The sequence below is a fragment of the Astatotilapia calliptera genome, chromosome 19 (genome assembly GCF_900246225.1).
Source record: "Astatotilapia calliptera chromosome 19, fAstCal1.2, whole genome shotgun sequence".
Lineage (NCBI taxonomy): Eukaryota > Metazoa > Chordata > Actinopteri > Cichliformes > Cichlidae > Astatotilapia > Astatotilapia calliptera.
Genome location: NC_039320.1, coordinates 8,312,105 through 8,384,193, shown reverse-complemented (window position 1 = coordinate 8,384,193; position 72,089 = coordinate 8,312,105). Strand labels below are relative to the sequence as shown.

Below are 72,089 nucleotides of genomic sequence, written 5' to 3'. Positions count from 1 at the left end.
AGCTTGACTAAGTCCTCCGGTCTCTACTTTGAGAAAACACAAGTGAAGTCATTATTCCCGAGTTCTTTCTTCCCCGTGCAGTATGTCTTTTCTTAAAGCTGAACATTAAAAACAGTAATTATTCCCTCACCGTTTCATATTCTACACTATTTATTAGTGAAACAATCGCCACTGACTTAAAGTTGGAAAGCCAGTGTAATGAAGTATCAGCAGTGCATTGACATGAACTGGAGCATACCTGCCTGTCTGCTACTGACACTGGCTTTTAGTTCGAGCTGGGCCTCCACCTGTCAGAGAAGCGCCCTCTCTCCGCTTCACTCTGACTCTCATGTTAGAGTGACGCTGGGAATAAATTGGACTGGAGCATGCCTGCTTGGCTCTTTATTGATTCAGGCACTTTGATTGAGCGGGGATCTAATCAATTCTTCAGTGGTAGTGAGACGCCAGAGTAAAATTATTCTTAGGCAAACCCTTCAAACGACTTGTCATTAATTTGCCTCTTTACTGGCACTTGTTTGCTGGGAACGAGATGCGTTTTGGGCTTTCTCCGTCTATTAGCGGGGTTGCGCTCCTGGGATTTTCATGGGCTGCTAAGCTTGGGGCGGGAGGGAAAGAGAGAATGTGTGTGTGTTTGTGTTTTGTGCACAAATCTGTTTACGCATATGTGAACTAGAGGTGATTGGGCACACTATGCTTGCTCATCCTTACAGAGTGACTTATTAGTGCTAATTGGGAAGGACAGTTCAAACAAGCACAGAGGAGTGGTTGTCACACAAGCGTGACAAGAGTGTAGAGAGGCAGGCAGTGCTGGGTGCTCTTCTCAGCTTCAGCCCTCCCTTTTCCCAAAGCCAGCCCCCCCTGCCACCGCCCCCAATGCCCCCAGTCATCCCTGGCCCCCGGCCTGGCCACGAAGAGTGGACACAGAGTGGGCTCTTTGTCCGCACACAGCCATTAGCAGTCAGCGGACTTCAGAAATGTGAGCAGGACAAGGCAGTGGACAGAGGCGCAGACAGAAACACGGCTGTCTGAGACACTTAGGAAGTCAACAGCTGACGGAAGGGCCACACAAAGGAGGAGCTGCTGAAGCATGGGGAGCGTGATCAGCATAGAATATAGACCTCCCTCCCTTCACCCGTGGACTTTGTGCCAAGCAAGTGCACACACACTACATGCAACCACATTACGCGCATAAACATGTCTGATCTGCTTGTGAGGAAGGCACACACACACACACACACACGCAGACAGAACTGCGCACAGACGTGACTGTGATACATCAGCGCCTCCATTAGCTGGTGCAGAAGATGCGCTGACATCACATGATAAGAAAGGCATTCTCTTTGCCCTGAACCCTCTAGCTAATGATGAATCAACTGGTGGTGCATCGACATTAAGACCTCTTCCTGGAAAATGCTCCATACTGTTATTTAGCGCTTTTTTTTTTTTTTTTGCTGAAAGATGCTAATTCCAATGATTATTTAGTACCATAATAGCTGCAATTATATTCTGCACAAACTGATATAAGGTATAAGCACCAATTAGTAACTGGTCATTATCTTAAGCATTTGGTTCAGGGAGAGTGAAGTAATAGGCAACCATTCAGTAACCCTTGCTCAGAAAAATGGCTGCATAGTGCCTCAGTAATTAGTGGAGCTTGTTTTGCCTTTAGTCTTGAAAGTGGGTTGTATTTCCAGTAACCTGCATTACTGCTTATTGCTCGCAGTCATATTTTGCGATTATAGAGACAGGCATGCTATTAATGGGTAGCATGAGGACAGTGCCACATTTAATTATTCTCTCTTTGGTCATGGCAAGAGGGCACTTTCAATAAAAAAAACAACATTTTTCTAGCTTTTTTAAATTTTACTTTTTCAAAAATGAACACATGTGCAATGAAACCAACCAAACATTTTTTTTAAACCATCAACACACAAAAGTGTCAAATAAGCCAAATTGTTATGCAAACGTGGTGGTGCCCAGAGGAAAAAAGGGGGATTTCATGACAAATAATAATGGAAAATTCAGCACTATGTGAAAAAAAGCACTGTATGTAATGGTGATGGCCTGAGCTCTGTGCAGTGTGTGTGTATGCTCTCTCAAAGCTATGGCAGCGAGGATCACAAGAGCAGTATCAAAGCACTTGGTCACCATGCGAAATGTCTTCTCGCAGCAGGAGGTTGTGGGATTGTTGTCGGCATTCCAACTCTCTTTGAATGTCAGCCTCACTAACAGGGCAGTTGGCCTACATGGCACTGCTGACAACATAGCTACACTTTCAACTTTTATTCTTTAATTTTTTTCCCCATTTTTCTTTTTTGTTGTTGCTGTGCCTGGCACAGCGCCTCTCAGTGGCAAAGAAGATGACAGATGCGAGAAATGCTCTGACGCACTTTTACTTCATCCCCACGTGTATGCGAACATGTGTTAAGGTGAGTGTCGGGTCAGCGTGCATTATTTAAAGCGGCGTATGCCATGAAACTTTTTGTTCACGGTGACACGCACAGGACTTGTGGAACATGGAGCCCAACATGCTGCTGAGCATCGGGGACAGCTGAGCACAGCAGCTTTGGACATAAATCTAGGCCACCCCAACAAACTGCTCCGCTTAATAGATGTTTAACTAAACCCCCTCATTTGAAACAGTTTGACCCCAGTTCGCTAAAACACAATGCGAGAACTCCCCGAGGATTAGGCCCTGACCTCACCGGGAATGGAGGGAATGGCCCACACTGGTTATAAAGGAGGCTGCCATTGTCCTGTCCAGGCATGGGGGAGGACAGTGTGAGGGAGATACATGCCAGTGGGTGGAGATAGCCTTGTTGTAACGACATCTTGATGGAGCATCTTTCCCACCCACCAGAGCAGCACCAGCTCTGTATGTATTTTAATGAGGCTTTGTGTCTGCCCACATATAGCCCCTCTACTGACAGGGAACGTGTTAGCAACATGCTCACCCTTTGTCACGACACCCAATCATATAATCGACTGGCTGGCTAGATTTATTCTCTTGACACTGTGTGTGTGTCCATATGTGCAGGGAGGTAAATAGTACGTGACCTTTTGCAGACAGTGCACGGCATAGTTGGCATGGGCTGTAAAGCTGCTGGGGCGAACTACAAAACCCATGGAGCTTTTGTGAGCTCCCTGTATGTGTGCGCGCAGGCATGGCGGAGCTTAAATAAAAAACTTCAAACTTTAACAAATCCACAGTTTACAAGGGTCACCGCGATGACAAAAGTACTTTGCAAAATGCTTGTCGTGAAGATGAATTTGCCTTTCATATTGTAGGATCAAAATAATAATTTTTACTTTTGAAGCACTGTCTTTTCATACCAAAGTGCCTCTATTGAGGAAACGGTGAATGTGGGGTAATTTTATTTTCTTAAGCGGGGATATGGCAGGGCTGGGGAATCCAATTGTGTGCCAGGATGCAATTCACATTTTATTTTCTTAGTTACTGACCTTGATCGAGGGAACTGCAGGGTCAGAGCCTCTCCAGTCTCTATTGTGGGCTCAAATAGAATGTTAATGAATTGGCGCACTGAATATTAAAACGCAGACCCGCTTTCAGCACCCAGTCAGACTGCTGCGGCATGTTGAGTGCTTTGGCGGCTAGACATGCAGTCTGCCTTGCTTTGCTCAGAGTCTGCTGCTGACTGGAGAAAAGGTGGGTGGGAATACCGAGGCTGATTCTTTTCTTTCCCCCCCAGCCCGGTCTCACCGATCGGCAGAGGGAGGGAGAAGGTATGCGTGTGTGATTTGTTGGTATGGATAGCCCACAACTGGGTGCTCTGTGGCCCTTAAGATTTTTCTTGCAGAGGACAATGGCTGATTTAGGGTGCACCCTGGTCCTTCTCACCGGCCCCGGAAGTGCTTCATTTTGTTCACGGGACAGCTGCACAGCTCTGTTCATCTTCCCTCGCCTTCTGATTGGCCTGGCATGCTTGACAAGGGCACGAGTCCTGATTGTTTCACAGAGAACCTGGCATGCTCTCATTTGGGAGGATTGTTTATTGGGGGGGAAAGGCAGCACAAAATCAACAAAGAGAGCCAGGAGCCAACAGTGGCTCTGAGAACATCCAGGGACAGTCTTCAAAGGAAACGAGCATCTATACAGCAGCTCCAAGCCACCGTGAAATATTACAAATGGCGACAGAATACTCATCTCTCTAGTGCCACCTTTCCAGTCAAGTATTAACCCCCGCTAAGCAGGAAGGAGCCACATGACATCAGCGGCCAACGAAGCACAGATCACAAGCAGAAGAGTATAAATATTAATTATTACATAAGCAGCCACCATGTTGGAGCTTTGCAGTTTGCTGTCCATGTTGATTTTTATGGTTCATCAGTTGAGGACATTTATCAATATATCCATCCCAAAATGTTCCGCGCGATGACGACGGGGTAATTTAAAATCAAAGGCACACCAAACGGACTCACTGACACGTGCTGAGATTTGAATAAATCTAATTATTCGTTTGCGGCTGCAGTTACAACTGCGTTTATTTACTCAGCCTATTAAAACGAAGCAGCATATTTAATGTCACCTAACTGAAAAGTTGAGCTGAGTTTTGGTATCTAAATGGAAAAAAAGAGGTTATCCTTTTTGAGTTCAGCTGAATAGAACAGATCCCAGAATTCATTTAGCCATGCCTATTTCTCTTTCACGGCCCTGCGCTGAGTCCCTCTATACAAGGATGAGTGAGTTGTGGCCTCGCGCTAGCCTCCATCTCCCTGAAAGAGGAAAGGGAGAAAAGGCAGCAAGTAAACAAAAACGCATCTTGGAGTTGCTTTTCCTTGCCTCTCCATCCTACTCATTTTGAAGCAGCTGTGCAAAGAATGTCAAAAATTCAGAGTGTCCTCTTTTTATATACCTTTCTGTCAAGTATTTCTTTTTTCCCTCAGGTTCAGATGGAAACCAATGTCTGATGACACATCTGAGGTACTCTAAAACGACCCGGAGAGAAAGGGAGAGCAAGAGAAGTTGAAGAAAACCCCTCGGGTGTGTATTCGAGCTCGTCTGCGGGTTTCAGTCGGTGCACGTGCCCAGCCGGGCGTGAGTGTGTGCGTGCGTGCGTGCGCGCCACGCGCCATCTGAAGATGGTGCAGATGTCCACGCTGTGGCTCTGCTCTCGCACACTGTTCAACATGCCTCAAAAAGAAGGGATTTTCCCTCTTTGTTTCAAATTTCACAGGCTGTCCAAATGGGCACAGGCGTGTTTCCAAAATAAATAAATAAGTGGATGTATCAGTGGCCAACATCTGCAGATTATGATTAGCATTTGGAAATTGCGTCCTTGAATGAGATTTGGATGTCGACTGTCAGTCTTCCTTTATGAGTGCGACTCCTATTCTGGGGAACTAGAGGGTACCGCTTTGTCCTTAAATTGGCTACAATTTGGAGGGAGAAAGAAATCCTCTTCTCTCTCTTCCCCTCTGCCCGTTATGATGTGCCGTCTGAACAAGAAAGAGACACTATTAATTGTGTTGAATATGAATAGCTGTATTTGGTTAAACAGTTTCAAAGGAAATTGGCCCAAAGGAACTTCTTTTCCTCTTCTTCCCCCTACTGTCTGTCCCTGCTTTTTCTTCTCTCTTTATCAAGATTTTTTCTTCCCTCTCTAATTTTACACTGAGCGAGCTGGCTGCTTTAGTGCGGCTGCATTATCTTATGTATTCAGCTTTCAGCTCCTCTCCCTCTCCCGATGAGGCGAGGCTTAATTGGGCTCTGGCTTTAAAGTCTGTAGAGCTCTCCACTTGCTCATAGAAACACATTCAGGGGCTGCTCATTCACTTCGAGTATGTGTTAGATGTACAAATATTATTTACTTTTATACTCCAAATCAAAAGGCGCACACTTCCTGCCTCTCTACACACAGTCCGTGCAGGAGAATTCACAGTTCAATTCACTTCAGGGTATTTTCCCCCTTCTTGGTGAGCCGCGCTACTAGAATGTGCTGCTGCTTCACAACAAAAGTATTATTTAAAAGGACTGTTTCATTACAGTGTAATGGCATTGTTGATAAGAACAGCGCTTTTAAAAGACAATAATTATTACACTGCCTTGCGGTGCTTGGCAAAGAAAATGGAGAAGCTTCCGCATTTTCAATAACCCGAAAAAAAGCATTAACCAGAAAAAAAATGTAACAAAAAAGAAACTGTACCTGCCGACATCTGTTTACTGCAACAGATGCAAAAATGTGCTTTTTACTGCCACCCAAAATTTCCTTTCAAATCTGAATAAATTCCTAAAACAATCCAAAAATATTAATTGAGAAATCCAGTGAGCAACAGACTAAATTATTCCTAAATGACTATACAGTAAAAAAAACAAACAAAAAAACCCCCCACACAAGTAAATAAAAACAGACACAGGTGGCAAAAGTGGAAAATCAAGGCTTCGCCTCTTGGAAATCAGGCAAAGAGAATAGCTTTGTACAGCCACTCCTGCATTCCTCACACCTAAACAACCTCAGCAATTAGCTGCACCATTAGAGCCTGGAGAAGGGGAAAGGAGCTGTTAAGAGAGACATGCTGGAAAGAGGAGGAGAGAGAGAGAAACTTGGCGGTTCTTGTTCTACAGTGAGCCGCGGCGCTGTTACGTGAAGTGTGGCGGTGCCGCGCAGCGTCGATGCCGAGGCCTTTTCGGGCGGGAGCTGATGAACTGCAGATGAACAATTTCACACTTCCCTTAGACCTGAGCTTACATACAAACTCCTCCTCATTAGTTTTTGTCACTTGCTCGTGTGCCAGGCACAGGAATAAATGAGACCACTATCAGCTGCTGCCTTGATAAGCTGCCTTATCTCATTAGGTTCCACATCAAAGTTAATCAGAGATGGGAATAGTAATTGGCCGACTAGACAATGCCACAGATCATGGGGCTTTTGTAGTGTATGTCATCTCCAAAACATCAGCAGGCTGGGGCTGGAAGATAGGGTGCATCTGCTGGAGAGAGAAGGAAAGAGGAGTGCGTGCAGGGGGTGCGGGGTGGGAGCGAGAGCTGGGAGTGAGTGTGCATGATGAGGAGCAGGGGGTGGGAGAGACTGCGAGAGAGAGAGGGGATGAGAGGGGAAAGGAGTAATGGCAGAGGCATAACAAGCAAGCTGCTCAGAATTAATGAGCTTACTCAATAAGAAAAGAATAACCAATCAGTGTGTGTTGGGCAAATATAATTTGGGAATAATTGCTTGATTGCTTTTCTATAGTAGGCTGATTTGACCACACACAAGAACTGAGAATTAAGATGTCAAGACAAGAATTAATTTGGCAAGCGAGGGCACACAAATGTTCCTCTCGCTCCCCACTCAGGCGGCTTGGAAGGCAGCAGAGCCGCGAGTTGGAGCGCACTAATGATGAAAACACAGTGGTAGATTGCGTATTCATTTCCCTGTCTCTATTTTACATAAAGAGAGCCATGGCTAATGCCACAGATGTTGGGATATCATACAAAAAAAAAAAAAACTGTGCGTATGCTAACACATTTAATTGGCATTTTTGCATATTCCACTCCATTGTTGATAGCTAGTTGCAGCTGATTGTTCAGTTTGTGTCCTCACTGATTTCAGTGGTTTTTTTTGGAGGGGTAACTGTCTGTGGATAGTAATTGGTGTATTTTGATGCTTCCCATCCCCAAACAGTGCTTATTTCTGAAGTCTTCTCTCCTCTCTCGATCGCCAATTCATGAAGGCTTAGAGTGAGTCTTTCATTACTCGCTACCTGCTTTGAGAAATCAGTGTCAACCTCACTCACACACACTTGTGTAAGAGGCAATGAGGAAATGTTTTTGTCCTCTAACAAAGTGCCGGTGGTCAGAGTAACACATTAGAGAATAACCGACAGGACTGCGGTTAGGAGAAGAGCAAAATAACACCCACCCTAGGACCCTAATGGCCAGCTGCACCCTGCTAATGATACGCACGCGTGCACGTGTGCACAAGCACACACACACACAAGCACCGAAGCTCTGTTTCCATTACAGGCTGCTGTATACCGTCTCCCAATGTACACATGGCAGGAGTATATTAATAGTAATCACGAGGCATGATGCAGGATAGAATACAATATTAGTGCCACATTTGGAATGGATTCAGCCCAGCCCCATTCAATTTAGATTTGAATAAGAAATGTATCCCAACCTGACCACATGCATATGAATCGCCACATATATTTGCTCCCACATGTGTCTGGTACTTAGTTCCAATTAGGCTGAAAACACTGCTGCTGTGACGGAGGCTGCTCACACCGTCTCAGTTATCACTTCTCTGCAGGTTCAGCAGCTAAGGCTATTCATTTTCAAATGTGTGTGTGTGTGTGTGTGTGTGTGAGGGTGTCAGGGAGTGTATGTCCGTGTGCTTGTGTGCATTGACATTATTTGAGCAGTGAGGTAAGTAAAGGGAATAAATAAGCAGGCAGAGGTCCTGTCATGATGATGTTATTGCCGCCCTGGGTTTGCCTGCGGCATTATGAGGACAGGCACGCTGCCATATCCCTCACTGTCACATGCACACACACTTCCACACACACAGATGCCTGCGTGCTGGGGATCTAGGGCACATGCTCTAGGTAAATTTGCTTTGATCCGCATTGCACCTAATTGAGTCGCAGGCAACGTCTCTATTCCCACATCAAGGAATTTGAAAATGTTAGATTATTTCGCATGGGGATTAAACCTAATTTTCGTGTGTTACGCATTAACCTATTAGGCTGGTTCATCTGCATTGCTAATGCCCTGGTGCAGACAGCTGTCACTACCCTGGAAAAAAAAAACATGATCGTGCAATCCTTGAATGAGTGATCCCTGCGATGATTAGTGGCAGTGAACTTCGCTGAGCCCAAGCGATAAGGCTGCAAAATTCCCAAGTTGCCAATAGCTCCGAAAATTATCAGACTGTAGGCAAAGGAGAAATTGTGCCTTCCGGCTCAGGGGCTTCAATCCAGGGTTTGCCCAGATTGACATTATTTAAAGCTATGGAAATGGGCTCTGGCTATCTGGAGGATTGCTAAAATAAGAAATTTTCCGGCAACATTTATGAATACGCTGACAGGAGAGGATAGGGACATAAAAAAAAAAAAAAAAAAAAAAAAAATATATATATATATATATATATATATATATATATATATATATATATATATATATATAAATGCTGTGCACATTCTCGAAAAAGCAATTTTAGGGTAATTTCATGATTTTATGATCTAATCTTGGTAAATAAATAAACAGATATATGTGGAGCAAAAACCCATATGGCTGTAATATTCTTAAAGGACCTCCGCAATCTCTACTGAGAAGCTACTTTAGCAGGAATCACTGTGTACTCTACGTGTAGACCAAGTGCATTGTTTTCTAACCTGATGCAGCAGAAATGGAAACAAAATCCCTTCAATCGCCTCCTGTTGTTTAGCCCGAGACATACTGGCAATGCAACATCTGCGCAATACATGGAAAATGCATTATATATTTGTTGGTTAGTAAAACAATTCAGTGTTTTTGTAGATTCAGCTTTAGTGACTGCTGTGATGATACAAAATAGTGGACCTCCATCGTGGACAAGCAGAATGACTGCTGGCACATCAGCTCTCTTCAACATGCACAAGCACTAGTGAATTGCCGTTTTGCATAGCTTAACACAATTGCGCACACCGATCGAGAAAAGCCATTTTTGTGCAGGAGAATATGTTGTATGCGTCTGTATGCACGAGCGCAACACCTCAGTCTTCGAGTGTGCACGTGTCTGCGGATGGATAAATGTTATCATCACCTGTGAAAATGCGCGCTGGGTGTGGGGTGGAACTCTGCCCCTGAGTGCCAATTCAAATGAACACAAACATCAATCGCTGGCCAGCCCCTCATGTTTCCAACCTTGCTGGGTGACACTGCCACGCATATGCTCCACCCACGATGCATCTGTGGCGTTTTAATGACAAGCAGATTATTAATCCTGTCTGCCTGTTTACCGGGTTTTTATTTATTTAATTACCTGTTTTCACTTTTGCTTAAGCGCTATGCAAATTGAGGCATATGCATGTGTGTGTATGTGTGAGTCTCAGGGCTGTGTGAATGCAGTACTGGACACTTCAGCTTGGCTAATGGATACAACTTCATTGGATATGGTCATTATCACGGATGCTCAAGAGTGATGTGACCTCACATTATCACAATAGATCCCGTACTGTTCTCATCCACTGTCTAATTATGTATGGGTGCTGGGCGCAGTCCACTGTACTCACAATATCCATCTTGCCAAGGCTGAATAGATTTTATCTGTTTTTGTACGCTTAGTACATTTTTCTTCCTTTAGATGTAAAATCAGCCCAAATACTGTAGCTCATTGTAACAGGTACAATGTAAAAACAAAGAGAGTCTAGTCAGGAGAAACGGTGGTGCGGAGCTAACTCTGCATACTGCCCATTGGTAACCCGGCGGCTGCAGCCTGAATGTGGGGAGTCGTGGAGCACAAAGGCTAATCAATGTCAGGGTGGAAGCGGAGAATCCCTTGGCCCACCCTATTTGACTTAACTGCTCCGTTTGTGCTCCTACTGATCCTGTGGTCTTTGTGTACATTGTAATGAGTGCTGACATAATCCTGCGGATTTTCCTGGAGGCCAAACCTTTGCCACCCCCATCGGGCCTGGGGTTTCTCCTCCGATCAGGAGGGCTGCCAGAGGGGGGAAAGACAGAACCACAATGCCCCCCGACCCCCATGAGATACTTACATTTAGGGATGGTTTGAAGCTCTCTGTGACTGAGCTAGTAACCCATTTTAATCCTATTAACACTAGCCAACAAAAGCTAAATCTGCTGCAGGACAGGCAAGGCTGGGGCATGGAGGCTGGGCTGTGGATTGAAAATGGGGGCTGAGGGAGATATTGTGGGAGTATAAAAATTGTGCAGTAAAGGGAATAAAAAGATGCTGAACTGAAAAGCTTGCCCTTAAGGGCGCTTCTTTTTTTCATAGGTAAAGAGATGCGAAAATAGGGAACAAAGAACAAGGAGAAGAACATAAGGAAATGACACAGAACCTTGTGAACAAAAAGACCCTTTGTGCCAAATCGGCCTCAAAGAGGTGGGCCACCAATAACTGCTGGCAAATGTACACAAGGTTAACGCATTCAGCAAACATCCATCTTGAAGCTTGAAGGACATGTTTCTGACAGACCGGGATAATAAATGTACAGCAAAGCGCCAAGCAGGAAGTTGAGGCCGGTGTCTTGTGGCTGCTGGTACCTCGAGGTCGAGAAACAAAGACCAGGGAGCTCTCAATGCACTTTTGTTTTGGGTGCATAGTGGGGCAAAGAGGCCAAGCATGCTGGTGGTCCTTGCCCTAGCACCAACAGACAGGGAAGGGTTTTACACAACTAGTGTGGCAGCTTAAAACTCCCCATTGTAAGAAACAAGAGGGGAGTGACAGGACCCATACAGACAGAAAGTGTTCTTTTTAGCCAAACAGGGCAGGATATGACTCTTTAAGGGGCAACAGGGTGAATGAACAATAACTTCCATGGAGAATGAAACCCAGTGCAAGCGACACTGACACTGCCATTACTCTCTAGGTGTCGTCAGCTCTGTGCTTTATGCCTGGACATACTGTATTCCCTCGCCTCTTGCCCTTCTCTCTCCCAATCCACAGCTCCTTCTCCTGCCTCTGCGTCGCTCATAACCATATCAATTTGTATTAATAGTGGCTTCATCCAGCAGTAAAAGCTATATATATGATTATAATTGTCACTGTGGGGCCTAAGTGACGAGGTGCGATATGCCATTACAGCTGCGCGGGGTAGTCTTTGACATGGGTCATTACAGACAGAAGCCTTAACCAGAGATGCGACAGGCCATGAACCAAAACTCTAGGGGAACAGCGGGCACCCGTGTTCATGGCTCCAACATCATTATTTAGACACATCAACACAGAAAACCCTTTCCCAGCGGAGTATCTCCAGTGTGTCCTGGGAAGTGTGCATAATGAGTGAAGTGAGACATGGGATTGGCTGCGTGGTTGAGACAGACAGTGAGCTCCTGTGAACCTCTTGTGAGGTCTGCCCTTCACACTTCCCAGGGCAAAGTCCTTTAAAGTATTCTAAGATCCTTCTCTGAGAAGGACCGTGCTTGTATACATTTATGTATGGGTCTGACCTTTCCTATAACGAGTTCACATCATAACCACTGACCTAAAATCAATTCAACAAAATGTTCTCAGCAAAATGAACCACAACTGAAAAAAGGAAGTGTGGAAAAGAAATGAGGGGCGAGAGAATCGCACAGTGAGAAACCACATCAGAGGGTGACTAATGCTGTTCACGCGTAAAGTACCGTTTTACAACATGTTAGCTGGCAGCTAATTGAATAACAGCTTACCAGCGATCTTTGATATTGAAAATAGTTTTTTATAAAGATCCTCAAAGTAAAAATAGGACAGCAACCTCTCTGCGACTTGGAAAAATCTGTGGTTGTCCGACGAATGCATTGAACTTTTCGACATTTGGCAGGTAGCTATGACGCAGAGATTGAACATGCAACACACTGAACACGCAGCGATCAGCATAGTCAGTTTGACACTGAGTTACATTTAACTTAAATTAACTTGAAGTGATTTTGTTGGCCACCTTACGTAGTGTTAAAACTACACTTAAGCGTAAAAAAGGCTCCTCAGCGATGAACCAGTGAACCAACTTAGCAAAGAACCCATTTTAAATGGTGTCTTTAGGTTCTGTCGCAAAAACATTCTTTAGCTGAGTCTATGACAATGAGATAACACAGGTTGACATACACAACATAGTATTTTTACATCAACACCTCACCCTGATGTGTAACAGCTACTTAAAAAAATCTGAAAAAACTGGACAAATAACCTACATTCAATTTTATTTATATTACAATTATAATTCACACCAACAACAAAGAAAAAAAACTGTTACAGCAGATGAACAGGCCCTTCAGCTGATTCATCTATTGTTCACTGAAGCTTCATCAGAGATGGTCGCAGTGGAAGGACTGCTATCAAGAAGATGTTCTTAAGGAAAGAAAACAGGCAGAAAATTCTGCGGTATGCCAAAGTACACAAGAACAGTGGCCACAGGCATGCTCATGGTCAGGAGGACAGGTGGCAGGTACAACAGTGAGTGTATTCAGCCACCTGTAAAACACAGTGGAGGTTCTGGGTAGTTTTCATAGTTGCATTTCAACATCGCTGGCTGAAATGCAGCCCTATTTCAACACCCCATTGGTGGTCTTGTCGAAATTGATGTGCAAAGTTCTGAGCGGATTCGGTTCACCGTGCAGTTCCATCAGGAAAGCATCTGATTGGCAGCGGCTTCATTTGACAGCACGACAATGATCCCAAACGCACTGCCAATGCAGTAAAAGCATACCTGGATAGAAAAACACAATGAAGCAGTCATGGATTGGTCTCCAGAGTCTGGACCTTAACATTAATGAAGCAGTGTGGGATCATCTAAAGGAACCAAGATTCAAAGAAGAGTTTTGAATATAATTGAAGAAGCCTGGAGAAAACTGCCCAAGATTTCATTCTGTGATGAAGAATAAAGGCGGTGATACCAAATATTGTCTTACAAGGTTGTTAGAATTGTACAAATTGTCTGTTAGCCCACTGTCTTTTCATATATGTCAGCACGTGTTTCAATAAATGGCTGGACCCATACTTTCTGAAGACTTATGCACACCACTGTACAGAAGAACATCTTCAACACTGGTTGAGCTCTGCTCTTGCAAAATCAACCCTGCAAAGCAGTTTGCAGAATTTGACATTTCTCTACACAAACTCTTTTTTTTGACGAGCATCTCTGTCGGAGTTGAATTAGACTAAACAAGAGTTATATTTTTACTCTCAACTCTAACCCTGAAAAGCTAGCATTTTAGATTTGACTGTGCATCAGAAATAAAAACAAACAGTCAAATATTTTACATGCTGAAATAAATAACACATTTTGAAAACTAGGATTCAATAATTGAGATGCTGACTGGGATGAAATATTTGATCTTTACCATGAAACGCTGAAATAGCTTTCTCTTTGGCTCCGAATAAAACTCCACAAATCACTACATACGTTCAAAAATATTTATCAATCAAAGTTGGAGACTTTTAACACATCCGCATTGTTATATGTATAATAATCTCAGTAAGCAAAAATGTGGTTGAAATCGAATGTGTGCGTTCGCGCCTGTTTGTGAGGTGGAGAATAAATACCTGCTGTGGCACAGTGTGAATACCTTGACATCCTTGCGCGCCCTGTTCACAATAGAAGGAACCAACCTGCCAGTTCAGACTGCAAATTCAACCAGGCAAAGCGGGCTTGGAGGAATTGCATGGCTGTATTGGATATGGCCTCCTGGCTACAGGTATATGATAAGCACTTATCTATTTGCACTAACTGAGCACGTGCATTCAGAGGCTTCCTTCGCTTCTGCTCGAGCGTGTCTTCCTTGTACACCAATGCACACGCGCACAAACGCGGTGCAAATGTTTACGTCGCAGAAATAATATCTCCATACAATGGAAAGAAAAGCAGCAAAATAAGTAGACGCCCACCCTGCTCCTCACCCGGGTTCATCCTTCTCATAATTAGCTCTCTTGTGCCGTTGTGTGCCGCACACAGCCGCCACAAAACAAGTGCTTCACGGGAGGAGGTATTTATCAACATTTCCATTTACTGTGTACTAAAAGGACATAAGCAGCACATTCTCCTCAGTTCATGGACAAACTCTTTTAATTCAGCGAGGAAGCGAGCGAGTTTTCAGCACACGCAGCTAGACAAGCATATCGCAAATAGTGCCAGGCAGGCAGATAGGGGCTCATAACAAGTGATCATCAGTAATTTTCCAAAGTACTGAGTTCCGCCGCGAACGTCGCTCAGCGGGTCAGAAAGTGTACTTGACAGGAAATATGCATACTGAGTGGATCCTACTCCCCTGCTTTTCATTTGCATTGTGTATTGATTTTTTTGGTCCCATTTAATACAATATTATGTGTGGGTCTACGGCGGCTTTTAGGTGTCTCTGGAGTGGACCGGTTCCATTGGAGGCTTAATGATAATTGCAGCTGGTAGAGGCAAGCTCAGGCAGATTTCATTGCAGGGCCATCAGAGCCCTCTCGCCCACCTCTGCTTCCATTCCCATACCCTCTCCTTATGTTCCACGCACGCACACAAACCGACACGCGCGCGCAAATTCGCACGGGAAACGTTGCAGGACGAAGGAATTCATCAAGGGAGAGAAAGCACATGTTGATGACTTTTGTTTAAAGCAATCAGTCCCATTGTTATCATTAAAGACTGGCCATTTACAGTTTGAGGGAGGTGCTCAAAACCCTTTAGCTTGCTTCTGTTTTTCTACTGATAATCTTTTCTAGCGACAGCCTACTACGCATACGCTGATATTATTAGAGAGCCGTCAGCTGCTGCAGTGCAAATCACCTCTCTCCTCCTCCCAAGAGACCCTGATTAATGTCATTATTGTTATACAATCGGTCACAACGTGGCTTCCTTTGAGAAAAATAAAGTCAAATATGTAACTCCCTAATAACACGATACTTATCGCCGCGCTGGCTTATAAAACTGTTAAACCATGACACCAAAACACACAAATCATATTAAGATCCCGGTCACGCTCCCCAGCTCTCTCTTTTCACACACCCACACCGAGGTTAGAGATTATTAAACTGTCACAGACAGTGGGAGTGATAAGCGGCTATTTGGTCTACAAATTAGGCATAATTAAGGAGACATGTTGCCAAACAGCGATGCAGATATCTTCATCTGGCCCAAATATGACAGGACCCTATGCCTGGATTTACAGAGACGAACGAAGCTGGGGAAGAAGTCCCGTGGCAGGGAGCAGATAGCGATGTCTGCACGCGTTAAGTCTTTCAGCCGTTCTGTGTCTCTGTGGCTTAAAGGAAGCCGATCCAAAGTTGTATATCCAGGGAGGAGCCCGGCGGAGTCGATGACGGCCTTCTTTTTTTTTAAGGGCTTAATGCTCATCCCTTGTTTATATCTACAGGCACCAACAGACATGCACAAACATTAATGAGATTAAGAGGAAGCGCTGTGCAATATTTATTAGGCTCGACAAACACTTCTGGGCTTTAGTGTGCTGGGAACGGGGCTCTCTCCAGGGGCTTCCGCTGGCACAGGCTGCCCAGGCAGGAGAGGCAGATGTCGCCAATTGCCAAGAGGATCTGCCTGCCTGCCGCCCTCAAGATTGCTGCTCCACTTCTCCACGCAACTTTAAAATACACTTGCATGTGTGTATGTGTGCGTTTGCATCTCCGCCTGCACCCGATAAATTCCCTCCCTCCTTCCGCCTCTCTAATTTTTATTTTCTCTGTGACCGCTCTTATAACTTAAAAATGCTAATGTGTGGATTGTTGTGATCATTGATGAGGACCTCTTTGTATTGTGTGTTAACCTCCATTAGGCAGGATTACAGGGACAGAGGCACACACTGGCATTTGGTCAGTGTCACTGTGACAGCACTTGCTGCTGGAATGCCCGACTGTCACAGTCGGCTTTATCGCTGGGCTTTCTCTCCTCCGAGTGTGGACTAATAAGCCTAGAAATTACAATTGCCTCCCTGCTGAATCCCTGATAGGCGGAAATAATGATATCAGTGCCCTGCTAATCTTCTTGGCTTGCCGCTTGGCATCAGCCTATTGAGGCACCTGTCATACTTACGTCTGATGAGATGAATTTAATCTTTCTGTCCGTAATGACAATAGGGGGCATTTTAATGTTATGGATGATATTTGTCAGGGTTCTGTCTTAGTGCCTTTTTTCTTTCCCCAACCCTCCTCATTTTCTAGCACGTAGGCTATTGAGACATTCTGTCAAGGTATCAGGACACTTGGACATTAGCTAAACACATAGACTTTCTTAATTTTCTCATTTCATAAAGAAAAAAAAACAAGCTGCGATAGGGGTGCCGTTTTTGAATTTAAATAGATAACACGTAAAAGGTTTCTCAGAGTAATAGGATGTTAAAGTACTGGCTGGGCTAAGCAGATGTACCCACACTTCTGTCGAGAAAATATTTTATTTTCTTCCTTGTTAGCGTCTTCCACATCACTACCGGGTCATTCAGTGCTCAACAGTGTCCTTCAAATCATCATAATCCGAAGGACAATGTTCAGCATTCTCACAATAGCAATGCTTTTTAAAAAAAATACAAGGGATGCGTATCAATATGAAGGCATTTATGCTTCTTCTAGTTATTACTGATGTCCTCTTTGGACAAACAGGCAGTTTCTAAGAAGACTGCAATTTATTCTCTGCCTGTTGTTCACCGCCCAAAACCACAAAAACATTGTTGTGACACAGCGGGGTCACATGACAATGACCTGTTTGGTGCAAAAAGAACCTAAAAGCGAGAATTTAGCTAAGTGTTTTGGAGAGTCCAAGAGTGGAGATATTACTGACTCCATTTACAGATGAGTGCTTACATATAATGTGAGCTGCTTAACTATTCCTGCAACACCTGAAAAATGTCACCATTAGTTTTGCTTTCGCTCACCAATAGGAGATGATATACTTTCAGTTAAAGAGAAGGAGAATCACAGCGGTGGTGTCATCATAAAGGTCAAATGAAACTTTAATTATTTCTTAAATTTTAAATATCCATTCTCAATCATCTGTATAAAACTCTCAGAAGCAGAATGTGAGATTTGTTTCATCAGGTAATATTATTATCCATTAAGGCCAAAGGTTGACTACATTTTGCAGAAATGCTTTAAAAGATCCAGCCGCTTTACAACCGAGCTAAAAAGTAAACTCTTGAACCAAAGTAGGAAGAAATTCGTGTAGTAACATTACAGGTAAAATTTCCTCTTCAAAAAGACACGTAGCCTGTTTCATGGTGCGATTACAACAATCTGAGGTGTTGTTATTGTGTTGAAGCCAATAGATTTCAGTCTTTTTGTTGACTCGGTGTAAAACCAAAGAACGAGCGGTGAGACACAACACCACGTGTCTGGTATGAAAGCACCACCTGCCTCATGTGACGCAAAGACATGCCACAGATTTGTGCTGTTATGAGATAATTGCAGAAGTATGTGCTGTATTTGTAGTGCAGCGACAAAGGTAATGCCTTTTGTTTACCTTTAAAAGAACGGCTACATTGCTCATTCTGCTGAACCAACAGTGAATACTAAAGCATGCGGCATCTTAGGAATGTATTAAAGTAACACCTCTAAAAGCAAAGTTGCACATGGCCACAAAGGATCTCTGTGCACTGATCCTGAATGTGCTTCACTGTGTTCAGCTAATGCAGGCAAATATTTGGCACCCCCCCCCTCCCCAAGAATCACACGCGCACACACATCTCAAGCTGCAGGAGGATCGATTGTCGTCATAGAAACTCTGTCATTAGATAAATGACTGCTTCCCCGAGCTGTCAGATTAACTTTGACAGAACAATCAACACTATGTTATTTATGCCTGGCTGACAAAGAATCGTTTTGGCTTGGCGAGAACCGAACAATCCCACTGTGTCCCTAGTTGTCCTATTCACTAAAGTACGCCACGACAAGGGTTGAGTTATGGAACATTGGACTTCCTTTACTGCCTGTTTATAGGCCAAGATTTGAATCACTCTCCTATGTAGTGGAAATAAACCCTTGGTTATTCACTGGCAACTTGTTGAAATGTACTTCCTGTCAAGCTGACAGTTGATGTTTGAAATTAGGCAAAAAGAAAAAACATATGCTATCCCAGGCACAAAATAACAACAACCGATAACTTTTGTCAATCCTATGCTGCCAAGTATCAGCAGGAAAAACACAGCAGACATATATTAATATAAAGCATATATACAGAAGATGTTTGAAGAACAGCGGGGCGACGATAATTATCATTACGACTTGACGTGCCTGGCATCAACAACATTTGTTCCGGCAAGTTAGGGCGCAGGATTATGTTTTCCCGTGGATGCCTTTCATATGTTAACTGTGATCGAGAAATACAAAAGATGCAGAGTTTGCAGCAGTAATCACGGCCAAATGTTCACTAACTTTAAACCAGCGAGCGTACACAAATCCGTGCGCGTGGGAAGAGAATATCAATGCGCCGTCAGCTTTGTTTCCATTCTCGGTGTTTTTCCAAACCGTTTGCCTCCTCGCTTTATGCTCTAATTTTAAATCTGTTTGGCTTTTGTGGAGGAGTATTGTTCTTTCCTGCACTGTGCTGTTAATGAGTATGGTTAAGAACATCATTATATTTTAAGTATCATTTGGGTGTTCACAGTGGGTGATCTCGACAATAATCTGTTTTCTTGTTTCATATCCAGAGTGACAGCAGTGGGTGCCTCTTTAATACCCAGAAAATCATTAGCGCTGAGAATCTTTGGTATGCTGGAGAGAGAGGGAGGGAGGGAGAGAGAGGGAGAAATTGTAATGAAGACGTATTAACTACGGGTAATTTGGTTGTTCTTCAGCTCGAGTTTCCCTTCGCTCTGCTAGTTGGTTTTATTTGCATTGATGTCTCCTCAGAAGTAGTTTGCTTCTTGAACAAAGGGGCTGGCGTATGTTAAGTGCTTTTGAAATCACAAGCGTTCCAGCCACGAGGGCCGGGCCTGATGAAAGGGTGTGAAATACAATGTGAAAATCGATTTCGCTATCTTCTCATTTGGCCTTGCCAAAGCACAATTTTATGTCAAAGCAGCAAGCACGGGGCTGCCATGCGCGCATGTGTACATGCAATGAAGCACTGAGGAAAGGGCAGGCTGGCTTTAAGCGTGATAAACTCCCGGCGCCGAGCTGCGAACAAAAACGCATTAAGGCTGTTTAGATTTGACATAAAGGCTTGACAATTGCAACAAAAAATAATAATAGAGCGTGGTGGCATGAAAGCATGCGACTGCACCGTCAGCTTGAAGGCCACCACAGCAAAACACTGAGCCACTTATAGGATACAAAGGTCAAATACTTGATTTTCATTTCCTCAACAACAGATACAATCGCAATACAGTGACACAAATGTGAATGCTGTCATTCATAAAGGAAGATGGGTGGAAAAGGGGGCAAATCGCAGGAAGTAGGGGGTGCTTACATAGTGTATGCACATCATTATGCTCCTCACAATCAGTCAGAGCTGAGCCAGGCTAGCATCATCAATTTCTTTCCATTTCCAGAAAAACTGCTTTTTGTTTTTCCGAATAGCTACGTTGTTGCCATGACTCGGGTCATCCATCCTTTCGACTATCCATCCGTTTCCCCGCGTACGTGTCTGCTGAATGTAAATGACAGCTCAATGTCTACGCTGTCACAAAGGGCCACAGAAAGCCGAGGCGACGGAACAACAGTGTAAGAGCTCCACTGTGCAGAACTGGCAGTACCATCTGTGGGCTTGGGTAAACAGGAAGCGCACACAATGAAATTATAAGGCTTTCCCTCCCTCTCTCTCTCTCTCTCTCTCCTCGCTTTTGTGATTAATGGCAGTGATATCTGTCAAGCCGTTTCACCATATTTAACACGGCCACAGCAGTCTGCAGCTGTATTTTTTCCAGCGCAGACAACACGAAAGCAGAAAGTAGCAAGAGACCAGCTCGGTCGAAATACAGGATTAATCGCTCCTGCCTATTCTGGCACCCAATAATGAGACCGTTTGACATGAGCCAAAACAAGTGATACGACACACATCGCGTTTCTCCGAGCTTTGCCCTGCGAGATGAAGACTCTTATTGGTTGGGTGGGATCAGCGAGACTCCAGGTCAGGCAATGAGCTAGGGGAGTCAATTAAAGGAGCTCCATCTTAATAGGGCTGTGATGTGGAGCCATAACAGTGTTATCTTGGCTCTCGCTTGAGGTGGCCAGATCTCTTTTGTGACACGAGCCAAGTAAATAAATAGCCAAATGAGGCCGCACAAAAGCATCGGCAATATCCCAGGGCACCTATTATGCAAGGGGCAGGGGAAAATTATGCCCACAACAAATTGCTAATGATGAGCCAGTGATGTCTTGTTAAGCGACATTGTTTTCCCTCAGATCCCTTTGTGTCTGTGCCGTGTTCTCGGTTTAACGAGACACGCGGAAAAGCAGCCTTTCTTCTCTCTCCCTCTTCTCTCTTTCCTTCTTCTTCCCCCTCTTCGTCTCTCCTTTGCAGTTAACTTGTGTCTGCGTCTCTGTTTTTCCATCCCCTCACATCCGCTGCCACTCAGAGGGCCTGATTTGGCGCATGAGAACATGCTAGAGTGGGCCTGCTCAGCAGGGAAGGGCCTTTTGATGCAGACCCCCCTGGGATCCATCCACTGAACCAGCAGTACGTATCACAGATGTGACAGCTTTCATCTAACAGTTAACTTTTCCTAATTAAAGTCCCAAGTCTAATTACACACTAGCCTATCTGATATTTCTGAGATGGTCATAGCAGTTCTGGGGGTAGAGCCCATCAAAGATCCAAGCGTTGATGATTGGGAGGGTGGGTGTGTTTTTTGGAAGAAAATGGAGCCTTGCTTGCTTCCCTGTGTGGGCTGTGTGCTCACCTGGGTGTGGGGGGCCACGAGTGCCAAATGGCAAGGCCTCATCTCATTTGCAAAGACGCTGCCCCTGAATGTCGATGTGCAATTATGAATCGGGCAGGAAAAAACTGCTAAAAGAAAAAAAAATTCCATAATTAGCAAGGCAACTCCAAGCACAAGCGATGGAAATTAGTCCTGCTGTAATAAATTATCCTGTGCATATATTACATGCGACGGGCACCCTCGGGGCCTCCTATTAGCCGTTTTGGCTGTACACTTCTGTGTGTTTTGAATAAAGCAGTCACTTCTCTGTTATGGGCCCAATAACAGACATTTCTCCTCAAAACCTCATTTTTTTTACAACTCATCCCCACGGTGTCAGCTGGGTGTGGTCTCTTTGTCTCCATAATACAACATGGGCTGTTGCATTCTCTGCACAGCCTCCCAGCCTTCATGGAGCCGTAATCATTGGATATTTTGTGTTCTATTTTACATTGATTAGAGTTACCCATTTCTCCCTAGCCATTTTCTCCAGCTCTGATAAACAAATGTGAAATTAGAACCAGTTGAGATGAGCTGGGAGGAAATTTGCATCAAAATAATACAGTGTGCAGCTAACAATCCAAAATCAGATAGCAGCAACAAAAGCTGGCAAATTGCAAATTAAAAGGCATGATGTAAATGGTATTTTGTCATTAAGCTGCAGCAGCCATTTTGAGGGCGGGAAAATCGTCGACGGTGGTGGCGAGGCGAGGGGGGGAGGAGGCTCGCGCTGCTGGTTGTGATGAGTCTTATCCAGAGCGATTATTCATACTTGTCCTTCTGCTTGAATTAAAGCAAGAGTGCTGGAGCCAGTTAAAGCCAAATACTTGAATGGCTAGTGAACTCTCACCTTCACGCGCATCCATTTAGCTCACAAATGAAAGCCAAGTACAGTCAGTGGAAAGCCATAATGGGTCTTTCTTCTTGCAGAGTGTGGCCATTACATACTAATTTCTTCTGGAGGCTCTTCAGGAATTTAAACACTTGGCTGGAGCTGCCGAGTCTTGTGCTGAGACGAGCCGACCCAACAATGCCAGCACACAAGGTGTTTGTGCCGGTCGCGCTCGTGCCGACTGACCACGATTGTGCTAAACTGGAGGGCTACAGCTTGTTGTTGTATTCAGATAAGGGACTGCATCTCTGTGCAGTGGAGTCTTTTTTTATGAAATGCCTTTGATTGCTTTTTACTTTTGCTATTCTGAATCTGTGTTTATGCAAAAAAATAAAATCTCTCACACACGTCAGGTAGCAAAAATGAGATCTGTGCTTTAGAGATTTTCACAGGTGTCACTTCATTTAATCTTAGTGCTTTTAACAAAGCGATTACACTATTTGAACTTTAAAAAACAACAACAACAGAACATAAAGAGAAATTACTAATCCAATCAGCTGAGACGGTGTCTACGCTCAATATATCGGCGACACTGACGCCGGCCCGTTAGCCGGTGCACATTATGGAAAACTGACCATAACCTTTTGTGCGAGTTGCTGTGGTCCTAGCCATCCATTAGCATTATCAACTAGCCCACATTGTTGATGAGTGGTATTTTTGCGCCAGATTACCCACTGCACATCAGTAGCACCCAGGAGGCAGTGATTTAATTATGCAATTAGTGTGGTGGATGATTAAATGGCTTAATTAATAGAGGCAGATTGGGAATTTGGCTAGAGTTGACAATATTTAGCTAGCTCACTAGTTTGTGTGGATCTTTCAATAATTAGTCTTTAGCTCTTTTGTTTAGTGTAATGTACTGGTGTATGATGAGAGCGATGATGCTCAGACAGCCACTGAAAGACTTCAATGCCCGACAACAGCCGCATTCATTTGGCTAATATCAGTTTTAAGTGACATTCTTTTCAACGTGGCTTTCCACAACAATGGCTAATATTACTGTAAGAGACGTGTTAACTAGCTAATAACTCTACTCAGTGAATCAATAAATATAATTATCTGTCGCCGCACCAAATGTTTCTTGCTCTGCCTTACATGTAGGCTCAGCTGTTCCTGGGAAAGAGTCGGATTTCACACTTCATGCCTGCTTTGGAGTCATTAGATTCCTGTGTTCCCAGGTTTCCTCCTGTGGTTTGAGACTGGATCTTCAGACAGGATTTTTCTCCAGTCTGAGCTTTTCTTGTATTTACTGGATTAGTTCAGCTCTGAGCTCTCTAACACAGCGTAGTGTACACTTGTCCGTCTGATTGACGGCCCGCGGGGACTGAGGCAGCCAGTTATTTACTGCTCGTTTGTTTGCTCTCGCGCTGAGATATACGGCGATACCAGATTGTGAGGTAAAGTCAGTGGTGAGTTACACGGGCCTTTGTCAATCACAAATAGTTGTGGCAAAGGCACAATCATTGGAGCATGTCGTCTCCTGAGTCGAGCAGTGCTTGCTGTGAGTGCATATTGTTTGCAGCACTTGACACTGGAGCGTAGGCTGAGAGAAGCCGCTCACTGGCGCTCAGAAGCGTGACGTCGTCTTCCGTGTGGAGGAAGACGACCCCGCCGTCGAAGATGCTACTCAACATAATTACCGCCAGCGCATGACAATTTGTGTTATTTCTTCTTTGACACTGTGTGCGCACGTGTTTTTTACTGCTGCCTGGAGTGGCGCTTTAATGCTTTAAATCTACACATTCTGAAAAGAAACACAGTGGCGCAAGTCCACCGTTTTTAACAATTTAACCCCTGTAGCACAGTGAAAGCTATGTGTAGCCTGAACTTTCAGCTCCACTGGGTAAATCCTTTTCATGGATCAATTTAGAAAATGGACCATTCTATTAATTTACTGCAGCACATGTATTGTGTCCAGTCAATCAGACTGTCACTACAGTCACACGGTTGCCAGATATTTCTGTGTCTCGTTGCGAGCATAAAGGCAATACAGTAGATATAATTACACTATTTTAATCACATACTCAGCAGTCATAATCAAATGGACAAATTACTAAGTGTGCGATTTTCCATTTGTCTCCACAGAATTGCACTAATAGAGGCTTTAAAGCTGGATATAATTATTTGCTTTTCATTTTGCATGGTTACATTATTCCACTTTATTTTGAGCCTTCTGTCAGTTAATAGTAGTAGTCGGCTGCCGGTCTTACCTCCTAGTCACTCATATTAAATAAAACATCGTATCTCACTCAATAAAAATCCAGTTCTTTGCTCATCCTCAGTTGGGTCACAATTTGGTCACCACTGAAAATCTAAAAATCACAGTAAATTAAAGATTTTTTTTTTTTTACTGTATTTATTTCTGAGCCAGGTGCAAATACATGTGTGCATTCATTATTGCCTTCTTTCCAACACATATATCAATATAGATATTTATGCATGTCTATCAGATGGGGAGGAAGCTCTCTCTTTTTGAATTGTGTTTATTCTAAATCAGCGCTTTTGCTTTTTTGTGCAGTAAATAAAACCTAAAGCAAAAATCATGGTGTTTTCAAAGGGCAAACCTATTATAGGTTACAATGTAACAGCAGATTTCAACTAAAAATCATTGGCCTGTCTTATTTGACTAGTAAAGATTCGCTTTTTATTACCGTGTGTTTACATACAACTATATCTGAAGAGCTAAAAGTTTTTTAATTACTTACAAATCAAATCTAGAGTAATAAGAAATTTAAATAAAGTTTGAATCTTACAAACAGCAGAAAAAATAATTTTTTTCTGATCAGAAACAGCGTATCCCGCACAGACTACCAGCCCCGTACAAATCTGAAGCAGGTGTTGCTGCTGTCAGCAGCCTGTCAATCTGCCACACTGTGATTGAGACATCAACCTAATCCATGTTTACACTGTCCTGCATGTGTCACGCCTAGCCGTTAACCACACAGAATTAGGCCGTGTTTGACACCTCCTGCAACCCACCACTTGAACCCATCATCGACTTCAGGCTCAAAGAGCAGTTCCGGTGCTCTGTAAGCAGTTACTGCATTGTCAAGGGCCCAGAAAGCAAAAATAAAGCAGGAGGCTATAAGGGGATTGGGGTGAGGGCGTGTGGGGGGGTGGAAGGAGAAACGATGGATGGCTATGGGTAAGTGCCACTCCTTGAATATCCTCTCCGGCTCCCTTCCCACTCTGCCCCTCTCCTTCTGTCCTTCATTCTCCTCATGTCTCTCCTCCTCCCATCTCTCCCCCATTCTCTCTATCTTCCTCTCCTTCCCTCTCTCTGTTGCTTACTCAGAGAAGCTGCCAGTGTTTGCTTCTCCTTATCCAGGTTTCTAATCCGCTGCCAGTGAAAGAGTCCACTAAATAGGTGCCGTCGAAAAAGGGGGAGAAGGACAGGCAGAACCATTAGAGGAGAGTTTATCGGAGTCGCTCAATCTGTTATCACGCCTGTCCCTCTGTCCCTCCCGCCAGCCGCCACCTCCCTTCCTTGTCACAGAGCTACTGATTATAGCCCCAACCAGTCCCCAAACACACACACGCACACACACACAGCCCACCTCTGCGTATATTTGCGCATGTCTGTTCAACAGCTTTGTTGGTGTGCCTTGCCATAAGTGAGCGCATATGTTATTGTGCACTGCTGCCTGTCAGTTTCTCCACCACCTGCAAATGGCTGCAGCCGAGAATAAATAAAAGCCCCCCTCTTTTCATCAAGGGTGTACTCTTGGTTAACTTCCTGTGCCTGATCACAAAGAGCCCGAGAAATAACATCAAATGTTGAGTATTTCGCTAGAAACCAGAGAGGAGACACCGAGTGTCCCTGAGGGCACTTTGAGGTGCGAAGCGGAGGTGCTCTAAAATATGCCTGCGCTGCTTTGTTGGCACGGGTGCCACTGGGACTGAGAGGGGAGGGCGAGAGTTTACCTAAAGGATAAATGTCAGAGGATCAGCTAAATTAGATCCTGCCTGTATTAAGACATCAACTGCTGCTGAAGTGTGTGGCGTATGTGTGTGCTCTGTGTGTGTGAGAGTCTGTTCCGGAGTGTGGACCTCTGCTCTCAGTCAGACTGCGGTCCAGGCTAAAATGGAGCTCAAAATTGAAGTGGCAGAATAAGCCGTTTCCTAGAGTTTCATCTAGTGTAGAACAAACCAGGAAGGAGGGACAGTCTTCCTCTCACGTGTTACGCCGTGCAGCAAGGAGAGAACAGATCGTTTCACCAATCGATAGGCGATCACTTCTCTCTATCAAGCCTGGCCAAAAACATTTAACGCCTAAATACCTGAAAACAGTCGGCTGAGACTCTTCAGCCTCTGATATAAAGTGCATCGGAGCTCCTTGACCAGTGTAGCTTCAGGCATCCTGTGCCTATCTTTGTTTGCCATTAAGGCTATACAAGTACACAGTGCAAGTAGCGCTGTGGCCCCTGTGTGCAAGACAGGAAACGGGTCGTCTCTTACACCCCAGGCCCTAAACACAGTACGCCGACTATAACGACACTCCTGGTGTGATGGGTGCCCCGCAGCACACCTCCGACTACCATATTTGTTCTTATATCCGAGGCTACCGAGAACACAGCCCGAGAAACATGCTGACTATCAATTTTATGTGGAAATACAGACGGGAAATGACTGCATTTGGATACGGCTCCTGTAGGTAATTTGCTGCGAAAACATTACAACAGGCTTTATTAGAGTTTGCGTTTCTCAAATTTGGATGTTTCCAGCTTGGTTTATGGGTAACCGGGAAAACGGCTGCTGCCGAGTGACATTTCTGCCACTCCGTCCATGTTCCGTCATTTAGAAGTAATGGCCGTGACCACTGCCTCCGTGTTTACATAGGAGTGGGCTCCCAGCACACAGCCTGTGACAAATTATAAAAGCCGGGCCTCTGTAGCCGGCCTGCATTTCATTAAACTTTAACTTCTCTTATCTGCAGCGACAGAGGATGGAATAATAAAGGCTGACAGGTATCTAAAGATGTATGTTTGGACTAGGGGACAGGAACAGCATGAGAGCCTTAGCCAGCTTTGTCACCAACGAAGGGACATATGTTGCGGGCTATAAAAACTGAAGGCAGATGTTGCTGTTTTACTGAAGCTGGGAGAGGTTGTAGACGCGGATGGTGCTTTGCACATATGTCCACCATGAATAGCTGTCTGCTTCCCGACCAGTGTTTCTGGCTGCTCGCGACACAAAAAAGAAAGAAAACAATTCCAGGTGTATTTTTTATCTGCTCAAACACAGTGAAAATATAGCATTCAGTAAAAACCAAAAAAAAAAAAAAGCCTTATCTGTTGCAGCCCCTCATTTAATATTTTATCTCTTTTTTTTGTTTGTTTTAGCAAAAATGTGTAACCAGAGGGAATATATGTGCAATATAAAGGGCAAAGTTCACATCAGGGAAAACCTGACATATCTAAACATCTAGAGATAGCAAAACTGCACAAATTTTATATAACAGCTATGCACTCATACAGGACTCATTTTGGAGAAAAGATGAACATACATTTTAAAAAATGACTGATTTTAAGATGTTTTTGACTACGCTGAATGAACGAGTCGAGGTGTGCTGTCAGTCATTATTAGCGAAAACAACGCGCCTCAGCCTTGCTTGTCTCTCTCTGGTTGTGTTTTTTCCCCACGCTCAGGCCTCTCTCAAATCCACTCTACACAAAAAGACCCCTCAGAAAAGAAACTTGGATCTCAGGCGTAAGTTGGATGAGGTTTATATCTCAAAAGGACAATGTGGCAAGGCCAACATTAAACCATGTTAAGATCTTCTGAGAGAAGCAGTTGATTGATTCCATAGAACCTTGTTCATCAAGGCCACCAGGTCTGAACCAAAGATATTTGGAATGTGAGGAAGAAAGAGGTAGTTACGGCAACAAAAAGCCGCTGAAGCGGCCTTTGTAAGTATCTGAAAGGACCTATCTGCAGCCTTCTAGGCTCTCCCGTTGAGCAGACGAAAGACTACCGCGTAAATAAAAGCCAAGGGTGAGCTCACAACTTTGCCCGCATGAATAAAAATGGCCACAATAACATTACAGATGCATACACAAATAAAGCCAGCCATTCATTTCCTTGTAATACTCGGCAGGCATTTTCTCTTTTATTCAGAGCTGCAGAAGTATACCGATTTCTTGCAGTTCAATTCATAATAAAAATATAAATTCATTTTCTCTCTCAAATTCGGTGTGTTAATGCTTTTTTCTCACCCTGTAATATCCAGTTTCAAGACTGACAAGGCTGTGCCGCCAATTTCGAGATGTTTTTTTTTTTTTTAACTCTCCATGAAAGGTTGTTTGTTTTGTGTGTGTGTGTGTGTTGATAGACAGCTGTGCAAATGCTGTGATAAGGTCAGAAATGGCCTTCCCTGTGGGTGGTGGTGGAGAGTATCCGCCAGCCTGAGGAGTGGACTAGGTGGCTGAGATAGCCTCCTCCTGCAGGCGAGTAGGTCTGGAGTGCTGCTGCTGCTCTCTCCCCCCAGCAGCCATGTCCTGCTGGAGTGAGCCCCTTCACCACAGCTTTGTCTGGGAAGAGAGTAGCCGAAAGGGCCCTCTGACACTGGACAAGACCCCTCAATATACAAGCGCCACCTCCACAGCCTCGTAAGCAATCTTGACTGCAAGCTCGCGCACACAGCACTAAGTCAGCATGCGCACGCACGTGTTTATCTGCTGTTTCGTTTGTGCGATTTTAGGTTTAACAGAGTGCCAAACTAAAACACAAACACGAGGCAGAGGCAAGAGCAGACCGCCACCTGCCCCGTTCGCGGCCTATCAAGCTTTCAATGTCCATTTCCAAGAAGAAAACCTCTGCATTCACTGCAAACCAGGGAAGAGAAAAGAAGCGAGATAGACTTGTATACTGCAGAGTAAGTTTTAAATAGTTCTTTATCTACAGTGGTTTTTTTGACTGTGTCCATGGAGGAAATAGAGATGTAATCAATAATGGACAGCCTTGAAAATGGCTGTAAACAGATGGCCTATTGAAAAGAAGCATGTTTTCACCTTCTTCCCTCCTATATTTGTGTTTTCTAATTTACAATCAAAAAAAGGAAGAAGTTTTCTCCATCGCCGAGCTTTTGCCCGCATTTGTTCCTGAAAAGAGATTGCAAATCTTCTATTCAATACCAGCGCACAATTGTCTTTCACGTTATCATAAATAATAAGCCACCTCCGCTCGTCTCTCAGCAGACATTTTCCCCACAGATAACTCACACCATGTGTCACAAGGCGTGACAAAGCCCACCGTGTGACATATGTAGACAAACGGAGAGAGAAAAAAAAAGAATGAAGGAGGAGCGTGAAAGAGGAATGCAGTATAATGTATAGTGGTTTTGTCCAGGTAACCGTTGGCTTAAATGCAGCTGTGACACATTTGAAATTGGCCCTGGCCTGCCCACAAAGCCGGAAAGAGGCGCTGCAAGCACTAGCCAATCCATACTCTCCAGACACCTGCTCGGCTTGGAGAATCCTCAGATATTGACCTTCAATTCAGCCGGTATTCAGAGTTGATGAAAAGAGATAAGCACTCTAATCTGTCCGCCGTCTTCGCGCTCCCATCTATCGACTAACTGACACAGACTTATTTTAGCACTGCCTGCACGCTGACGCCACATGCCAGTGTGATACATAAACCTAATAGATGTTTATTTGAAAAAGCCTAATATGAAAATTGCTTCTAAAGACACATGAATCAATTTTCAAAACCAAACATAATTGGATATTCTGAGGCACTTATTAAATGTGAATTGGTCCGGGTCTTCTCGTCTGTCAGAGAAGTCTCTCCCTCCTCTTTGCTGTGTTTCCTTTTGTGACATGTTATTATGCTCCGTCTCCCTCGGTCAGTTGCCTGCCACGGGGGAAAAGCCTTTAAAATCTCAACGGACGAGTGTTAAACCAATGAGTGCATACGACGCCTGAGCTCTAATGGGCACGCGTGTTTGCGTGCACAACTACATTTACGCGTTCTTATGTTCCGGTAGGTCCTTTTGTTACCCCTCCCGACGACACCCTACATTTTCACATGACAGTTGTAGGCTGGATGTTAGAGCCACTTGACAACGAGTAGAGGAGTAGGAGGAAGTGCTTACTGAGATCCTTTGTAGAGGACAGCGATGCCTACATGCTGGCGGTGTCACAAACCGGCCACGAAGGCGACCGCGCGGACAGAGGCGCGCGTTAATCGAAATGTGCAAAGATTACTGGAAAGATTCACGCACACCCGACTACACATGGCCACGCATCCCATATCAGAGAGCCATCCGGTCATTTTCATATTCATATTTACATGTATATGAGAGTCGGCGCATCCCAGGAATACAGATCTATTTAAATTTGGAATCCGTAAATACCCACCTCCGGAGAGCCAGGAGAGGCGGAGAGAGGGGAGGAAGAGGCCAGTATATTTATTTGAGTGACATTGTCTAAATTGAAGTTTGACACTCTTCACCACTCTAACCTTTATGCAAATGTGAAAACATCTATATGTGATGGACAGAATTCAATTAACTGAGATGACAGAAAATAATCTAGTGAACTGAATACATCATGCAGTTGAAAGGTAACATAATCATCCCGGTAGGAAAGGGTTGGAGGGTGGGTGGGGGTGTCGGCGCCAGAGAGACAGAGAGAGAAAGAGAAGGAGAGAGAGGGGGTGGAGGAATGGGAGGGAGGGCGCAGAGGAAGTAGAAGATAGAGCCCATTTCTCCGTCGTCTTATCGAATGGCACAAGCTCTATTTCTCCAAAGCGGAGTCTTCAGTCCACTAAACTCTTGATCTCAAATGAGAGACCCTGGAACACTGTTGCTAAGCAATTAGGGGGGCTTATTGAGCCGCTGATTCTCGCCGCTCAGTGTCCATCATTACAATTTCTCCTCACCTCATAGACTTCCATACTGATGAACAGCAGCCAGCGCCCAGTGGCCGCACACAAGAAAATGGGCTCCTCCGGCAAGGCTGCAAATTACACCGCCTGCACGCCACCGCCCTCATTTCACCCGATACTGCCCCAAAACAACTGTTGCTGCCTGGACCCCGGAGGTGTGTTTGGTTGAGAAAGAGTGAGAGAAAACGCAATCTGCAAGCACAGAGTGCTTCCTTTTCACTCCTATTCCACATTAAAAACCCAAAAATCACACGTCTAAAATGATTGAAATCGCATCAGAATTTGCATGGATAGCTCACATAAACAACCCATATTATCTAACAATTAGCTCTCACAATAGAAATCAGTGCAGTGAGCAAGCAGAGGGAGGGAGTAAGCAAAGAAACCGCCAGCACTTTGGCGAGCTGTCGGCCAGATGGGGGCACCCTTAACCAAGTTATGAGAAATCATGCTACATTAGAGGGGGCAGATTGCCACAGTAAAACAAGCATGTGCAGAGGACCGGGGATGTTTGTGGCTGTACTTCAAACTATTCACAACAACATATGGGATGCCACAATGAGCACCTACACATATTTAACTCAAGAGGAAACGTTGTCCAAAAAAACTCAACGTGCCATCAATTCAGAATCCCGTTTCTTCTCTAAGTTTTTATAATAGTATGCTAATATGCACCAAAACACATTTTCAGTGTATTTTCTCTGTGGTGGTGTGCCGAGTGACGACACTAGGTGGCTCTGTGCACTGCTCGTGGTCCTGAAGAGCCTCTCGGTTATACTGGATTGCTTCTGTGTTTGCATGCTGCTTATTTTTACAAAAGCTTGTGTCCTCACATAAATTTGAAATGAACTGGAACATAAAATACACAGTGATTATGTGCTGTCTAGAGTACAGTGCATTTATTCATTTCAGTAAATAACAATGTAGCGGTGAGACAGGAAGCGTGCAAGTTGAAAATCTCAGATAAATACAAATTTCCATCTTTTACACGTGTCTAGAAAGCCGCACCACAAACTGCCGCCGTAATGGATGGTTAAGTGACTCCTCACCAGATCTCTTACATATAATATAAGTTCCATTAGCCCGGAAATGGCTACTGTATGGCATTTAATTAAATATAGCCTTTCAAAGAAACCCACGGCAAGCAATTTAGAGTGTGGTAATATTTGAAGCTTGTGTGAGGTTACTAGTGCTTTTAACTACTGCACCCACTGCACTGACTGTTAATTAACATATTTAGAATGAAGTAGATTTGCCATGCACTAATCATTCTCTAATTCACTAAGAACTGTAGCCTTTCAAACACTGGACAGCAATCAGTGTGCCCGGCCTAAACATTACATAATCTGTAATTATGTTTCCCTGAAAGGAGAAATATATAAATAAGGGTTTGTGAATTAGCAGAAGCCCGTTGATGTGATTGGTTAATGGATGCCTTTAGGTGTTGTGAAGTCTAGGTCTGTTTGCCATAAAGCGAAATACACTTTGTGACCTAAAATAGACACATTCACGAGGATGTTAGAGAGGGAGAGTCAGAAGACGGCGAGTGCTCTCAAGTGCTTTCAGCTAGTCTCAATACTTCCTGGAATGATTTATTAACCGCATGCAAACTGCGATCTCCATATGGACTAATAAGGAACGCATGAGAAATATCTGAGAAATATCACTGATGCAGCACTAGAACCACCTCACCCTGTATGGTGCAAGGGGTGGGCCTGTCCCAGAGGCACCGGTGCACCATGGGTAATGTTTTGACTCCTCAGGTATAATGAGTGAGCTGTGGCTCAGCTGCTGAGAGAGAGAGTGGCAGCACTCCAGCTCTGACCCCCTTCTAATCCCGGGAAACCCATCCTGGGCCGACTGCTGCCTCGCTTGCAGCTTTAGGGTTTGAGGAGCGAATTGACAAGACTGTTGCTGCTCGGTCTCAGAGAGGACCAGGAGATTCCATGTACCTGTGCCCATTAGCAGTTTAAACATCGGCCTTACTCTTGACTGTCCTACACAGCTATCATTCTCTCGTCTCTCACAGCTCTTACGGGATCACTAAGAATAAATGATATCTTTGCTAACAGATTTCATTTTACAGTTAAAACAAACCCCCTTGGTTTGTTACATGCAATCTTTACCCAGCATATAAAGCTGCACAACAGCAGAAAGATTTAGCCCTTTTTATCTCTCAGCATTTCTCATCTGTGGCAGAATTAGCCATGCAAACCGAGGCTGTGAAATCAGAAAATGTAAAGTCAAACTTCACAGCAGGAAGGCAATCAGCGTATGTTTTGCTCATGACCTGGGCAGACAAAAGCTAAAGCAAAGCTGCTCGGCATTATTAATTATTTGTGCAGAAGTAGTTAGTTGTTATCAAGACTTTGGTGACATGAAACTTAGGTGCTGTGAGGATCAAACGTGCACATATTCTGATTGAAAAAGGACCAATAAGCAGAAAACTTTCTGGGGGCTGAGATTTATGTATTTTTTAACATCGCATTACTTCCATCCCCGAGGCCTGCGGTTCCATCACATACACATTAGGGGAAGATCACACAGCATGCAGGCAGGCCTCTGCTGTACTGGCTGTTGTCAGGTGACTCTCTCTGCAGCTTCGGCGGCGGCAGATCCCAGCAGGGGACATTGCTGATTGCTGACCACGCACACAACAATATCGCCTGTGAACCCATTGCTCTGTGGCCGCCCCGGCTTTGATGCGACATCTAATTGGCCGAGATGAACTGTTGCTGTGGCAGCTTGAGACCCGGCTTCACTGTAAGCCAGTCCACACAGTCGCTGTCTGCATTTAATTAGGTCCCCTCTGCCTCTTGTGTGTGTGCGGACTGCATGTGTACGTGCGCAAAGTATATCGATATGTACATCTGACTTTGTGTTTTCAACCCCTTCTCTGCATCTGTGTGTACATGCACTTGTTTGTAGCATTAAAAAATATCAATTTACTATTTGCTGTCACCAAGCAGACAGGTGCAATTGTGATTTCACAACAAAAGGAGGTGCATCCTTTTAGAGCCTGATGTGATTACTGTATGGAAGATTTAGGATGGAGAGGTTTGGGGCTTTATCGCCTGGTGGTTTGTTTTCTCAGTTATTAACGTAGCTTGCAGTACTAGTGATCGGGTTGGACATTGACAGGGTGCAGTCGAGCAGAAGAAAGAGTGAAGGGTGTCATAGCGGTTTGTTTTCACAGACCCTTCACTTCTCAGCGTTTGGTGATGGGTCTGGAGCCTGTTGTCACCACAGAGAGGCTGTGTGTGAGTGGCGCTTTGTTTAACTTCCTCTCAGTGCTGGAGAAACCAGCAGGGCCTGGTAATGAGTCTGCAAACAGGACTCACGAGGAAAAGAAGCACGTTCCTCTTTGCTAATTGCACAGCGAGAAAGCAACGTGTTACGTAGTTTAGCACAAGACGTTTATGGCCGTGTGCTGCGATTTATCGTGAAAAATTACGAGAGCACGTAAAGCGCTTATACCTAACAGCTAGAAATTCGTGTTACACACCGGCAGACATTTTCATGTTAAAAACAAGGGCAATTTCAGAAAGTGAGTTGCTTTGTTTATTTGCATAAAATTGAAGAAAAAACACAAAGTATCATGAGTCTCAGCTTGTGCTAAACTCACCAGTGCACAATAACTGATTATGGCAAATTACTATCCCTGTACGAGCTCCCGAGAATCTGCTCTCCGTGCTGTATGCAGCCCTGAAGCAGGGGAAGAGAAATTGTTCCACCCAAGTACCATAAAAACAGATTGGAAGCTCGGCACTGTGAATTAGCTGCACAGGAAGCCCCCTAAACCCCCTGTTTTATTCATGAGCATGAAGGCTATCGGAGTCTAAGAAACCCCTGTGGTTTTGCCCGCCACATCAAGGTTGCATGCCGCGTCCATGGAAGGTTGCATTTTATTTTTTTTTAAACATGCCACGCTGACGCCACAGTAAAAAGCATTAGAGATTAACTGCTGCTGTCATTTGAAAGTATATAAACACGCGCTCCACTCTTCAGTCTAATGCATAAAGCCGCGCTGAAAGATTTTAATGAGCAAACTTTCATTCAACTCATGAAATCCTGCTCAAAATGTCCCCAAGTTACATTTTGGGCTTCACAGCTTTGTTTGGGCAACAAGGAGAAAACGAAGTGAAGGAGGGGAGTGGAGAAACTTTGCGCAACTGTTGAGGAAATGCATTGTTGCTGGTAATCCTTTGGAAATTGAAACAGGGAGAGGCGGTGGCTCCCAGGGGAGACTGATACAGTGGACACACATACAGTACGGTACCAAAGCACGACGGAGCCTGAGGAGGTGGAGGCAGCCATAGGGGCTACGCTGAATTGGGGCCAAGCGAAAGGAAGGTGAATAGGCCACATCTGCCAAAACTGCAGAGGAGGGTGTGAGGGGAAAAAAAGGAACTTGTTCAACTTAGCAGTGCCTCATGCAGACTAGTTTAGCATGTAATTATGACAATACTTGAATCCCCACTTCAGTTTAATGTGATGGCACAAACAGAACCTAAAAATATGACAACATGCACACATGCATTCAAATTCACAATAAGGCGGTCGCTATAATAAATCCATGGCTGTTTGTGACTTTATTTTGAAAAACAGACAGGAAGGCTATGTAAACAGAATACACTTATACATTATATCTAAGCGATGTTTACACCCACATGCTTGTCACAAATAAGGTTCTCTAGCCAGACTGCAAAGCCTGAAAAACAGGATTTTAAATTGCCTTTAACAAGCACAGAATCAGATGTAAACAACTTGCTTTAGCAATGAGCGGGGAATTAATTTGTCTATTATGCTAATGAACAAGCAATAATAAAGAAGTTGCTACTATGACAAGAAGAACCCAGCGGAAGGCCATTTATGGCATTTCCTTTTTGAAATCTCCTCGAAACCTATTAGATGTTTCTCACAGCGTCAGGCCAGAGTATATGTAAAATTCAGAGCCATGTGTCCTTGTTTACTTGGTTTGTCAGGGCGCCAGCATTTCCTAATTGTCCTCTCTGAATTTAGCAACTTGGTCTCTTGTCATTACGGTGGCACTGAAGTCCTAATGAGTGGAATTGTTATCTGAAAGATGGCCCCCTTTTTCCCTGCTGCGAAAGCACATTAGATCCAGACAGCTCATTTCCATTCCCCCTGTCATCTCTCTAGAAATGACGTGCAGTGCTTGAAACTGTTTATTTCCAAATTCAGACCTCCTCCGCGGCAGCCATCGGCTTCAATTACCAGTTTTTCCTGAGCAGAGCCATCAGGCAGCCTGACACTGAGGTCCAACCTAATTCCCACCTTCTCCAAAGTCAAGAGCATAATGTGCAGATAAAAAAGGTGGAAAATAGCCTGCCGCTCATTAGCATGCAGCGCCTGTCTGTTCATTTGCTTGCTGCGAATGAAAGTTCTGACACTCAGCGCCTTGTGCAATACGAGAATAGTCCTCTTCAGACTGCCTCGTGTCCTTACTGCCACGGAAAGGTCATCGCAGAGGTCTGCGCTCGCCAACCTGGCTGACTGCTCTTCACTGGCCCACCTGGGAGAGGGGTTAGCTGGGGGTATTGATTCAGGGAGAACCTCATTACCTGCTGAATCAACATATTATTGCCATGTTTCACCCAGCCGATTGTTTACAAGTGTCTTTAGTGCGGGCAAAAGCCTGCTCTGGTGGGCCATGACCGCATTCATTAGTCCCTGACCCTGGTGATTATGTGTTATCTGATACGCTGCTGTCTGGCTTGGCCGCATGAGCAGGGCCACTGGCCTGCATTGGCCTGGGCCCATTACAACCCCTCTCTTTTTCCACTCTCTGCTATTCTCTCCCCCTCCATCCCTCTTTCCCTCTGTCTGTGCTCCCTATGAATGTATCCATTAGCCTGGCGATGTGTAAATTGTTTTCACCTGCACCACGGGCAGATGGGGAGCAGTGTCTCTGTCGTGCTTTCCTATGCATGAGCTTTCTAATCAGAGAAAGGCGATTCCCTTGTTTCTTCCCAGAACAAGGTGCGCTTACGTGAGCGTGCACACATACATTACATACACACAGCACCGCAGCCGTGTGCTCGCACTCACAATTTGCAATCAATATGCATGCTGTGTAGTGGGGATATTGGTGCAGTGGTAGCGGTGACAGGGTTCATTACAGGAGCTCACCTTACAACACTGTGATGGCTTAATACTGAGGAGAGGGCCTGGGCCCTGGGCTGATCCTTGCTGCTGCCATTCCCAATTTCAGGTTGAATTGAAGGATAATTTGACCTGGAAGACTAAACCCACACAAGCGCAATGACTTCCAATTGCAGTGTCAACTGAGTGTGACCTACAGAACTGACAGGAGAGGATGTCCCTCACGCAAACAAATAAAGCATTTTCTAATGCCTTAATGTGGATGTGACATGTGCCCCGTGGGCCTCTCCAGGAGGATTGGGTCAAATGGGCCATCCAGGACTGGATTGGCTCTTCGGGTATAGGGAAGAGGCGCTCATTTACTCAACTGTCTCTTCTCAGGTCTACTGTTCCTTCAATGAAAAAGTTACCGATCATATTAAAAAACAACTGCTTCTTGTGAAACAGTGGCAACATCCTTTCAAGCAGAACATTTTTAAGAAAGATCAGTGTTTCTGCACTTAAGCTGCATAACATGAAAAATGATCTTCCAAATGCTTTAAAGATAATAAACCCTGTTTTGGAATATAAACTGAATAACAGAAACTATGCCAAACAGAACTAATAACATAAATGTTGAAGTACAAACGAGGTGTTTGAAGAGGTTTCAGAACCTTTTCTGAGCCTTGCAGGGGAATACCTATAATCAGTGTAATTAATTCAAAACCTCAGTAAGCATGACACAAACAGTGAGACAAGACAAGCTATCTGGTTTTATTCACCACTCAGCAGCTGGTTCACTAGCACCAAACCTAAGCTAGCAAACATGGGGCAAAAGAGGGCACTGTTGTAACAAGGCAAGGCATCAGCATTACCAACCAGCACAACGACATAATAGCAAACATCAAGTCCTGACTGTCAGCCATCTGACCTAAACAGCCCAGCCCACATGAATCTCTTCATCTGATAACCACACACACACTGCCCCCGCTTGCCGCCGTGTGCCACACCGCTGCTCCTATCAGCTGTCGGTCAAACTCTAGACTAAAAGACTCTTGTCAAACTGTGAGATGATCCTCTCCTTCCTGTCTCTGTCGCCCCCAGTGACTGCAAACATGTGAAAATGACAGACAAGAGTCTGGGTGACAAGAAAAAGAATAAAAGTATAAACAACACGGAGAATGAATCCACTCTGCAAAATACAACATCACAAGGCCTACATGTGCTAACAACAACAAGCCACTGTCATTAGAGCTTGGAGTCTTTGTTCAAAACCACAATGAAGCATTGTGCTCTCAGACAGCACTCGAGACTGCCCTGATGTTTATTCAGATAACCACCAAGTGGAGCAACGTGGTGAATCTGATCTCCTCGCTAAAACTCAGTAACAGAATAGACAATATCCACAGAGCCGAAAAAAGAAAAAGTTTAAAGCAAGAACTCAGCATGTGAAAAAAGTTGCACAATGTATTAACGCGGCTTAGCGCACCCTCTTAGCGTTCAATTTCTTCTCAAGTTGCAACCGAAAAGGTAAGCATTGGAAACTAGTTCCCCTCCATCCCATTCCATTTTGTCAGCTTTCTTTTCCATGAAATTATAAAAGGGATTTGTTGCAGCTTTTCATCCACTTGATAGCACTTAACTAATTGCTGTCCTCTCATAGACAAAAACGTACTTGCAAAATATCGACACACAAATAAACTGCACGCGGGCACACGCACAACACATAAAGATCTGTCTGTGATATTTTGTATCCTTTTCAAATTTAATCAGGCCTGATTTTGAACAGATACTACTAATATCATCCTCCGGACACGTTTAATCTTTTTAATATACCTTTGTGAAAATAAAACTATACCTGTGCCAACCACAAGAGCCTGCTTTTTGAAATGATTATAAAAACCCGGTCAAATCTCTTTCACTGCTGGTATCAGCCAATTATAGAAACAAGTGACCATTGAATTAACACGTGGAACTTGAAAGCTTTTGCACTCTGGTGCAGAATGCTCTCTGGAAAAAAATATGTCAGACCTTAATTTGTAATTTCACAGGGAGTCAGCTGAGTTGTGGGCTTTTGCAGAACGGAGGCACTGCACATGTTCAAATGTGCTGATCAATGTCACAGTTCTTTCTGAATATTTTTAAATGCTACCCGCACAGAGCTGTGAATGAATAACAAATGTTCCGACAAAGTTCATTTTAAACTTGCCACAATAGGAAACTTCAGTGGATTTTTTTTTGCCGCAGATGAGAGTTGAGGATTTGCATTAACCCCAAACACTGCTTCAGTATCTAAGTGATAGTGAAAGGAGTGAAGGGAGAGCCATTAAAACCAGAGCTGTGGAAGAACAGCCACAAAAGACAGATAAACCCAACACCACAGAGAGGTGAGCCAACTGTCTTGCACAAGGAAAGGAAAAAGGGGAGGGAATGGAGAAGATAATTTAGCATTTGTGTAAGCTGTTTATCAAATTATTAACTGCACAGATGTTTCTGACTAGCTGGGGGGGCTGAACATGGGCTCTGCCAGGCAGGGGGAACAAAGGTCTGAAGGATTCGACGGAGATGTGCACTGAATATTAATTTAATTTACTTGCTGTTAATTCTCATGCAAATTGTGACCTCTGTTAGGGCATATCAATGGCCATACAGATTGTATGTTTGCACAGGAGCAACAGAGAAAGCCAGTGTGGAGACACTGTATAAAACTACAAAGAGTAAAAGTAAACTATATTTTCTCGGACCCTTCATGCAGTAAGATTTGAAAAATGGCACCTTTTTGTTTACATTGATAAGCACTTGTTAAAACTATTACTACTTTATCAAAATAATGGTTTTATTGTTGCAGCATTTTGGACTATATACTTTTTTCCTAACTAGGAAATAAGTATACTGTGGATAATTCACTGTAAAGCTAATGTTGTTTAAGAGATATGTGGAAAGGAATGCATTATAGATGAGAAAACGGGAAATCTGAATTTATTCAGTGCACCTGTTATTTCATAACTCACCTGGATGAATTAAGTAAAAAGTTCAGTTCAGAGTTTTCACATCAATTTGGTGTGCGATCTAACACGGGGGCCTAGTATATCTGGATATTACAAAGATATTAAACAGTGGTCGCAAATGTAGTCTGCATTGGGAGGCCACAATCTGCTGAAAATAATCACAAATGCATGTATGACATCCAACAAAGACTGATCACAGGCATCAACCTTGGCTGAGCTCAGCTGGAACGGCAGTGCTGCAAGTCTCATTTTCTTCATCACCTCCAAAGCACTGCCTTCCAGCTCTCCACGGCACAAACAAAAAGCCTGGCAACAATATCAATTATACATGCAGGAGGCAAACAAGGGGATTTATTTCACAACAAATAGCCTCATAGAGAGATACTGAATGGGGTAGATTAGCATTAGAAAAGAACAACAAAACTCCCCAGTTCAACAGATAAAGAGCAGTTTGATGGGACTGGAATTGGGGAAATTGGCTGATTAGGGTGTGCATTTGAAGGAGCAGTCAATTTCAGTATCCCAGCAAGGACATGTAGTGCTGTCGCTTTGAGAAAATGACTCAGTCAAAACATGACATTCTGAGAAATGTCAGCGATGAACCTTGATAATGCAAGACAACATCTGGGGATGATGCACAGCAACCATCAGAGAAAATCAGACATCAGTGTGTGTGTGACAGAGCAAGGGAAGCTTATCAAATAAAAGTCAGACGTTTGATGGCTGGTATCTAGCCCAGGCGGGTTAGAAACTCTGATAAATAAACAGAAATGACATTTAAACACCTTTACGAACATCTGTGCGTCTTTCTAAATAAAGGGGATTTACGTTCGGGCAAATACTCCAAATACGCTGAAAAACAAATTCTTACCCAACATTTAGTCGATTTTTTTTCTTTCATTATTACTCTCGGATTTAATTCGTGCACGTCTCCGTGCTCCAACCACGTGTTCTCTGTGTTTATCCGCAAGGCTTTCTGGGAAGCGGTGCGCATGGCAACCAACGTAAACACCAGTGGCCCCCCTCTCCCCCTCCTCCTCGTCTGCCTCTTCTTCCAATCGGCTTTGCAACGGCGCCAAAAGCGGGAGAAAATGGCAAGCTCGGCTCGCAGCGAGGACCACTACTACGAAAGGATAACGTCAGCTCAGCAGAGCATACACGAAAGGTGAGGACAGTTGGTGTTTTCGTATTATAAAGAGCACGGCCCCGTAGAACCGCGGACTCGAGTTGTCACCGTTGCCGTCTGATAGCCTCACCTTACCCGTTAGCTTCCTAGCGAAGTCCGCGTACACAGAGATGAGCAGAAGCTAGTTCTTTAGCCTGCTTACTTGGATTCGTGGATGTGTATAAAGCAGTAACTGATTAGCGTTTGCGTATTAATGAAAGTTAGTCAAGTTCCCATGAAAGTTGCTATCCTGCATTAGCATGTGTGTTATGGAAGCTCGCTGGGTTCATAAGTCTGACGGTTTGGCAATAATTAGCCCAGGAAACCACGGAGGTGCTGGAGCGGTGTGTGTGGGTAACACCTTCTCTGTGCGCTCTGTGTGCAGGGAGAAACGGAGGCTGGAGCTGGAGAGGGAGCTGTTTGCTTACTCCAGATCCGATAAAAGAGCGTAAGTCACTGGTTTGAGTTAAATATCCAATTATATGTGAGTGGACTTTCATCATTGTATATGAAATTGATTTGGAAAAAATTCCCATGTATTCATAGATTGACAGCTGTTTTATTATTTTCATTTGGGAATAAACAATCCAGGCATTTGTGTCAGTTTTTATTTAATACAATGTGTACAAGCATAACACTGCTTTAAAAAAAAAAAAAAAAAAAAAAGATGTAAATCATGTCTCATAAACACCAACATGCCAGGTCCATCCAGCAGGGCTTAGGTTGATGGGCGACTTGAGAATGAGATTTAAATTTAAAACATATTGTGCTTAACCTTTTCTCCTGAGAAGTCGAGCTCTTATTTTCTGACAATGCTCTTAGATAATATTTCTTTTGAATAATAGTTCTCCACTGCCTTCAGCTTACAGATAAAGTGTTCCAAACTGCGCAGTTATCTCAAGGAAATCTGTGACAGGGAAGCACGAGCGAAAATGAGAAACCTTGAGCTTCTGAGAGATGTGGAGTGCATAGAAATTAGCATGAAGGAATATAGTCCTGACCATGCCCCCCTCCAACAACAAAAGGTAGAACGCACACATGCTCTGTCTCTCTTTCTCTCTCTCACACACACACACACACATTTGCTCAAGTTCATTTGTTCAGTGGAGTAGCTTTTGTCATTATGGAGTCGTACTGAAAGCAGGCTTTTAGTATGAACAAACACTCCTTTCACTGCGGTGGAATCAGATTTGACAGTTGTACTTTTCTTCTGACATTTTTAGATTCACGTGTAATAACCAGTAATTACTGCTGTCCAAGCTGTACGTTTAAGAAAACCGTAGTTCTACGAGGTTAACTTTGGAATAATGGCCGCCCATGCATGTGCAGGTATATATAAAATATATATATTTATTAGGGATGCTGCGTTTTTATAAATGAGCGTGTTGTTGATGCTCATTTGCCTTAATGCCTTGCTGCAATTTTAACAGAGTAGACATTTGCTTGCAATGGCTTGATGTGACAATAGTAAACACTCAAACTGTGCAATTTATCATGACAAGCAAATGAACGGGGGAGAAAACAATGAGCCAGTCAGATTATCACTTAAAACTCAACGACAGTGCTTGACAGCTTAATATCAAATTAACAAAATTGGCTAATTATGACTCACCGAGTTAATTGCCCAATATAGAGACTCTGAAGTGCTCCAGAGATTTAGCCATTCTCTCCCCTCAAGCAGTTGGTTTATTTCCTCTTGATGCTTTATGAGTCCTGCATGTTTGCTGTTATTTTGGTCGTCCTGTTGCACTTTGTTTCCATTGTGTAAAATCAACCACGGTTTTTTTCTGGTTGAACCGTGATGCTTTTGGTACAAAGAAAAACACATTTCTCAAACAGACAGTGAGTATATATTCCCTCTCCGATTAGCATGTATATTTATCTAGATTTTATTGTATTTGTATTTTTGGTATTTGTGCTGTATGTTAAAAGACACATTTTTTAAAGGTCTGTTTTTGTAATTTAAAGGTGTGGCAAAGGTTCTGTTGGAGTTGGCAGTAAGGCAGTAAGTCCGCCCGGCCAAATAAAAATGCTAAGGGGTGTCAGCGTCTGCATAGAGGACACTCACTTAGGAAAACCCTCTGTTACTGATAGGGGCTGCTTTCAGCTACTTTCCTTATTTTTTTTCCCCCCACTTTTACACCACATCCAGCTAATATTCAGACAGGTTAGACGAGTTTGCATGACACATGCCAGTTGAATATTAAAGAAGTCATTTATCTTTTAATTATTAATTCAGTCTTATTTCATACAGGCTGAGTGTTTGAAAAAGATTTCCAAATTTATGGAAGCAAAGAAGAAAATGGAGCGGGAACCAGCAAAGGTATGCAATAGCATGTGATCACACACATCACATCCTTTATGTATCAGGTAACCTGCACTCTGTTTGTTTGTTTTATATTTTTTGGATGATAAATGGTACTTATTTCTTTTTTTCCAATGTTTAAAGGTTTATGCTAATTTCAGTTCTATCAAGTTACGTTTTTAGGTTTGGAATAACAAAGGAACGTAGACATTATGCCTGGTAAATCTGTAGAGTCTACATTTAAACTGTGTATCTGTAATAACACAGGTGTCTAATCCTAGCTGCTGAATCTGTACAAGCGATGTAGTTCAAGCCCATGGCTGCTTTCTCCCTTCACTTAAAGCAGTTAAAGCTCTTTTAGATGAAATGTCTAAGACATCTCATAATAACTTGGAGCATGCTGTCTAGAGCAGTCACTTGTAACTGTGTGCAAAACCCCCCTCAGTCTGTCGATATTGTAATGAGCAAAATGGTACCGTCACTCCATTATGCATACAAGCCATTGGCTGGCAGTGTGCATGTCCCTCAGGCTGCAGCATTCATTAAGGGAAGCTTACCGGGCTGAAAGCTGGAGACAGATGATAACGGGATATGATTTTCATATTTAATACATTCCTTGGAAGAGCACACGCGTGCCGCAGATTGATAGAAGAATCAATTGCTACTTTAGTGAAACACTTTCTACTTTGCCCTGCAGCTACCGATGGAATCACTCAGCCAAGAAATTAACTTTTCCTCTTTTTTTACCTACTTTGTGGATCTGCTGGGCAGGCTGCATGGTTTACAGTGAATGTTATTAAGCAGCTAACTGTTTGGTATTTAAGACGCTTATCAGAAAAGAAACAGAAGCCATGCTTTTTGTTATTATGTTTGGAGGGAGGCTTTTTTGCTTCTCTCTCTCCCCGCCCTTGGTGACATTGCAGACATGAATCAAAACTTGTCTAAAGGATTTCTAATAAGATTAAAAGTTAAAACATTGATCCTGAGACATTCTTTTGAAAAATGTTGTGAAAAGAATTCTGACCTTGGCCCAAATAAGCTACATTTATTCAAATTTCTAAAGTGGATAGCTGACATACTTGAGTTGAAATTCCTTCAAAATAGCACTTATTTAACTGAAACAAGAACTTTGACATTTTAAGCGATCCATATTCATGCCTGGAAAAAAATATTTTATGAGGTAATGAAAAGTTTAGCTGATAAAATGAATATATTGTGTGTGTGTGTTTGTTTTCTTCATGAGTGCAGGCTGAAGCTGTTCGTGCACAGCACCAGGACGGATACGTCTCTCACCCAGCTAAGGATTTTAAACAAGCACCAGTGGAAATTTTTATGGGCCACCAGACCTCCAGAGGGCCTGATGCAGAAGCTGGCAGCACAAGTGTACACTCACACCAAGCATTGCATCATTCACCCAATCGCAGCCTGCACTCCCGCGAGCGTCTACCAAGTGGCCTTTTGAAGGACTTCACAGTCGGCGGAGAGGATGCCGCCAGCAACCGAGCACATTTATCAGATGACATTTCAGGCTCAAACGATTCCCCTGACGACGGTAATTTGAGTGACAAACATGAAAGAACGATGGGGCCGCTCCCATCTGTTCGTGCCTTAACAGGCACAGCTGGCGGTGTGGCTTTTGGAAGTGATGATGAACGGGAACCTTCACCTTTGGCGACCTTGACAGGGCCTGAGAAGAATCCATCTCCTGGCAGCAGAAGCCCGACGAGGACTCAGAATTCCATCGCAGAACACACCGACTCCAAAGAGGTGGCTCACGAGGCACGCACGATGGAAGATGAAGAGAGAGGTCACGGCCATTTGATGCTAAAAACCACTTTGGGAAAAGAAGCTGAAGAGAGAACAGGTTTGCAGTGATCTTTCTGTCTGTGCTAGAATCTTTTAAAGCACTTTTTTTCCTTTACACTACATTGTATATTTACATCCAGGTAAAAGTGAGAGTGTCAGCACACTGAGTTCAGATGTGGAGTTGTCAGAGAGCACTGCTAGTGACCTGTCTATTTCTCTGACACAATCTGAGCTGGAGGAGGATGCACCAGAGGGTGGGGCACATGAGGGTAATGATACTCACGGAAGGCGTGATCACAACCAGCACAGTCCTGAATCGTCTCTGCACTCTAATGGCTCCAAGAAAACATTCCACTTAAACAGCAAAGCTGCAGTGGGGGCCTTGAAAAGGTACAGTATATATGACTAATGTAGTTTGTTGTCTGACGTTTTCAAAGTGGGTCAGTGAAGAAAAACACTAACATTCTTCCTCAAACGGTGCTCAGTGCAGTCAGCAGCTTCCCTCCCCAAAATTTAAGGCTAAGCGGGCTAAGCAAGGAGAATGTTCTGCATGGCCATGCCGAACCACAGAGGGCTGTTGATGATAGCGAGTGAACACGCCGCAAACTCCTCCTTTCCACCTTCACATCTGAGGCTGACAGAGAGGATTGTGGGAGTCACGGTTCATGCCACCGTCCTCTCTGTAGTTCAGCAGCAGCTGCGGTGGCAGTGATGCATCTTATAGGGAGAGCTGGGGACCTGTCACCAACAATATTGCCATAATCCAAGATAATGCTGTAACAGAGCAATTTTCTGCTTGAGAGACCTCAGGAAGTCCCCAGTGGAGGAGGAAATTTGTGGCACCATAGAGTGCTGTGGAGGGGTGGGCATGTGGACAGCACTTACAGCCACAAATCCTTAGCGTGATGATGGCCTCTGAGTTGAAGGATCATTTTGGATGGGGTTAGAGCCACAGAAAATCCTATGTGAATGTTTGCACGGAGAGCCTTTGCATTTTCGCTACAGTATGAGGTCTTTTATGAACAGCACCTCTTATGCTCTTAAAAAAAAACCTTCATTTTGTGTGCACTTTTTTCTTCACTGTACTCTCAAGGAAAAAAAAAACACTGTTTAATGTTTGCCTTCTCTCTGTTCTTGGGTCACATTATGGACTATATTCTTAAATATTATTTCTTTTTCTGTAATTACAAAAATAAATAGTAATTTCTGAGCATTATTGGTATGAAAGGCTTTATTTTTTAATTGGTCTGCTCTCTGTGAGCATCAAAAATATTGTGGAGGATTATGTTTTCTCTCTGAGAGTGCTGCATGTTTGTTTGTGCCCGACTGTGTTTATGTGTGGTCGACTATACTTTTTATAGCATGACCCCAAGAGGAGCCTCAGTTAGGCTGTGCTGGGTAGACAATGGCGTTGGCTGCAGCTTTCATTGTTAACACGGAGAGCTTCTTTGTATGAGGAGAAAACCAGAGGCTTTGATGTAAACCTCGCAGAGCATCCAGTCTCTATCCTGCGTGTATTTCTCTTAAGGTTAAAGCTTATATCGCCCCAACAGTCAGGGAAAAACAACCTATTTCTCCTACAGACTCAAATATTGTATAGTTTAATTTTTAATACCATCACAATGCCCTCAACGTGCTTTGCTCTCACATGTGTTGTCTGAAGTGCTGCATGGGTTTGATTGATTGGTGACAGCATGTGATACAGTTAACACTGGCTTCTTAAAAATCCCAGTTAATCCCACAGATGGAGCTTAAAGCGTATAGGATTTTGAAAAAATTGTAATTGCAGTGTCATTAGGGCATTGCTCAGGTATTTTTTTTTCCTGTGGCTTAAATTCTAGTTTAGCAAAGGTCTCGCAAATTTTCACTCTGTATTTTCTTAGGTGAATTCTGACAGCGTGCTGGGCCTATCCCAGATTTAGGCAGGTGTAACTGCACTTAGTGTGTGCTGTTATTACTTGTGGTTATATTTTCCGTGTCCTTTTGTGTGTTACACTTGCTATTTGTGCCTGGATGGTGAGATTCGCCTGACACCAGTCACTCAATGGTGAGGCCATTCCATGTGATAAATAACCCCAGAGCCACAACTCGACGCTGTAGAGCAATACTGCTGCAGAGAGGCTGACCTCTTCCTCCTGGCTAACAATACACTCCTGATGATGTGGACACACGGACAATAGTAGCATCTAAAGTGAGGTTAGAGACCTTGACATGAAAGCTGGCAACAATACAGTAAAGAGAGAGGTTTGCAGGAAAACACAACTAATTCACTTTCTCACTCTCTAAAGGTCTCTTTTTGAAGAGCGTTGATAAATAAAGTGGAAAGAGAAAGATGACTATTTCAAGGCCCACGCTGGCAATAAGGGAAAGGGAAAAAAAAAGACAGAGCTTTTGCCTATTCTACTTCAGCCACACTGAAGAGGACTTGGCACAGATGTATTGCACACTACAGAATGTCATGGATATAATTCAAGCTGCCAGCTTAATCAGGATGTTACCAGGAAACAACCTGCAAAAAAGAGGGAGCAATTGTTTGCTGACCCCTAACCCAAGAGCCCATTACAGATTGTCATAAATTCTTTTTGGCCTCTTTTTATGTAAGGGGGCTCAGGATCTCTCGGCTTGGGGTTTCTGGGAGAATTCAATGAGGGCCACCCAGAGCTTAATGCTCAAGAAAGAGATGGATTCTCAATATCCACATGCATTAGGCATCCATTTCTCATTTTGTAGCCGCACACAGGACCAGATTAAAGTGTAAATCTCTCACCAAAGGAAATCATCCAGAGGCCCCTCTTTTTCCGTACACTTTTATGCACGAGCTACAACCGGTAATGGAGTTTAACTGTAACGTCATATTACTCGTTTCGAGCATTATTTCGCAATTTAACCAACTCTGCTCGATACCACATTAATTCAGCAGCAAACAAGCTCCGGATCTGAATGCTGGTTTTGTCGAGCTCTTCGCTTGCAACCTGTTATTACACGTGGCAAAATCAACGAACACGGTGAACTGTTGAAAAGCTGTATTGTGGAAGTTTAATGATCACATTCTCCAGCAAGCCTTGAGTACCTCAAGGAAATCGCCCGGAAAAAATGTTATCATAGTTTTATTTTCATTTAAAAAAATATCAGACCTATCGATCACGTGACCTCTTCCATTTTTTTGTTCATTCACCACACTAATAGGTAATTTATTTTAAGTCTCTCCCAGGAAGGACTCTTTAATCTGCTAGACAGCATTGAAGGACGACTTCGCAGCGAACAGGCCAGTGTGTACGGGGATTCTTCTGTCGATGGACTCGAGCTCAGTAGAATTATCAGGTACACCCTTAGTGTCTTTCTTCAAACTTTTTAAAACTTGTCTCCCCATGTCTGAATGAAATGCTACACATATTTATTTAAGGGGGCAGTTTGTGCAGATGAGGAAAACATATTATCCTTCTGCCGAGGGCTCTCACATTAGATGAAGTGCCATTACCGCCATGCGTGCATCTTTATTTCTGAGGGGTTTTCAGACACGTGGGATTGTTATAGTAACCGCTCTGCTGAATTGTTACTGGGCAGAGAGAGCATTGTGCACATGATTTATTAGATAAAGGTTGGTTTTTGTAGAAGATTTTTCTACGTCACGATTCATTTACAGCAGTAGTGAAATACTGATTAACAAAGGCGAAGCTCTCCATCTGTACAAACGTCACATTTGTGAACGATGTCAACAACATCTTGGGCCATTTTGTGTCACAACCCTTGGTAGAGCGTTTAGCCATGCTGTGATATTATGTGAGCTGGAGTGCATGCGCCTTGATGTGTGTGATTATACTCATATTTTGTGTGAAGTATTAGCAGTTGTTCGATGTATGCTGTGTACTCCTGACCTGCTGGCAGAGCCCAGAGCTCCATGGCAATAGCTGACTGCTCTCTATATATTGGGAAGCCTTTGTGACGATGGAGCGGGCTTGAATGACGAGGACCTTGGAGCGTGTGGAGCAGTCGTCCTTCATGAGCTTCAGAGGTTGTCATGGAGCACAGAAAAGGGCTGCCTGCTACCACAGGATCTGGTGTGTGCTCATCAGGCCAGCACTGAGCCTAATGAAATAAGGTAAGGCTCCTGGTTTGTCTGTGAATCCTGCGCCAGAAACTGACATCAGCCTGTGCATGTTTTTTATATTATGGATTCATATGTTGCAAAAACAAAACAAAACCACAGGCTGGCTTATTTGTGTGCAGTTGCAGTTTTTGTTTAGGGTTATATTTTCATTTACTTTTGAATTGTGATGATGTAAAAATTATGCTTATATACATGTTATGTAAGCGTATTCATTGTTGCTGTTTATATATAGATCTATGATAAAATGTTGGTGATATTTTGGGTGTTGCGTGATTATCTACTTGTACCACCTCACAATGGAGTCGTTCAGAGCACAAATATCAGTGCTGTAAAAGCTGCAGAGTTCAATAGATATTTGTCTTCTTTTCTTCAGGAAAGTAAACTACCTTACAGTACGCATGGATGGCTGTGTGTGCATTTGATTTTATGTTACTATTATTATTATTTTTTTCCTTCACTAGACTGTGGGGAGGGTCATGCACTTACAGCAGTCAGAGAGATTTCATGCTACTATTTGATACAGTCTCCCTTGTCCACAAATGTAAAAGGTCATCTTTGGTGTCACCTCACACAGTAACACTGTGTGGGTGAATGTCATGAGTAAATTAAAATGCCCTATCTGCGACTTCCAGTCCTTTGGATAATGAGTAGTTATACTCTGAGCTAAATCCATGCTCTGCTTCAATACTCTATTGATTTCACTGAGACCTTTCCTGCTATATAGTCAATTCAAAGGAGCACATCTAACAGTGTCCCCCCTCTTTCCTCTGGAGATCCCTCCTGGCTGACCTCGACCTTTTTATTCAGTTTTTCAACCTGAATCAATTTTGCTGTCTGTGTCTATTCAGTGTTAACTGGAATTCATTAATAATCCATCACCTCTGAGTTGTTTTAGGATAACCCTTTCTAAAAAGGCTGCTTAAAGGAAGAGCTCTGAGAAATGCTTTATACTGGAGGTGTTCCAAACTTTTCAGCTTCTTCACTTTTCTTGATTATCTAATTATCTTTTACTTTGTGCGGGTATAATTATGATTTATGTTCGTATTTCCTGCTGTGTGCTCAATAACAAAGCCGCTATTTCTCTCCGTCTAATCCCACCCCCATCCTCACCGCAGCACCAGCCTCCCTCCTAATGCTGCTCGGCTGTGGGATCGCTGGTTCAAGCACGCCCTTGTGCTCAAGGAGCGCCGCGTCCTCAGCACTGAGCGCTTGGTCCAACTGTTCACGCCGCTGCTGCTCAGCCGTCATGCCACCTACAGCCACCAGGTAGCGTCGAAGGCACATCCACTCCAGTGACATGCACACAAACAAACAGGAGGTCACACACTTGCATCCCGAAAGCACACTGATATCTGCACAGAAATATGGCCCCCTTTTTCCCCTCTTCTTTCCAAATGAGCGAGTGTTTTTGTTTCTCTGCTTGTTCCTTTGCGTGTTTTTTTTTGAAGAGGAGTGCAGTTACTGCTAAATGCCCTCTTTGTGTCTCGTGCTGGAAACTAAGCCCTGGCCTCCTGCTCATCAGATTGCTCCACACATTGACCTAGACAGAAGGGAAACCCTGACCCATGTCGTAATCGCAAATTACAGCCTCAGCTTGGCTTCTTTCATCTCATGTGGTCTATTCATCTGAGAAACACTTGCTTTTAATTTAGTATTAGCCAAAAGTATAGCCGTCAGTTGGGTCTGATTGAACGAGGGAGCCATTTGGACCTTCTACTCAATGGGATTATTTTAAATTTCCCACTCATTGACCTTGTGGATCATGCTCAATTAAACAAAGAAAGAAATGACAAAGAATATTCCCACTCAGAGCTCAACGATGATGTCAAGAGACATGTCAGCAAACCCACTATCTGGCTGCCAGAGTGATTATCTACACATGCAGGTTTTTGTCTTATTAATTTTTGTGGATTCATGTTATGTGGGTTCTTGTGGCTGTAGTATTGCTGACGCAGTGAGAGAAGCAAAGAGGGAGACTGTGCAGCCTCTTAAAAGTATGCACTGACAAAAGGAAGAGGGGTGCTGCCATCGAAATCATTGTATCCAAGCACATGAGGAAAAGCCTGAGTGGAAATCTTTCTTTCTCTTCAGCGTCCTCACTCCATCTCCATCTATTTCTCCGTCTCGTCCTCCCATTTCTCCGTCTCTCTCCTCTCTGTCCTCTCACACAACAGCTTACTCTCCACACACACAAGAGAAAACAGAAATTTCCATTCACATCTTGCCACACAGCCTGGCTACTCTGACAAATGGGAGCATGCAGCTCGCATGCACACACTCAAAGAGGCCCTTTGAATATTCAAGTGCTAACAGTTGCATTCATTGATATTTAAAATGCAGTGGGTCTGCGAGAGCCCTCAACCCACGGTACATTTGACTAAATCTAAAAAAAGGAACAAAGAGGGATATCGGGGACAAGGATCAAGACAGTTTTTATTGTGCAGCAGCATCAAATACCAAGTGGCAAACTCAGATTGTCCTGTGTTTGCGTCTCTTCTGCTCTCTGCAAATGAAAGCGTGAACATTGTCAGTCATAACTGTGACCCACTGATAACAACTTACAATGCACTTAAAGTTTGTCACTGTCAAAATCCTCCTGATCATCTCCATATTAGCGCTCATTAAAAGTTGCAAATGGCCATCTGAGGCTGAGAGGCAGTCTTTGATCACAAAAGAGAAATGGTGATGGCAGGATTTGATACGGGGGAGGGAAGAAGGAGAGAAAGGAAATCGGCGTGTGGCATCTCGCTGCTCCCCATCTCCTGGAACAGCTCCTCTTAATTGTGTATCCTCATCTCCACAGAGATAAAAATGAGCAGAGTGGGAGGAAGAGAGTAGTTTGTCTCAATCCTCTCAGCCAAGAGGGAAGATATCTGGGACGTGTTGCACATTAACACCGGGGTGATTGCATTCTTTAGGCAGTTCTCTAATCTCATGGATGAAAAGAGAGAGTGAGAGGGAAAAAGTGTGATTGAGAGGGAGAGCGGGAGCGAAAGTGTGCGAAATCATCTTTTTTGAGTTAAACGAGTGAGACAATTTCAAGTTATTTTCTCTTGGCGTTTGAACACGCATTACAGCTGCACCTCTGTGCGAGCAGCCATGGCCAAAGTAAATGACTTGCCTAATCGGCGAGAGTTCAATTTGACACTTCCTTCACAAAATGAGAACAATTAAGAGTGTGGTTTTAATTTGTGCTGCTCGCAGGCCAAAGTGCTGCTGAGGACACTTCTGTCCCGGTCCAGTGAGGAGTGCCCCTCAGCAGAGGACACGAGTGACTTATCTTCTTTATGTGGTCCTCCTTCTCTGCTGGCTGATGGGGATGCGAAGCCTGCCAGGCCCGTATGGAAGCAACGGATCCAAGGTCACTGAAGATGATTGGTATAATATCACATGATCAATTCTAATTATGAAAATGATGCTAATGAAACGTTAATATGGGTTTGGGTTTTAACAAAACATCCAGCATGGATCTTTGTGATTCCACGCTGTGATAAGTCATTGTGTCACATGTAACAAGACCATTAATTGGAAGAAATATGGACTTTTTTTTTCTGGAGACCAACTCTGCAGAGTACTAAAACTTCCCTTTCATGAAAGAAATCAATTTCACCATAGAGCTTCTTTTTTTTTTTTTTATATATATAAATCCCTCACAGCGCAGTTTTCATACAGCCATCCTTTCAGAGCTAAAGAAAGACCCCCCCATTCCCATTTCTATCCCTAGACTCCCTTCTTCCCTGCCATTGCTTCTCACTATGCGCTTCCCTTTCTTACAGAACTACAAAGTGCTGAAGAGGACAGCCAGGACGAAAGCCCTGTGGAAAGTGGTCCTATTAGAGGTAAAAAGGCATTGCCGGTGCCCCAGCATTCACACTGTCCTTATGTTGTGGTTTGTTTTCTTCCCACTGCAGTGAATAATGGGCTCTTTTACACAATGGCTGAGGCAGGATGATCAAGGTGAATCCAGGGTCAAAGTCCCACCTGAAGAGCTGTGCTAGTTCTCTCTAATTATCTCCGAGAAAACACTAGCTGTGTTTTCAGCTCGGTCTGAGGCATTCTAGCAAAATTGATAATTCACTGCCCCAGCATAATGCGGCCGCTTTAATTGTCAGGGCGCCAGGGTGGGAAGCGCAAAAGATCTGTCATCGGTTCTCATTATCTTCTAAACAATGCTCCGGCAAGGCTGGACTTAAAATACTAGATGTGACGGCATCCTGGAAGCAGTTGGTGTGCCCATCCCTCAGCTGCACCTCTGAAATGTAAAGCAATCCTATACTACCCTTGGCTATCAGATTTCCTACTGGGTTTTTCATGTGTCCGCATCCCTAAGGTGCACAGCCAGCAAAATGAGTCCAGTTTCAAATCGCTACACTTAATCAAAAGAGACATAACCAGCTAAAAAAAAAAAAAAAAAAAAACTTGACTAAAGATTTTGCAAGGGAAGGATTTTGCTGTGCTGAGCGACATCAATGTCACAATCAAAAACGGTGACCTTGGAACTGATAGTAATTGCCAAAACATGCACGCCTGTAGACCTGCTGGGGTTTTTGAGACTACGTGTAAAAGCAGTGGCTGTATGAAGTGGAGATTGGAATGCACTGTAAACATGGTATGGCTTTCAACAATGATTAAAACCTATGTTTTTATTGTGAATCCTAGCTGAAACTGTTAGGACTTGGTCACAGAAGATCACAATTTTGCTTTGCCTTTCACATTCTTTCTTTGAATGTGTACTTTTTGTAACATCAGTGAGATAACAGCCCATTTATTATGTACTTCTGTTCTGTTGATTTTTGCCAGCTCAGTCTCTCTCCTCCACTCAAATATGATACCGTTTTTAGTGTCACGGAAAGTAATTACAAGTGTTTCTTTTATTTTTTTAAACACAAAATCAATCATTCCCTTCCTGGTAGGGGATGCTGAGATAATGTGAGATGCTGATTGCTGTCTCATGGAAACTGTTGCTGCATACTGTAGGCTTGAATCAACAGTTTAGCTGAATGAGCAGAGTGTTTCTCACCCACTCTGTTAAGTGATGAAACCAAAAACACAAAAAAAACGGAGCCACTGAAGCGTGTTGTCTCATCAAACACAGAAACCTGTGAAAGTTGGAAACCTGGGTTATAAGCAAATATTTGACCGTGACTTTGTGTGTGTGTGTTTGTGCCTGTGTGCGTCCACGTGTGTCCCTAAATAGAGACAAAAGCATATCAGTTACTTAAACAATCAGCCATGATGGAAAGGCGGCAGAGTTCTGAAGAGGAGGAGGAGGATAGCCTCTCAGGTAAGGGATGTGGTCCACTCTTCCAGTCAAGTAGGGAACAACTGGAGCCTAATCATTGGTTACCAAGGAAATACGTGGACATGAGAAGCAACAGTTCTCTTCTATGCTCACATTTCTGCTCAGTGAAGTTTCAACAAATCCCATTTTTATCCCATTTTAACTCCACAAAACATATCATAGATTTTAGTTATCACATGATTTGTGATATGCGCCATATTCAGGGTGGATGCAAGAACTTCCAAATGGATTGTTAAAAAACATACTTTGAATACGAATTCACTGTACTCATAGCATAGCACTGCTATTAGCCTTACATGTTTCTATATAAGTATACAAGGTAAATTAGCTTGTGATGAGATCAATCAAGAAATCAAATGGTTTCATCCAGCCCTGTTTGCTCTTTTAAGGAATAAATCATGGCCATGAAGAGGACCTGCGGAGGGCCAAAAGCTCCTCACATCAAGACCCTTACCCTCGGTAAGAACATTGTTATTATTCAACGGGCCACACGAAATGGGCCACCAGACACCAAAGTGGTTGATGTACATTTGCATGGCTGCTCTCATAATTCCCTGTTCATTTCCATAAGATCAAGGGGGTGCCACCCATTAACTCGCTTACAAAGACAAAAGGTCCCTAAAGCCCCCTCTTACTCACCGTTTGCTGGGTTCAACCAGGTTTTAGAATTCAAAAGCAGATCGGCTACCACAAAAATAAATTGGAGCCCTAAACTGTCTTCAGGCTTGTTGTCGAAATGCAAACATATCACGTCAAGAAGAGAATCGGGGACAACGCTTTTGGAAGAAGCCGGCTCGAGTGTTGACAAGGACAAATGTCCTTTCATTTTTCACCCTTGAAACATTTTTAGGCTGGTCAAATCAGAGCTCTAAGTGGTTAAGAAAAGAACATCTAATGATAAATAGCTCAGTGGAAACTAACCACGCCACGGTTACATTTGAATATCAACACGACTTCATCAAATCTGCAATTGCATGTCAGGTCCTCAGAGCACCTCTTCACTGCAAACCATTTGGGCTCTAGTAATGGCTGGGTAAACGTTATGAGGAATAATCTTCTCTGATTTCATGTGATTACTGGGCACCATGCTGACACAAGGGCTGAAGTCTGCATCTCCCTGGCCTGGCAAGCAGGCGCTCCCAGTCTGCCTATTAGCCCAGGGAAGGGTCTAATGGCCTGGCTCTATTGTGGTCCTCATAGCTGCTGATGTCTGCCACTACCAGCCCGGGTGACCAACCTCTTTAATAAACATGAGCCAATTTTGGGCCCAGACCCTCTCAGATGGTGCCCATCTCCCTGTCATTAATGTGCATGGGAAGTCTGCAATATCTGTGATTAAACAAAATTTGCAGAACAGAAATTAGACTGCAAAACAAAATGCCACGAGGAGTTATGAGACACAAGTTGTGTACACAAGAGAAATTGGAAAAACGGGTAGTTATGCATGGCCAACACTTTATTCCAACTGGAGTGTGGAAGGAAGCACCAAGCACGTCTTTGGTCATACTCGGAGTGGCTGTGCGCCCTGAATAGACATTTACTGATAAAAGAACTTTAATTGTAAAGCAGTGATATTGGACTCCTCTATGTAAGGATCCAGGTCAGAGATCAGAGTCTGAGTTAAAACAGCTCGTGCACAGATGATGCTGTAATTAGTCCATATTAAGTAATGTAAAGTAAAATGATATTACATCATAACATTTGCCCTGCTCAGTTCAGTTTTATTTATGTCCACTTACAACATATATTTTTAATAACCCTTTCAGGCAGTTTTGAACAATATTTCTCTTATTATTAGACTGATAAGTTTTATGTTGTCTTCTCTAGTTCTTAAAAATAGATAAATCCCTGATGCTTAAACACAGTGGGGGAGGGAGGCAATACAATGCAGAGGATGCTGGAGGAGATGGCTGGTTGGACATGGAGAGGGTTTAGTCACAAATAAACTTAGTGAAGTAAATGACAGCTGTTGGGACAGTTGGATTTCCTTTGGATCACAAATACAATTTTTGTTTCATTTTAATGTTCATCTTGACCCAACACCCATCTCTTTGTTTGGAAGGATTGTGTTTTTGCTTTTTGTTGTGCATTTCCAGAACAGGTTTCATCCTAAATGTAATTTAAAGCAGTATTTTGAAGGACTTTATTGTAACTTGTTTTTACCTGCTGCCGCTCTGATACAGCAATTGCGCCATTTCTCCCTCAACGCTTAGATGTAAGCATTCCACTTACAACAGTCACTTCTTGCTCTTTATTGCTTCCACAAGTGGTCTGGAAGCCCTGTGCTTAAGCAGAGGCGTAACATTGCCCCATTTTCCTCCTTCTTTCTCTTTGCGTCTCGCTCTCTCTCTTACCCTTTTTCAATCTGTTTGCCCCTCTTCCTCGCCGTCTTCCTGTGTTTTCCTCTCCCCTGTCTGTGTTAATTATTTGCTTTATTTTGTCAGCGAGCTGATGAGTGACTTCAAAAGGAGGATGGTGCTGGACTCGAAATAAAAAAATGGCTTCCTCTCTGTTGTCTTAGGCAATAATTATGATTTGCCAGTTAAGCCTAGACTACAGCAGAGGGATTGTAGTTTAAAGCAGAGGCTTTGGTGCAAAAAATGCATTTATAGCCTTTTGTGAGGCTTCTCATTATGTGTGGGCCTGATTCATTAAGTAATTGGTTTGCAGTTGTTTACATGAGTATTAAGGCCTTCTATTCAGGGCCTTTGAGAGATACATTGTGCAAATGTTGCATGTTATGAATGCAGAATGAGAGGCGGGGGGCCAGTGCTATTGGCCAAACACTGCACTCAGCTGAAAAGCGAGAGAAAAGCACTGGGTGCTGCTTTGCATAGCAATGACTGGGGTCTTAATAAGCTTTACAGATTAAATACATGCAGTCTATACAAGATGCAAAGAGATACTCTTAACACATTTATATGTGCTCATTTCACTATTATGAAGTTGGAGAGAATTGGGCTCTTTCATATTCTTTTGCTTTCCAGTGTCTCTCTTTTCCTCGCTCTCTCCCACACAGTGTTTTTCAGTTAGATACTTTTATGGAATGTTCTGTTTATTGTATTATAACTCGCGGGGAAGCGACTGATCTGCAACATTTATGAAGGATTTGTCCATTAGAAATCTTTTGCTGTCTTTGTGAGTAGCAAAGTAAAATCACTTTGTGGTTGAGTGGGGATGAAAGGAATAATGCACGAAGGAGTGAGTCTTAATAAGCAGCTGCACTCCATGTAAAGACCACTTGTTCCCCTTTGTATGCGAGTGCATGCCACTGCTTCCTCTCGTGCAAAGAAACATTGTGCTCCTTTCTACTGTAGGCATTTCAGATGGCACTCCTTTCTTGTTTTTATTTTGGGGTTTTTAATACCTTTTTTATGCCCCCTCCCCGCTCCATCGCGTATCCCCATTTTTGATCCAGAGACGGGGGGGAATGCTCAAGCACATGTGCACAGACACACAAAACAAAATCTGCAGCCATCAGACGGGGTGATGATTGTTGTGCCTAGTGCCTGCTTGACAAAAACCTTGACTCAACAATTAGTGGTTTACAGCTTTGCTTTGGACAACAGGATGTGCTCAAGCATTCGACCTCAGATCATTCAGTGTGTCAAAATCAGAAGCTGTGTGTGTGTCTTTCCTGCACACACACACACACACACACACACACACACACACACACACACACACACACACACACACACACACACATATGTGGAGACTATGTGAACATGTCACAATTCACTGGGAGGAGAGATGGAGGGGTGAGAGGGACCAGAGCTGAGAAGGGGGGAGGACACGTAAAAGAGAAAGCAGGACATAGAGGGGGAGAGAGAGACGGTAACGGACAAAGAAGTATTAATAGGTGGAAAATCGCAAATCCAGAATCCAAAAACGACATAAGGAGCACAAAGACAGAATAGTTGGCCGTGTGAGACCGAGCTGCCTTTTACCCATACTGCATCTGTTCTTCTAAATGTTTTTATGGTTATAACGTCAGGCAACAAAGTTGTTTTTCTGTGCGTAAACATTTGACAGTATGTTAGCTGCACCCAGCCCACCCCCCCCCCACCACTCCACTACCACAAACAACCATGAATAGATAAAGGCAGCATTTAGAGACTCCAGCCAGAGGAGGTCACTGTGCTGCACTGGCTCTCTGAAACGGATGAATGCCTGATTGCTCTTTTATAAAAGAAGCCGTCTTTCAGGCATTTTCTGTTTCTGTGTTTTCACATTTTATTTGTGATCACTTTATTTAACTTTGGGATTCGTTTAGGTTGACGCAAAACTTTAAAGCCAAAGACGGCACATGTGACCCGTGTTGTTATTGTTCAAAGCAGCTTGGATTCATTTACTCAGATGTTTCTGGTGCTTTATTTTCCTGTTTTCTCTACATTATTGCAATTTTTGTGTCGGACAGCCTGCAAATTTCAGTCCACCCTCGATTAGATGAGGCGTTAAAAAAGTGTAACCTGATCTGTCCTTCATCCATCCCTCACACTGGCTGTCTCCACTAGACTGCCACCAGTCAGGACGAGAGCCCGCTGTGTTGAAATCATTGGCCCAGTGCCTCTTTCTCTGAGTTGCAGTACTTACTCATTGCCAGCAGAGAGCACTCACATGTTAGAGAGCGCCCACTCACAGTGCACTCATAGTTGCCTCTCACTGTTTGCCCCCACTGAGGGCTATATCCTGCTACCATTCAGGCCTGTTAGAGTACATCTAAACGGAGCCTAAACAATGTTTCTGCAGGGTCATAGCTGGGATGGGAGTAGGAGTTGATGGGAATGATGAGGTGATGGGTCTCCCTTTACCTTTAGACGAGCACAGCCGCGCAAAAGTGCTATTGTGCTATTAGCATTTGTGTGTGGGTGGCAGAAGCTTATAAAAAAAAAAAAGCCAGGGTAAATAAAAGCAGTTTTCTAGCTGCTGGCAAGGCTGTGCTAAATGCTTGGTAAGCATTATTTCCTCTTACAGTATTCATTTTCCCTAATGTAACTGGAGGACAATGCATGAAAAAAATCTTAAATATGTCCAAGGACATGGATTTAGTCTCATGACTCTAGCATGAACGTGACCTTAAATTGTAAATTTGACACACTGTCAAGTTAAAATGTGAGATTTTGCTTTTTTTTCCCTGTTCGGTCCAGATTTAACTGTTGCACATGAACACGTTTTAGTATAATAGGTCATATTTAACTTGCAACTTAACTGTGTTAAAAAAAAAACTGTATTAGTAGTTTTTATTTGTTTCTCAAGAAAATGAGAAATATTCCATAAAACTGGATCGAGATGGTGCTCACAGAGTCAAACGTAGGATTTTTACAAAAAACACAGCAGAGAATTATTTAAAACACAGTTGCAGAAATCCCAGGTACTCTCACATAAGTGAATCACTGTGTTAATCCACAAGAAGTGTGCCAATTTTTTTTCATTATTCAATTTCACTAATCCAGTTTCTGCATGTAAAATATGTGGTAACATGATTGTCCTTGCACAAAAGCGCTATTGTGTTATTACGATGTGTGTGTGTGTGTGTGTGTGGGTGGCGAGCTTAAAAAAGATGGGGTAAATAAAAGCAATTTTCTAGCCATCAGCAGCAGTATTAAATCCTTGCTAAGCATAATTTCTTCCAATAGTCCTCACATTCCCTAATGTGACTGTTGGTCATAAGTGAAATACAGCTTCAATGGTTTCAAAAAGACTATTCTTTTTAGCTGCAGCTCACAAAACTACTACAGTCTATGTGAAGATGGTTTGTATCCTTATACTTGAGGAACTGATGTATTGCCATCTAACTATAATAAAGGTTTTGTTATTATAAAGTGCATACTATAGTCAACCTACTTGAGTTATTGTGCGACTGTAGCTTTTGTTCATTTCTGCGCTCCTTTAGCTCTACAGCATGAACATGGTTTTTATGCCAAGAGCTAAAGCAGTAGCTTTTTTGTATGTGTGTGGTAGAAGACTAGATACTTACTTGCTGAACTACTACCACAGGCTAATACAGCACACAACAGTAAAGCAGTAAAATGGCACGAAGAGCAAAATGTAAAGAATAGTCTTTGAAGCCTCTGCCATGGACAGATTGTGTTAATCTTAAAGAAGTGTGTCATTTCTAGCTGATGATACCAACTTCTGTTCTTACAATGTGTCATAACATGATATTAAATTTTATATTTATCAGATTTTATATTTCACACACTGTCATTACCTTTGTATTGTAATGACAGACAATGTGTTGTCATAACGCAAAATATAAAAATGTAAAAATACACACACACGCGTGTAAATTTATCATACGTTGAAAAACAAGAGTGTTTTACTTGACAAAAAAACAAAATAAACAAGAAGAGAAATTGAGAGAAATACTTATGTGTGTCAAATATATATAAAGCTCATACATTTTAAAGGTTATGTTGAACTCTAATGCAGAGTAGACAAAAAAACTGTTAAAACACGAGATAAACAACAATATGAAACCACTGCAAAGGCCATGAAAAGCGAATGAGTGCGGGGTTGAAAAAGAACATTACAATAGCTGTAATTTGCATCATTTTACACATTACATTCACCTCTGTGTGGCAGAGCTTGTAAAACACTGGCCAGCTCAGTCTTACATATTCAGATCATTGCCTCAATTAAGGGAAACTCAGCAGAAGATGAACTGGCATAAATGTTTATGGAAACTGAATATTAGATTGGTGAGGTCAGATCCAGGCTGGGCTCTCTATGGTAATAGACCCGTCTTGAAATCAGTCCTGTCCCTCACTGAAGTGGAACAGCTGATAGGCCATTCCCATCCCGAGGGGAAGTTCGAGAAAAGAAAAGCCCAATTTACTCGCTGTAACAGCTATTATTGTGGCAAAGGAGAGGAAGTAATGGTATAGATTATTGCTGTATTTTTGCTGCTGCAGGGTCTGGCTGGGATCTGTTGCCTAACCGTTGTAAATGGATACACTATTTGCCGTAGTTTAATGTTTTTACTTTATTCAGTTTAGAAAGCTGAATCGTGATAACACTTGGATTTCCTCATTGTGTCCGTCATGATTTTTGTGCTGTAGTGCAAACAAAGGAAAATAAATCCTGTTCTCTCCAAATAACGCAGGTAATTCATTTTATGCACTGTACAGACAGAAGGTGTTAATGTGTTAAACACACATTAACACAAATTAATTTATCGATGCAGTTCCTCTATTAGCTTGGTCAGACAAACCAGTATATAACACAGTATCATCATTGGTTAAATACTGTTTGAGGATATATTAAAAATCAATAATAGCACTTTAGATCTAAGCCACAATAAAAAAAAAAGAAAAGATGAATGATCTTTATTTACATAAATGTGTGTATTTAGCGAGATATTTCTACACGAATAAGCACATTTTGGAAATCCACAGCTCTTACATTCAGTTCACCATCAGCTTGCAGGCAGGCTGATTATCTGCTCTCAGGCCATAGCTTTTGTTTTCTCCCCCCACTGCTTTCCTTACTGCTTCCCTGCTTTGATTTTATTGCGTTTTAAGTGCCAGAGGTTCAGTATTCTCTCTGAACAGATGCACGAGTCGTCCAAACGTCCTGTAGGAAGTCCTATCAGCATATGAATGTAAAGGTTATATGCTAGTAATTAGACTGGCTCTGCGGTATATAGCTTGTAGCACAGAGCAATCTGCTCACAGTTAGGAATGGGAGGTGCATCTTTGTTCTCTCATTCGGTCTTAAGTTTAGAAAATAGCAACTGGAACGCAGCCAGAGCAATTTGGTCCTTATACTCAATGTACAGTCACATGTGCCAAGAGGGAGTGATGAGGAGATGAGAGTGATTGAGAGGGTGACAATCAAAGAGGTCACGGGTTTGAATTGATGCAGATGGAAAAGCGGACCAGATTTTTCATCTGTTTGAAACTCTGCATCATTTTTTTTTTTTTTTTATAAGAAAGAATCAAATATAGGAGACCCAACAAATAAGCAGTATGGATGTGTATGCTAACCTGGGCGATGAGGAGGATACATTGTGGGCTTTTGAATAGGCTCTGTGATGATGTAAATTAAAGAGGAGGCCTTTAAAAGTGGAACAGGGGGCCTTATTGCATATGCATCGAGGCAGATCAAAGCCTTTTCGGAGGTCACACATTTACATAGCGATATCACCAGAGCTATGGGAACCTGGCAACCCTGTCTTTGGACTATTTTTGAATAAAGAGGGCCTTGTGGAAGTCCTTTGGCACAATTACACAGGAGTCAAGGAAGTTCCCTTTGCCACGATGGTTCTAGCCATTAAATATCATCTTTTGGAATTAATTAGGCGTCTTCACGCAAGTCTGTTTTGGTTGTTGTACGTATGCCAGTTGGACTGATTTATTTGTCTGTGTGTTTTATTATACTCAGACAAGATTTCTTTTACCTTTGTGAGTTTACACACAAAATGCCAAACATGTGAATGAACAACCACATAGCAAAATCACAAGCGCCTACAATAGGAGTCAAGGGAGTTCTCACGAGTGCACTGTCTGAGTCGAGCCACTAAATATCACCAAAGTTAAATGGATGCTCTTTTACAAAGATTTTATTTTATTCTATTGTACTGCTTTGGTTAGTTTGTGTGTAGTCCGTAACCTGATTACAAAGACTGATATCTGAATTGACGTATTTCACTTGCAGTATTTGGTCATGTTAAAGTTTTCTCTTCATTCTTTTCAGCAGTAAAAAAGTAAATCTCTCTCAAAGAGAGCCTGGGGTCACAACTTCACAAGGCTATTAACTATCTTTGTGTTTCCAGGAGAGAGAAGGCAAGCTCAAAGGCTCATTCTACGCTACAGTCAAAAGGTGAGTGTACACTAAATTATTTCATTTAAGTGAAAACACACAGTGTCAAAAAGAGGTTAATGACACCAAACGGATCACCATAGAGAATCCATGTGTTTACATCTGTGAAATTATTCAAAAATTTAAGCTTCATAAAAATACCATCTATTTGATTAAATTTCTCTCTAAATGCAGCTGGACCTTTTTGAGGATGTCTGTATAAAATGTGACCATGAAGCCAAGTCAGGTTCCTAAAAGATTAATTTGAAGCAAGCGCTACCAACTCAATTAATAAAAAAGCTAAAATGCTTTTATTTTAGGGGACATGCTGTGTCTTTGTGAACTTAAACAACAGCCCTGAACTTTGAGGCATTTAAGGTACTGCTCTAAATAATAAGCAGAGAGAACATTGCTGACTCTACAGTGGCAAAACGATGTTTAATGTTATGAGCTGCAATCAGAGAGTTCCCATGGACCACCAGGCCACCTTAATCAGTGCTGCTACATTTGATTTCATTGAATCGACTGCCTCCATTTGCAGCGCGAGCTGGATCTTCTCCACTGTGTTAAATCGGCAGTGCTTAACTTGATTTTCAAATTTGGGGAATTAAACAAATTGCAGGGAGGCAAATCTGGGGAGAAGAGCTGATGACTTGAGAGAATTGTGTCAGTGGAGCAAAGGAGACCTCCCTATTTTCAGTGCATTAGATGCTTGGAAACAAAGGTATCACAGTGCAGGTTTCGGTTAAATGTTCCTGAGTTGTCTCAGCGTGGGACTCTACACTGACAAACTGATCCTAGGGAATTCACAGTGCACAGCTCTAGGTCCAAAGATGCATAAGAAGATGATCATGAAGGGGAAATTGTCCTAATTTGAAATGAACTACAGTTTGGATTCTTATTGGCCAAGCTCAGAATTTTTTTTATTAATTAGTTATTGGTTGATTTTTTTTGTACATGTACAGCTGTGATCAGACCCAAAATTCTCCAAGCACAAAAGACCTACATTGAACACATACACTGATGAGCTGCAGCATTAAAACCACCTGACTATAATTACGTTCAGACCCCCTTCTGTCACCATAACACCTTTGTCCCATCGGTGCTCGGCGCGGTTTCCTCAACGCAGTTTTGGCGGAGCGCATTATTGCATTGGGAGAGGCTGCTGCTGTCGGGGAGCGCTTTGCCGCGGAGCCATGTTCAGTCTGTAAAGTTTTAAGTATAAAAACATCGACGTGAATGTCAGCAATGAAGCTTTCCCAGAAGACCAATGGGTTGTAAAGACACGCTCACCTGGCAGCGGTTTTAACGTTATGGCTAATTGGTATATAAACTGTGTAAAAGGAAGAATGTTAAGATTCTAAGTATTCCAGTAAGCTCACCTTGACAAAGTGAGTATAGAAATAAAATACTTATTCTCAAGATGTCGACAGTAACGGTCCATTTGAAGCTTGGAGTGAGCATTCTGCCACAATAATGTAATCCTGTGTTTTGTTCTTTGTACCTCTCTGTATAGATTTCTGGGGTCAATCGGATGACAGCAACTCTGAGATTGAAGCAGCCTTGCGTCCTCAACCTTTCAACAGCGATGGCATTTATGACTTCTATGAGTGATATTTCCACTGAGATATTTTTTTAATGTACTATATTATATCACTGCAAAATCTGCGGCAGATTGACTCGTGGTAGTTCACCCGCTGACCATTATTTTAGTGGTCTGCATTGTAAATCGTATGCACACTGTATCATAAAAACAAATAATAAAGTTGACAGCTCTCACGCTGGGTAAAGTATGTGAAGAGTTGTCCAACACACTGATGTTAACCCTGCTTCAGTCTCTTTATCTGAACAACTCTCCCAGCTCATAATAACAGCTCGAAATAGATTAAACTGATCTTTTAAAGCGATTTGTTTGCACTAGGCTGAAAATCATGCATTTTGAATGCCGCAAGCATCTCCGAGTGCTCTACCTCCAGCATGCTCGAGTGTAGTGATGTGAGTCACCTGTGAAATGACAAAGCACAATGGCCACTCTGCACGCTTCTGCGCGACCTGTGAACCCGCTGAAGAGGCCCATCTCCCAGGGCACAAAGTGTTGCAGCACTAACAAACTCTGAATATTTTCAGGCTCTAATAAACGCTCTGCACATATTTTCACAGGCGCTTCTTTAATAATTCTCCTTAAGCCTCAGAAGTGCAAAGACGTGTTTACATTTCGCTGTAAATAAGCCACAAGTAGCAGAATTTATGCCGAAAGCACACAATGGAGCTACAATTTATGATTTTCCAGCATATTGCATGTCTGTATCTATTAATATCTCAAAGCTACTGCGTGGGAGGCTACATTCCAAGGTTTACATTTATAGTTCATTATGTCTGTGGTGTAAATTTCCAAAACCACCATTCTGGGTTGGTGGTAAAAGCCCCTGGCATTCAGTGTCAGCAGGATTCCATTAGTCAGCTTTAGGTGACTTTACATGCCTGAACCTTTTAAAGTAGGACTCCACATTCATTACCAATAATGGCTTCAGACAGCCCTGACCCACCACAGGAAAGGGACTGGCAGAATAATTTGGAGTTGGCTAAAAAGGCTCCCCAACATAATATCCATGTTAAGGAGCATGTCAACAGATACTTGTGTGCGACAGATAGCTCACGGTGAAAGTGGAGTTATATTGTACTAATGTGTACTAACACAGAAACATTATTTTTTTAAATATATAAAGAACTTCTGCGAGTGCGTGACACGGAGGCGATGGTGATAATATTCAGCTCGTTCTTTCTAAAGCGCCTGCGTTTTCACAGCGGTATGGGAGGAAGGGCAATGTTGCACTTAAGATTTTTTCACACCCGATCACATTCAGGCATTAGATGGAGCTGCAGTGGTTTTATGTTTTGTGTTGGTCCAGATGGAGATTATTGCAATGATGCATGAAGATGGAAAATGTCTGTCTTAGTTACTTAAATTATTTTGAGTAAGTCTTTTGTGGGGGAATCCCTTTGCTTACAGGCTGAATGTGAACAAAAATGCAGATGCTTGCTTTTATTTGAGATGTGATTGGTCAATAATACTATCATTTGGGAATTGAAGGGCAAGAAATTCCAAAGTGCCGTAGCAATGATCCAGTAATTATAGTTTCAGGGTAATTGTACTGTAGTCAGTGTTGTGGGGCAGTAGAGACAACGCTAAAACAATAACATATATCTTCTAATCATCACTTATTTTCAGTACGAGTTTAATGACTCGCCATTGATAACATGGGTTGGCATGGAGAAGGAGGGATTATGCCATTTGGCCCCATCAAATTTAACAGCCATCCACCATTTTGGCTAAACAAACCCAGTAAAAATAGCCGGCGGACAGTGGGAGAAAGGCGTACTTTTAGCATTCCTAAAATTCCTGTGATGAAAACTATGAATAGATACATAAATACACATTTTTCACCTTGAGTGATTCAGTTGCTAAACTCGAGCCCCGCACAGTGCACAAGGTTCAAAGTGCAATGGTACATGGATACTGAGAGCGTTCATGTAAAAAATCTGCCTCTTCGGCAGCTTCTTTGGTATGTGTGTTAAAGAGACAAAAGGCTTTGCTTTTGATTACACAGGCTTCAGCTCTTTCAAAGAGATCCGGCACCATTATATTGCGTTAAACAATCTTCCACCGATCAACAGTTTTTGGTAAACTGTTTACTTTGGCTGGGATTAGTGATTTTGCCCTTGAACGCTGAAACAAAGACAGTTCATTTTGTTAGGAAGGCTTGATAGACCTGCGTCTCGGAGACTTTTGTTCCACGATTAATGCCCTGCTGCTACCTGCACCTTGAATTCTGCAGTTTATCTGTAGCTACATCAGTTGTTTCTGTTCAGGAGAATATAACGCGAGTACAACTTCTAATCGGCCTTTGATGCAGTTTGAAAATACTGATGTGTGTGTATAAGGGCGGCTGTTATTTACTGCCCGTTTCTACACCACCGATAGCACTGTACGTGTATAGGGATGGCAGTCTGTGGAATCAACACCTTGAGAAATTACTCAGGTGGCTTTCTGGGACATAGACACAGGCTGAGAGGAAGACAAACTACTGACGGACTCTCTTTTTCCTAAACTCGCAGCGTAATATTCCTTCTGCAAATGATCACTTATTCCTTTAACTTACGAGGGTTACAGACGTTAGATTTTTCACAACAGACGTTGTGATTTCTCATAAAAGGAAAAACTGATTTTATGCTCAATTTCATTTACACATTAGCTTGTGTAGCAGGACCCCGGAGCTAGCTCACCAAAACAGATTGCTGTTGTTTAATGTAATCAATTTCATCACTGCTCTTCCTGCTGTGACACCAACATGTCCTCTGTTCGGCATGTTTGTTCATGTTTTTTCAATGTCTGATTTCATCGTGGGATAATTTTGTCTCGTTACCTTCAGTGTTGTCTGTAGGGCGTCCCCAAATTTCTTCTAACAGTGCAGCTAATATTAAAGTAGAATAAAGTGGTCGAAGTATTTTAAACAGTCCTTGATTAGCAAACTGTAGCGCCTAAATTGTAATGTGACTGATAGATATTTGTAAAAACAGTTTTTATCTAGGAGCTTTATGTTACTGCCATCCTTCATACTAAAATGGATCATTTGTAGCCTTTTGAGGGCAAGAGTTTGGACAACTGCAACAACAGTGCTACAGTTGTAGTGCCTTCACTGAAGGCTGAATATGTGTTCGATTGTAGTGTCAAATAGAACAACAAAAAATATATTATTCTTCAGAAATTGAAGTTGGTTATTGTTCCAGCTAGTTGCATGAAGTTGGTTCTCCCTCTTTCAACAAATGCGAGTGCTCCGATAAGTCTTATTATACGTTTTCACAATATGAAACATATCTCCAGCCCTGCCTCAAAGCACACTGTGCGCTGTCGATGTTACGTGCTGCACAATAATGTTTAATATTTAGTATTTACTGTTATATTCCCATATATCATTGTGATGTTGTTTATGGTATTGCTCTCGTTTTCTTCTGCTTGTTTTCTTTCTCAACAGGTGATCCAGGTGATTGATATATGTATTTTTTGTCTGCTTATTTAGTTGGTTTTTGGGGGTTTTTTTGCCCTTTATCCCCGTCCCTCTTCTCCACTGTTTTTCCCCCCTCTTCCTTTCTCCCTTTTCTTTTCCTCATTCAAGTCTGTCCCATATCTAGCAAGTGAAATAAATAAATAAAATAAACAATAAAAGATGAATCAAATAGACCATTATGGCAAGGCTGGGATGGTCAATTTGGTAAAGTAAATCCGTTGGGCATCTTTCCTCGCCTTTAGACAATAATTCTGATGGCAAAAGAGCCAAATGGGACAGGCAGAAAAAAAAAAATCATCTTCCTTTGAGGTCCCTGAATCCATACAATCCTTAAAATAGTGTCATATTTTAAGAACAAATACAATAATGATGTTTTGTAATTGCATGTTAAACGCAGTATTGATGGTTATTTATATATATGACATTTTAAAAACAGTCCTGAGAGGCGTTCTTGCTCTCTCATGGCTGCGTTCGGTTTTGTTTTCATAGTATGATTGTGAGACGTGGATTCTTGTGCGAGTTGACATGACTGACATTGGAATTGATGAAAAACTATATGGGTGGGATGGGACTCTTCAGTTCCTTGTGTGTTTCTATAAAATGAGGAACTCAAGGTTTTGTCTCTTTATCAAATGTGAAGTTATCAAATGTAGACTCAGCTGTCCTTGATCACAGTAATAGCATGGCAGCTAAAGTATAAGCAATCAAACTACTCCCACTGGTTCAATGTGAAACCAAAGGGCAGAGAGACTGCTTGACTGCGAGCACATTTCCTTTCAGATGGAAATAAAAAAGCACAATTGTCAAAGCAAGGAACCCTAAACAGAACATTTGTGTGAAGCAATGTCAGACTTATGGAACGCTTCAATTTTCTCTTTCCTTGAGTTTTTTTTATTGTGGAAAAGGTCCACGGCTGTATAGGCTAAAGACGAGAGCTCTTTTCCCCCCCAATAATGGCTTGAAAAGTGAAAGAGTAATTTGTAGTAATGCAAAAGATCAGTAGTAGCTCATTTCCAAAGAAATACTTCTTACCGTTTGTAATGCGGATTAACAAAATAAGCAAGCGCAACAATAACATGCACAACAATGTCTATTTGTAACGTGTGGATAGGGATGGGTATTGATAAGATTTTAACGATTCCGATTCCATTTTCGATTCTGTTTAACGATTCGATTCCTTATCGATTCTCTTATCGATTCTTTTTTTTTAAAAAGGAGAACACTAAAGTCGATTAGCTTAGAACTGTGTTTTATATCTTCTCTTTGAACAAGATAGAAATTTAGGAGTAACATGGCCTTACAAACCCAACAGTGAGATCTTAAGAGATCCACAGCCTACGGCTCTTCAATGGGGTGTCACAGGGTCCCCAGGAAAAAAAATGTATATGTAAAATAATAAAATAAATATTCTCCTGTAGCAATAACAAAGTTTAACATAAATTATTCTGTAGCAATTACACAAGAATATCCAGTAATGTCCCTGCCTACAATTAAACACATTCACTTACCAAAGTGAAATCGGGGGCATCTGCTGTGGCAAATGGGTGCAAGCCTTTGACCACAAACTTAGACACTGCTCGGTGACATTCGTCTATCCTGGCCTGAAAGGAGACGCTACCGGTAGACTGCAGCGAGAACTGCCAGCATCTGAGCCAGCCAGACTCTGTCTCTCTCATCATGGTTATCTAAATGCAACGCACAGTAATAGCAGGTTTTGTAATAAGGTAAATCGCGCTAACATAATGTGCAATGCTAATTGATTAGTTACCTGCAGTATTAACGGGAGAGGACGTGGAAACGCTACCGCTGCTGCTGGGTTGAGCTTCGCTAGTCCGGAGCGGATCAAAAACACGACATTCGTTGAACGCAATCGCGTGTTTTTTGAGCAAATGCTTTTGCATGTTCGTAGTGTTTCCTCCCTTTGATGAAATCTCTACTTTGCAAGTATTGCACGTTGCCCTGTTGTCATCCTTTCTCATAAAGTGTAACCAAACTTTTGAGCGTTTGTGCCGCTCAGGCGCCGTGTTTCCTACTGGGTAAAAGACGCTACTCAACGTGATGACGTCATTCGGGGCGACTGGAATCGATAAGGGAATCGTTTATAAAAGTGGCAAACGATTCCAAGGAATTGAAACAGTGGGAACCGGTTCTCAACAAGAACCGGTTTTCGATACCCATCCCTACGTGTGGACACGTTATATTTTTATATAGAGTACTGTGACTCACCTTTACGCATCCCCATAGCTCCATCCCTGTAGCTACCATATACAACAAAGGTTAAAGTGTGACACCTGGGGACAGCAACACTGCAGTACCGATCGAACACGAGGACCACGCATCTCAAGCCAGCTACACAACAGCAGTTGGTAAAAAGGGGAGCGAGAGCGGTGCCAGTATATTCGTCTTTATCAGAAACCAAACTAACCTAGTGCACAAAGAGAAAAAACGGAGACACCATCATGTAATTGCACTTCAACACACAACCTACAGTACCTCATGGCTGCATATGGTCATTGTCCACCATTCTAAGAGAAATTGTCTCGTGCGCTAGGTCTCCATGTTCAATTGTTGAACAGCGTTGGAAAAAGGCTCTTGAGTGTACAGCTTCTATTCTGTCCTACCCTACTTTTATTTTTATCAGTGAATAATCATTTAAAGCAAGGTCATTTTGATCTTCTGCCTCAATAGGCCTCAATTAAATATTCATTCATTCTGATGTGGCCTCTTCGGCAGCTTCTTTGGTATGTGTGTTAAAGAGACAAAAGGCTTTGCTTTTGATTACACAGGCTTCAGCTCTTTCAAAGAGATCCGGCACCATTATATTGCGTTAAACAATCTTCCACCGATCAACAGTTTTTGGTAAACTGTTTACTTTGGCTGGGATTAGTGATTTTGCCCTTGAACGCTGAAACAAAAACAGTTCATTTTGTTAGGAAGGCTTGATAGACCTGCGTCTCGGAGACTTTTGTTCCACGATTAATGCCCTGCTGCTACCTGCACCTTGAATTCTGCAGTTTATCTGTAGCTACATCAGTTGTTTCTGTTCAGGAGAATATAACGCGAGTACAACTTCTAATCGGCCTTTGTTGATGCAGTTTGAAAATACTGATGTGTGTGCATAAGGGCGGCT

General features: G+C 42.9%; 1 protein-coding gene across 5 annotated transcripts; it reads left to right on the top strand.

The window, feature by feature from the left end:
- Positions 1–41,358: 41,358 nt before the first annotated feature.
- kiz (kizuna centrosomal protein) lies at positions 41,359–65,717 on the top strand. Of its 5 annotated transcripts, XM_026151785.1 has the most exons (16): positions 41,360–41,567; positions 41,953–42,015; positions 42,430–42,592; positions 43,822–43,890; positions 45,121–45,424; positions 45,557–45,736; positions 45,819–46,068; positions 48,880–48,999; positions 49,613–49,777; positions 50,902–51,052; positions 52,991–53,147; positions 53,563–53,625; positions 54,984–55,070; positions 55,478–55,547; positions 63,868–63,914; positions 65,410–65,717. In XM_026151785.1, exons 1-16 carry the CDS (start codon positions 41,395–41,397, stop codon positions 65,505–65,507), a joined length of 2,160 nt encoding a protein of 719 aa, XP_026007570.1. In that variant the 5' UTR covers positions 41,360–41,394; the 3' UTR covers positions 65,508–65,717. The 5 variants fall into 5 exon arrangements, with proteins under 5 accessions (XP_026007572.1, XP_026007570.1, XP_026007568.1 ...); XM_026151783.1 differs by having other exon boundaries at positions 45,121–45,736; XM_026151784.1 differs by lacking the exon at positions 54,984–55,070 and having other exon boundaries at positions 45,121–45,736.
- The last annotated feature ends 6,372 nt before the right edge of the window (positions 65,718–72,089 follow it).

Bases quoted from the DNA above. Each gene is read 5' to 3' on its own strand.
- kiz (XM_026151783.1), top strand. From the start codon at position 41,395: ATGGCAACCAACGTAAACACCAGTGGCCCCCCTCTCCCCCTCCTCCTC. The intron at 42,016-42,429 runs GTAAGTCACTGG...CACTGCCTTCAG, and splicing joins TCCAGATCCGATAAAAGAGC to CTTACAGATAAAGTGTTCCA. The intron at 55,548-63,867 runs GTAAGAACATTG...TTGTGTTTCCAG, and splicing joins CATCAAGACCCTTACCCTCG to GAGAGAGAAGGCAAGCTCAA.